At 43.8% G+C, this 71,629-nt stretch overlaps 2 protein-coding genes across 3 annotated transcripts in view; one reads left to right on the forward strand and one right to left on the reverse strand.

The window, feature by feature from the left end:
• Window positions 1–5,513: 5,513 nt before the first annotated feature.
• Window positions 5,514–34,417, reverse strand: RAB7A (RAB7A, member RAS oncogene family). Of its 2 annotated transcripts, XM_030569569.1 has the most exons (7): window positions 34,279–34,417; window positions 33,376–33,437; window positions 12,743–12,803; window positions 10,311–10,437; window positions 8,299–8,517; window positions 7,192–7,320; window positions 5,514–6,835 (listed from the first exon to the last, which is right to left on the reverse strand). In XM_030569569.1, the coding sequence occupies exons 3-7, from the start codon at window positions 12,793–12,795 to the stop codon at window positions 6,740–6,742; spliced, it is 624 nt and encodes a 207-aa protein (XP_030425429.1). In that variant the 5' UTR covers window positions 12,796–12,803; window positions 33,376–33,437; window positions 34,279–34,417; the 3' UTR covers window positions 5,514–6,739. The 2 variants fall into 2 exon arrangements, with proteins under 2 accessions (XP_030425429.1, XP_030425427.1); XM_030569567.1 differs by lacking the exon at window positions 33,376–33,437 and having other exon boundaries at window positions 34,279–34,416.
• A 24,253-nt stretch (window positions 34,418–58,670) lies between these two features.
• RPN1 (ribophorin I) overlaps window positions 58,671–71,629 on the forward strand; it is a 14,412-nt gene continuing 1,453 nt past the window's right edge. Inside the window, exons 1-9 of the mRNA XM_030569733.1 lie at window positions 58,671–58,992; window positions 61,425–61,489; window positions 63,565–63,871; window positions 66,115–66,324; window positions 68,448–68,640; window positions 68,984–69,083; window positions 69,384–69,522; window positions 69,969–70,088; window positions 70,616–70,861. Coding sequence (XP_030425593.1) covers window positions 58,765–58,992; window positions 61,425–61,489; window positions 63,565–63,871; window positions 66,115–66,324; window positions 68,448–68,640; window positions 68,984–69,083; window positions 69,384–69,522; window positions 69,969–70,088; window positions 70,616–70,861 — 1,608 coding nt within the window. The 5' untranslated portion in view covers window positions 58,671–58,764. The remainder of the gene's footprint in view (window positions 58,993–61,424; window positions 61,490–63,564; window positions 63,872–66,114; window positions 66,325–68,447; window positions 68,641–68,983; window positions 69,084–69,383; window positions 69,523–69,968; window positions 70,089–70,615; window positions 70,862–71,629) is intronic.

The following is a 71,629-nucleotide window of genomic DNA, read 5'->3' on the forward strand; positions in this document are numbered from 1 at the left end:
CCCTTTTCTCCACACTAGCTGAACTGCAGAAGAGGCTTGTTTCTTTAGACTAGAAGCAATATCAAATACTATTCAAGTGCATGAGAGGGGCTGAATGAGCTTGCTCCCATGCTGCTCAGGACAGGGATTGAGTCTTCCTATATTTGTACAGCACCTTGTACAATGAAACCCTGCTCCTAAGAGGCTGGCAGATGCTGTTACAATACAGATAATAAATCAAACAGGGAAGCATTACTGAAAGCTCTCTCTGGTGCCTTCTGGACTTAAAATCTATGACCAACCACAGTGTATAACGAAGTTCAGGGAGGTTAAAATTCCCTTGGCATTTAAATGAGACAATAGAATGTAATTTGAGACTAAGGAGAGACCCACATAAGGGGGCTCCTGAGTTATTTGAAAAATAACTTGATCAAGGTGGTTTTAACTTCAGTGTAATCTATTAGTAACTGGAAGGACATGCTGCTACTTATTCCAAGCAAGCCTTACCACTTGCATTCTAGAGTTGTTTTAAATTTGAAACAGCAAAGGAACTCCTTTCTCCAGGCCCAGCCCAGGGTTGGAGATCATGGCCCAACAGCAATTCTGCTACTGGTGTGCATGAACGGCTGCACATGACCTTCCCTTTGCTGATCAGAAATTGCATTTCGATGGACTAGGTAAGTCTCTAACATTGTATTGCAAGCAGCCAGCAGCCCCATGAGTATTCAAAAACATTTTATTTGCTGGGCTACATAACATACTGAGCACATCATTGTTACACTCCCACTCATGGAGCAAAAAGTCTTGCTTTTTTTGGGAAGAGAAATTAATTAGCCTAGACAGGAGGTGATTTATCTGGCACCCACTGTAAGTCTAGATTGTGCAAAGCAGTGTAAAGATGAGACACTAAATTAAAGCAAAGGTGTAACTGAGAGGAAAGAAATTAAGAGATGACTTGAAGTGGGATTTGGAGAGATGCAGGAAGGCTGGGCCTAGCAGTAGAATGTGCCTGAGACTAGGGAAGATTTTAGAAAGGAACATGTGGCAGACAGCAGACATAAGGAGTATTTAATAGTTACTTTGACTTATGAACAGCAGCATCTCCTGCCCAGGAAGGGCCTGTGTTTTCGAAGCCATCAGACCAGCCTAAAGCCTTTGCAATGTGTATTTGTGTTGTGAAACACTGGGTTACTGCCATCAGCCAGGCCATAAGGTGCTGAGACAAGAGACTAAAGCTTCATTCTTATGCCTTTTGACTCTGCTATGGAACAAGAAGTTGCACGCTGAGCCCAGGACACCTTGGCCTAAGTTCACCTGAAGGCTCTGCAAGCCGTCTTGCATTCCATGTTGTGCCTTTAGCACAAAAGGTGCCTGCTGTAGGGGAAAGAACAGACGGCCCTTTGATGTAGCCAGTGCAGTCTACACTACCCAGTATCGTATCAGAGGGGTAGCTGTGCCACTGTATTTCCACCTGCATCTGTAATTTTCACTCCATGCATCTTAAGTGGATTTTTTACCCATGAAAGCTTATGTCTAAATAAACCTGTTAGTCTAACGTGCCACCGGACTCCTCATTGTTCTACCAAGGGGCTCCCAGTGCTGCAGTGGCAGCACACACCACTATGGGAAAGAGCAGCAGGAGAACACACTGCACAAGCACAGCCTCTCAGGGATCTACGTACTGCTTTAGTGGATTAAAAGCAACAGTGGAGTGGCCTGTAGCACTGTAGGGCCAGACAGAGTTCTGAAGGAGTCCCTCAGTCTCCAGTTGTGTCTGCTAGGGGATGCTTTCCTCACTGGGGAGAGGAGTTGGCTATAGCGGTAAGAGGCTTCCTACACTAGAAGCAAGCTCCAGCCCAGAGCTTTGCTTTAAAATGCTGATAGCCACAGGAGACAGGCCTGCTCCGGTCTGTTTATGATTAACTAAGAATGCTTTGGCACTGGCCTCCCTCTCCACAAACAAACTGAGTTACTCAGTCCAGACTCTAAAGCAGGGGAAAAGGGATATACCCTTCCTCTTCAGAAGGGTTCTTCCACCGCACTACATTTGCTTGCTGTGTTAAGCTGCAAAGGCTGGACTATAGTTTAAGTAGCACGAGCAGCTGCTAAAGCTTAGAAGAGGGGTCGGCGACCTTTCAGAAGTGGTGTGTTAAGTCTTCATTTATTCTCTCTAATTTAAGGTTTCGTGTGCCAGTAATACCAGGGTTCTCAAAATGGGGGTCAGGAGCCCTCAGAGGGTCACAAGCTGTCAGCCTCCACCCCAAACACCACTTTATAACACCATTATAAATGCTAGAGGCAAATTAAAAACACTTTTTTATACATTTAAGTGTGGGGGGGGATTGCACTCAGGCCTGGTCTACATTACATGTTTAAACTGATTTTAGCAGTGTTAAACCGATTTAACGCTGTACCCATCCACACTACGAGGCCCTTTATATCGATATAAAGGGCTCTTTAAATCGGTTTCTGTACTCCTCCCCGACGAGAGGAGTAGTGCTAAAATCGGTATTACCATATTGGATTAGGGTTAGTGTGGCTGCAAATCAACGGTATTAGCCTTCGGGCGGTATCCCACAGTACACCACTGTGACCGCTCTGGACAGCAATCTGAACTCAGATGCAGTGGCCAGGTAAAAGCCCTGCGAAATTTTGATTTTCGTTTCCTGTTTGCCCAGTGTGGAGCTCCAATCAGCACGGGTGGCAATGCAGTCCCAAATCCAAAAAGAGCTCCAGCATGGACTGTACGGGAGATACTGGATCTGATTGCTGTATGGGGAGACAAATCTGTTCTATCAGAGCTCCATTACAGAAGACGAAATGCCAAAGAGTTTGAAAAAAAATCTGCAGGCTACACAGTGCTGCGTGACAAGCGTAACGGGAAGCCAGAGACTCAAATGCACATTCATGGAGGGAGGGGGTACCAAGGACTCCAGCCATCCCACAGTCCCCAGCAGTCTCCAAAAAGTATTTGCATTCTTGGCTGAGCTCCCAGTGCCTGTAGGTTCAAACACATTGTCCAGCATGGTTCAGGGTATAGCTCATCAATTTACTCCCTCCTCCCACCATGTGAAAGAAAAGGGAAAGAGATAGTTTGACTTTTTTCAATGTCACCCTATGTCTACTGAATGCTGGTAGTAGATGCGATACTGCAGCAGTGAAGAGTAGTATCTGCTCTTCTCCCTTCCCCGGTGGTAGATGGTACAATACGACTGCTATCCGTCGTCACCATCAGCCTGTGCTTGATAACTGCTGAATACCCCTGGCTGGCCTCAGGGGCGTCTGGGTAAAAATAGGAATGATTCTTGGTCATTCCCAGTAGATGGGACAGAACAGCTGTTAAGCATCCTCATCATAGCAATGGGGGGCTGAGCTCCATCAGCCCCCTCCCTTTCCTGTGTAAAGAAAAGATTCTGTACTGCCTGGACTATCATAGCAGCAGCATGCTGGGCTCCTCTCCTCTGCACCGCTTAATGTCCTGCCTGGACTGTCATAGCACTGGGAGGCTGCCTCTCCCTCATTTTATCCCACTAACAACTCACTGTTCGTTATTCCTGCGTTCTTTATAACTTCATGACAAATGGAGGGAGGGGGACACTACCACAGTAGCCCAGGAAGGTGGGGGGAGGAGAGAAGCAATGAATGGGGTTGTTGCAGGGGCACCCCCCATGAATGGCATGTAGCTCATCATTTCTGCAGGATCTGACATTGAGCAGCTGTGCTCTCTGATACACTGGTTCTCTAGTACACTTGCCCCATATTCTAGGCAGGACTGACTATTTTTAGAAACCATAAAGGAAGGATTGACTCAGGGAGTCATTCCCAGTTTTGCTTTTGTGCCCCCGGCCGATCTCAGCCAGGGGCACCCATGATAGCAGCAGACAGCACAGAAGGACAGATAACCATCATCTCATTGCCAAATTACATTGGCAGCAGATGGTACAGAACGACTGGTAACCCTCTCTGCTATCATGCAAAAACAAATGAATGCTGCTGAATAGTGCTGGAGTATTGCCTCTGTCCGTGGCATCCAGTACACATACGGTGACTGTTTAAAAAAAAAAAAAAAAAAAGGCTGAACAGGCGCCACAGTTGCTATGCTATGGCATCTGCCAGGGCAATCCAGGGAAAAAGGGTGTGAAATGATTGTCTGCCGTTGCTTTCCCGGAGGAAGGAATGACTGATGACATTTACCCAGAACCACCCGTGACAATGATTTTTGCCTCATCAGCCACCAGGCTCTCAACCCAGAATTCTAAGGGGCAGGGGAGACTGGGAACTATGGGATAGCTACCCACAGTGCAATGCTCCAGAAATCGATGCTAGCCTCGGACCATGGATGCACACCGCTGAATTAATGTGCTTAGTGTGGGCGCATGCTCTTGACTTTATACAATCTGTTTTATAAAACCGGTTTATGTAAAATTGGAATTATCCTGTAGTGCAGATGTACCCTCAGACTTGCTATGTGAAAGGGGTCACCAGTAAAAGAGTAGAAGAGCCCCTGCAGTAGTAGATTTTAATGTTTTTAGGTCTCTTTTGGAGAGTCTAATATATATAACTCAACTATTTTAAGTAAAGTAAATAAGGTTTTTAAAGTGTTTAAGAAGCCTAATTAAAGTGCAGGTTTAAAGTACCCTGAACTGGTAGCCAGCACCTGGGCAGTGAGTGGCACTGAAGAAAAAAAGTCAGCTCACATGCCGCCTTCAGTACACATGCCATAGGTTGCCTACCTGGGCTGAGAACATTCACTTTGACAAGAACCCACACTAGGGCTAGTGTAAAAAGCTAGTGTTGGAATTTAAGGCCTTGTAGATATTGAGGTACAGAAGAGTCAGTTGGAGCTGGGTTGCCCTTGTTTCCCCCATCCTCCCTTCAAGATCTTGACTTGGTGCATCTGTCTTAACCACAGTACTAGCCTATTGCTAAACAGTCCATGCAAAGATGGCAGGAGAGAGAGAGAGAGAGAGAGAGAGAGAGAGAAAGAGAGAAAAGTGTCAAGGAGACTCCACAGCACTGAAGTGTAGTGCAACACTTCTTCCTGCAGAAGGAAGAGTGCCTGGGTGTAGCAGTTAGACACCACCAGCAGGCAGGGAATGCACATCAGCCAATCACATTATGTTAATGTGAACATGATTTTACAGGAACTGCCTAGGACTCCAAGAGGCTGAGATATCAGGGTACAATGAAGCCAACTGTCCACTTGTTGTACAGCAGATGACTCAATTAGAGCTTTAACAGCCCCATAACCTGTTGCATCATCTGCCGGAGTTTCCAGAAAACAGCTTCACTCAAGCCTTTTTTATGAGTTTTATCAAGCCGTTAACTAATGGAAATGAGCAAGCCTTTTAAGAGTTTAAAGCTACAGAGATCAGATTTTTCTCTAGAAAATAGCAATTAATAGAAAGGGTGGTAGACAAGGCCCTTCATTTAGGAAGGGCTCACTATAATTTAGTTCCAAGAGTTCCCATTACAGAGGGTCAGGGACAGTTTAGTAATAGGGAAGATAATGAGAAACAGGAGGGCAAACCAAGTTCATTCTCATTAAGTTTATTGGCATCATGTTCGTCTTTACAGAACTGCTCAGCCTACGTACTAGAATGTAGACTTCTGGAAAACAGGTAGAAGTGTCCCATTGAAGCAAGCTACAAATGCAAGAACAAGGACTAGGGAAGAGGAGGAAAGGGAGGGGACAACCAAGTTTTTCCCATACCAAAAATTCCAGATTAGTGGTCAGCAAGAAGGGAGAGAAGATTTATAATCCAAGTCATTTGTCAAAGGATGACCACCTCAACCCAGAAAAAGGGAAAGATGAGCTCCATCCACGAAAGGTGGGAAGTCACTGGAACACCTCAGACTCTTTGCATTCTTTGCAGAACATTTAAAGGTAAGTGGGCAGGGAAGGCGAACAAACAAGATGAGCATTTGACAGTTGTATTTAGTTTTTGGAATCCAATAATCCAGTATGCATATCCTCCTCTGAAAATTTAACTACAAGGAAGCCAGACAAATTTTCCAGGAGATGAAGCTTTTTTCAGCTCTCAAAGTCAATAAAAAAAAGACTTACATAATTCTTGCTTCTACTGTACAGAATACTGCCTCTATCTGGACTTCATTGCTAGCACGCTGCATTTCAGCGTCCTCCTCACTTTCTAGCCAATCTGTGTTTCAGTACTTAAACATGTAATTCAAGAATTTTACACTAATTTATACATTTTAATTGGTTGCATATATTAACATGTACTATAAGATTTTTCCTAAAGAAGCATTACATAATACATGGATACTGTAAAAAGATCTGATTAGTTAAAAGTAACAAGCATTAACAGAGATACATACAAAACTCAACCTAATTGGACTGAGTGCTGAGCTTGCAATGAACTATGGGTAATCAGCCTTTCCAGTTGCAGCCTTCACAGGGGAACACAAGACAGTTAAAAATGTATGTCACTTGTTACACAGATTACCTGTAAACAGTTTCTTTCCATTGGACACCTGAAATTAGCTTACGTTCCAAACATACATAAGAATTTCCATTTTAAACTAAGAGAAAGGCCTGTTACCATGAAGTGATGTGGAAGGATGTAGGGGCATGGATGAGTTGTGTGTAGAAGAATGGGCTTACAGTTGCTCATGGTAGATGGGAGGATTTTGGCAGCTGGAGATGGAAGTTTATTTTGTTTTTACATAGAAGAGGGGCTGTGTGTTTGAAGGCCTAAGTGTGATCTGTTTGTGAAGGACTGTGCTCAACCCCTCCATCTCAGCAGCTGCAGGACTCTGCAGTGGCCTTTGCTCGGTCATTCTTGTCTAGTTTGATGGGTTCAGGGAATTCGTTGTAGAGCTCCACCTCTGTTTCCTAAGGAGAGAAGAGTCACCAGTTATAGATTTTACTCCTTATTCTCAGCTACTGAAGTGAAAGAGGTAATGTGGAGCGTTACAGATGGCTGTTGGGGAAGAAGGCTTTCTGCTGGGAAGAGGATTGCCTGAAGAGGGAGTAGGGAATGCTCTCTTTGGTGTCTTTCAGACTGAATGTGCCAAGTCACCACTGACACCATCTTTGGGAAGGGGTAGATACTGATGCAGGGAAGTCAAATTCAGCATGTCTCTTGCTAGTGGCATTAGCTTAAATGCAACATGAATTGCTTAGATTCTGCATGCAGAGTTGTCATTGGACAGCCACTAGAGGGCACTAGATATTTCTTCCTATCATACCTGTTTAAGTGCATTCCGTGCAATTGTCTGGAAAGCTTGTTCCACATTAATGGCCTCCTTGGCACTAGTTTCGAAGTACGGGATGTTATTTTTGCTGTAGCACCAAGCCTGTGCTCGTTTTGTGGTAACCTGTATGAGGAACAGGGAAGAATCACCACCTTCATCTATGCAAAGGGCACTCAGTGCCAGTATTGGGGGCCAAGTGGAGATTTTTGTAATTGAGAAAATACCTACCACACCTACGGACAGAAAGCTAGCATTCAGTTCATCACCAAAGCTGCTGCCTTAGGTAGAAGGCCAATATAGTATTGTTTAAATCCTAAATTTCAGTAAGGTTTTTGCTACAGCTGTAGCAAATGTTAGATACTTTGTCTAGAATGCAGCTAGTTTAAACACCACTACCAAGCATTTTGGTATCAGTTCTCCAAGAACTATGGAGTCATCTGCATGGTTAAACTCTCCCCAGCCTTTGGGGGGCAGGGGGGAAATACAGAAGGGTCAGGTGTACACTGGATGTTACAAAGTACTGCCTAACTTTCACAACATGGGCAACATGCAGGAGAGTCTTTAGCCAGACCCAGTCAGTTTGAGAACAGCTGGGATTTTAGGACAGAGATTGAACCTTTGCTTGAGGGTATCCTGAAGGATGTTCACCCACCCCCTCCTGCCCCTGATTCCTGAGAGAAAGCCTCCCCTTTATGTATGTTGCAAACCCTGCTGTCACAATGGATACCCCCTCTCCTCCATACAGCATGCAAGACAGACCAGCAACATTTTCTCCAAGCCAGAGGTGACCAGGAACTGCATGGAGTAAGACAGTCTTTTAGATGGCTTGGAGCTGCTAAATAAGACTCAACTAGCATCTGTGTTGCACATCCTGAACCACTGCCTCATGTTTCCTCTAATGTTATGCCCCTTCTCTGCACGGGAATGTAGGCCTCTGTGGAGGCCAGATGGAGTAGCTCTCTTCCCAAGGACCCAGGTTGAACAGTGTTAGCTGTGACTCTTTATGAACCACCCTGATGCTCTGGGCAAGACTGGGCTGCCTTAGGATTGTCCTGACAAGGTCTCCAATTCAATAGCTTTAGAGAAAGGCCACTGACTTACTTGTCTGTTTTCTAGGTCAATCTTGTTTCCCAACACAACAAAAGGGAAGTTCTCAGGATCTCTTGGACTGGCCTGAATGAGAAACTCGTCCCTCCAGCTGTCTAGGGTTTTAAATGTATTTGGAGCCGTCACATCGAATACCAGCACACAGCAGTCTGCTCCTCTGTAGAAGGCCACACCCAGAGACTGAAACCGTTCCTGTCCTGCTGTATCCCATATCTATAGAAAAAGCAGAGGAACAGAGTTAGTAGAGAAGTTATTTACTAGCCAGGCGTGGGTCTTGGGGCAGCTCTAGCACTGGGGTTCTTGAACTGTGGGTAGGGACCCCTCACAGGGGGTCACCATGTTATTACATGGGGGGTTGCAAGCTGTCAGTGTCCACCCCAAACCCTGCTTTGCCTCCAGCATTTATAATGGTGTTAAATATATTTGTGTTTTTAATGTATGAGGTGTGGGGGGGTGTCACACTCAGAGGCTTGCTGTGTGAAAGGGGTCACTGGTACAAAAGTCTGAGAACTCCTGCTCTAGTGCCATTGTTCAAATTGAGGGATCTAGCAGGTTTGCTCATTCAATGCTCCTTGAAGACTGCAGAATTCCAACCAGCCTCATGGCAGTGTTGAGAGAAGTTTAGGGACTTACATCTCCTGCACATACATACAAAAAAATGCATTTATATATATATATATATATATATATATATATAATATAATCCATCCAAGAAGTCACTATAAGCTGAGCAAAAATGGCTCCCTGTAAGAGGCAAGACTACCACAGTTTCAGAGTTGTATCAAATTTCAGAATCCTGTCTCAATTTAGAGCAGTTCATCAAGAGGTTTTTAAAATAAGTGACTTTGCTTTTGTAAACTAACTGTGTATAGTCTTGACGATCAAATCCCAAAGTATGTTGCATTGTTACAAAAGATACAGAGTAGGCAGCCACAGGGAGCCTAGACTAGAACTGAGCAACATCGAGTCACATTTGGAAGTTAAGTTTCCCCTTGAGCTTTTCAGACAGATCTGAGAATTCAGTAGTGCTTTCATATGTTCGTGTATTTCTTTTACAAGTTTCACTATGTACCTCAACCCACCAATAGCCAAGTAGCCAGCAGAAGCAAGCTAAGGCAACTCTACAAGCAAGTTGTTTCCCTACAAGCCAATGTGATTTGGTCAGGAATTCTATGCACTAATATTCTACCATGCAATTCCTTCCCCCTGCTCCCAGACTCAAGCCATTTCTTGCTTCCACAAGACAGCTAGAATTCCTGCCTGCAGCTGGTTTGAGTTTAATTGCAAGCTGGAAGTTCAACAGTTCTCTGCGGTCTGCTAGAGAAAGGAGCAATTCCTGTAAAAGGCCTTTCATGGGTGTCTGGCTCCAACTACTCTGCTTTCTCCTCCCACCCATGTGGGGAAGATTTATTCAGTTGATAAGGCAAAGATACTTCCCACTTATCCAGTTAAGAAAGTTGGGACTGTATTGAACTAAAGTTCTTGGATCTCAGCCCAGGATACAGTCTTCCTTATGCCACCTTTGTACTCTGATTGGTTGCTATAAGGCCTTCTGTTTTGACTGGTTACAGCCAGCCTTCAGAATGCCCCACCATGTGATGGTTTCACTTTGAGGCCTTCCCCTGATCTCTACCTCCTGCTCCTTGAGAAAGGCTTCTCCTGCCTTCCCTTAAATGGAACTGAGGAGCTGCATTTAGTATCTAAGATGATTAGAAATTGATGGCCAAATGGAGAAGAGTAGCTAAGGAATGCAAAAGATCCAAGCAGCCAGCAGAGATATTCGTAGAATTATGGCTATGAGTCACCTGCAGTTAATCCAATCCTGAGCCAACATGCAGGGAATATTACTATGAATGAGCACAGAAATGCTGACCTCACTCTGCTGCCTACCTTTGGCATGAATGTGTACTTCTGCCCAATCCTGAGCACTCTACATCAGAGCTGTGAAAACCTCTTAAAAATAGGCAAGTAAACAGATGAGCTAGCAGCTCAGTCACTACCATTACCTGCATTGTGACTAATCTATCATCCACCATCACCTCCTTTGTCAGGAAGTCTGCTCCTATTGTTGCTTTGTATTGGTTACTAAATTTCTTGTTCACATACTGGTTCATGAGTGATGTCTTCCCCACCCTGTAGGAAGAAACAAAACAAGGCAAGACTAATCAAGTAGTTTCTGCAGACAGCATTTTGCTACCCACAGCAGATTCAGTCCAAGTGTTTTTGCTTTATTTAACAGCATGATTGAGGTACCAGGACCTTCACTCTGAAGAAGTGTGTTGACCAAATGCCTGAGCCCAGTGAGCTGGACATTTAGAAGACACTCGCATCATCCTGGACAGGAGAAGTGACTATGAATCTCCTTGAGCAAGAGATGTTCAGATTGCATAATACAGTTAGTTTTGGGGGCCGTGTAAGCTCAACCAGCCCATTTGGTTCTGACCAGGAAAGGGAGTAATGGCAAAACACTTTTGGAAGTGTTGCTTTAGTACAGACATTCCCAAACTTTCCCAGGGATAGAAAGACACTGGAGGACTGGGTAGCTCATGCCTGGAGCAGCAGCAGGCCTTAGCTGGAGCCCATCCCCAAAGACCTACTTAGTGCAGACCAGGGCTCTTTGCGCTCCCTCCCCAGGATAGGGCCAGTCACTCCTGCAAGCTCTGGAGGGAAATATTCAGAGCTGTGGCCAGTCAGGTGTCTGGGCTAGGGCAGCAGCAGGGTGTGTAGAGAGTCTAGCAGACTGCAGTTGGAGCAGGGCAGCTCTCCCCATCCCTGACCACTGGGGACTCCTGTGCACTCTGCTGCCCTGGCCCAGACAGCCCTATGCCACCCCTCCCCCACCATAGGCTTGTGGCACCTCTCCCCTGGCCTGGAAGGGTGTGCCAGTTTGAAGACACTGCTTTAGAAGATTCTAGTCCTCAAAGGATGAGGAAATAGTACCCAGTGCAAAGGGACCCCCCCCCCAAAAAAAACAACAACTTGTTTTTAGGCCTTCAGATAAGGGCTTGTCTACATCAGAAAGTTGCAGCGCTGGTGAGGGAGTTACAGCGCTGCAACTTTGAAGGTGTACACATCTGCAGGGCACCACCAGCGCTGCAACTCCCTGTTTGCAGCGCTGGCCGTACTCCCATTTTGTCTCTGGTGTAGAGGATCCAGCGCTGGTGATCCAATGTAGACACTTACCAGCGCTTTTCTTGACCTCCGTGGAAGGAGGAAGCCTCTGGTAATCAAGCTGGTCTCCTTTCCCGGTTTGCTCTCTCGTTCCCAGAACCCCGAGCAAGCAGGTCTCCTTCCCTGCGGTTTGCTGGGTGGCTCCGGGAACGCGAGAGCAAACCGCGGCGAAGCTGGTCTCCTTTCCCGGTTTGCTCTCGCGTTCCCGGAACCCCCCTTGAAGCCGCCCAACAGCGCTGCAGTGTGGCCACATCTAACACCACTTGCAGCGCTGGTTGCTGTAAGTGTGGCCACTCTGCAGCGCTGGCCCTATACAGCTGTACTAATACAGCTGTAACAACCAGCGCTGCAAAATTTTAGATGTAGACATGGCCTAAGTGACACGAACTGGCTTCCAACGGAAAATTAGCTATTGCTCTCACACCTCAAGTTCCTTCAGGTTAAAGTGATCCTTGCCCCAGGTAGTGAAAACAGCTAATGGAATCTAACACTATGAATAAGACAGTTTTAATGGTATTGCTACAGTGGCCAAACAGCTCCTTTATGTCCTGTGGAGACAGACCTTAACATACTTGCTTAGTGAAGTAGCTTAGGGAGTGGAGATTCTCCCAGAGATACCAGCTTAGAGGTTATATCCACTCCCTCAAGCAGCCAAGTGTTCTCTGTTTAACAGCTTGTTGGATGTGGTGGTGGGACAGATTTGTTTATCTGATGAGATTCAGGGTCAAATTACTGTTTGTGCAGTAAATCCAGGAACAAAAAGCAAGTGCCTGCTTCACTGATGAACAGGAACCTGAAGTTTTACATCTTTGCTCAAAGAATCACTGAAGCGTATTATTCAGTACTCCTAAATCACAACATTTAAGCCAAGCGAGTGGCTAGTACAATGTGTTGTTTTAAGACCCCATTCCTCATTGCCCAATGTGAAGGTAAAAGCTTTAGGAGATCTGAAGTCTTATTCCTTGGAGGTTTCTAATGCAGATTTAGAAGATTTACCACCAAGCTGAGTTACCACAGAAGCTTTGGCAATACTGTAGACTTCAGTATTTAGAAGTACTGGCATTGGGGACAAACACTGGGAAGAAGGGATAGTCAAGTGTTCTTAAAGCCATAAAGGCAGCATAGTAGCTGCTTTCCACAGCCCAAATATCCAATACTTCACTGGTCCTAACTAGGGCAGAACACAAGCATTTGCAAGCCACATTACAGGACACTTGAGCTGGACACAAGTCATTTACATTACATTAATAAAGGCTCCGCCACTTACCCAGAGTCTCCAAGGATGATGACTTTCAGTAACACTTTCTTCCTAGAAGTCATCTTTCAAACTAAAAAGGAAAGAGATGAGTTCCCATCACTCATGAGGAAGTGACTGCACACTGTTTTCACAAAAAGTGAGGCAGTTAACATGGAATTGAAACAGCTCATAGAAATCCTGTGGCTCTTCTAGCTAAAGTGTTAGAGGGAACCCATCCTGTATGCCTGAAAGTTTAAAATGCAACCAGAGACTTCTGGAGCTTTACAATACAATTAGTACTTGGCTCACCAAGTTACTAATTAGTGGTTGCTTATTGTTTTATGCTTTGATTGCCTCACACCATTTATGCCAAGTTTATGGCATAGAGGTGGGCAGTCTGCTACTGTAGCCTGAGCTACAGCCCTCCACTACATTTTATAAGGCTGTCCAGTTTGGCTTCTTCTGGACATGCTGGCCCAAACTGACTCACCTGGTAGTGCTGAGCTTAACTAGTGTAGCCTAATGGCACCAGTTAGAGGTGGACTTCTCATCCCTATCAAGTCTCCTTGTGAGAGCACAGACAGTATAGACCAGAGTTCTATTTCTAGGCAAGTCATGCTAAGAGGGAAGTATTAGGTGTTCCAGAGTAAGGTTAGAGGATACATGCAATGGCAAGAGAACCAGGATGGGGAGCTTTACTAGTACCATTTCTATAAGAGTTTGTCACGTGTTTTCAACTGGAGACTAGATCACTATGGTATGTGCAGGGGCACTGGGCAATGGCACCCAAGAACAGCCTATGTTAACACTAGAAAAAGGGGTACCGACTGCTCTGCAAAAAATCCTCATCCCAAATGAGGCTCTACTGCAATTAAAACCAAAATCCCTGCATGCAAGAATTAAACATTTAAAATGAGACAAAGTCTTAGCAAAAATGGTGCTAAAGGTCTGTCAATTTTCTGAAAGGAACTTCCCAAGGTAAGCTTCTTAGAAGAGTCAGCTGTGGCATCAGTAGGTTTTGAAGACACTATTGTGTACTTTGAGTAACTGACTGGAGCTGAACAGTACATAGAATTTCTGCTTCTGAGGTCCTCATCACTAGGCTAGAAGTTTGAGGACCCATGTTTAGATACTCCTCTAGCGCCACCAGTTTCTAAAGCACGTGGTTGGCCAGCATAGATGGGATTATACTACGTTTAGCTTAGGGCCCTTAAGGGCATTTTTAATGTTTCTCTCATCACAGCACAGATGGGAGCACACTCTGTTGCCATTTCGAGCTTATCTACATACCATAGTTTCCTTGTGCTTCCTATCTGTCTATATCCATCTTAGATTATAGACTTAGTAGGGCCTAGTACAAAGGAGCACCAGCCCTCATCTAGGACCCACAGGCACTAGCACAATAAGTCTGTGTTAAACTAGTGTAAAATCCTTTAGGAACACAAACCAGTTAAAGCAGTACTGAATCACAGTGTTTACACAAAGTCAACTGCTGCAGAACAATCTCACATTTATTGGTCCCACAAAGCCAGAATGCACCTCAATTCACCAGTTTAGCATTCTGCTGAGGCCTACACATTTCTCAATCTGTTTTCGAGAGAGAAAAAGGAGTATTTTAAGATAAATTTGAAAAAAAAGTTAATCATCATGTTTCATCCAGTTTTACAGAGCTCCTTTCCCCCATCCAACTACCCCTTTTTCAGAGCAAAGATGCTCTGCTGGGGTTAACTGCTTGCATTGAATCATTCTAGTAGGTGTCTCAGCAGATTCTGATCTAATCTTAACTAATCAGACAGTTCTCAATGTAGGAAACAAACAATAATGGCATAATTTCTTTGAGGCAGACAGAAGCGGGATTGACTTGAGATTTGGACTCACTCCTGACAACTGATGGAGTGTGGGGAGAGAGTGATTTTTAGAGTTTATTTGGAAGAAGAGTTTGAAGAGCATTCACTGATACCATTTGCCATCGACCAGCACAGTCAACTGCTTTATACTCTTAGCAAGAGAAGGGTACACGGAAGTTTACTCTAATTGACACCACGCAGTAGTGCTATAAGCAGACTTATGCCTTATAATCAAGCCCATGAGTAACAATTCCATTTTCTTGCAGTCAATGAATGTTAGCCCCAATATTGTCATTTCCCCCCAGCAAAGAGACTGAAGCAGGCATCCCTGCTTCCACCTCCCCACTGAGGCCCCAGCTACTCATGGGCAGGAGTGGGAGAACAGAAGGAGTGGGCCAGTCATGTAGTTGGCTGGTCCAATCCTGGGGGAAAAAGGATAGCAGGCCAGGAGTTGCTGCCCCCATCCCTGGTCACATCCAGGAAGACACCACCACAGCAGCTGGCAAGGAGCTAAGATCAGGATCCATCCCCCCACTTTGATCCCATCACAAGGGCAAGGACCCCCATACTCATGTTACGAGTGGTAGTGACACTTGCTTTTGTGCTGACTAGTAACAATGGAGCTGTCTCAGCTCCTGTGGTGTCTCGTTTGAGTCTGATGGGTGCTGCTGTATGGCACCATTCCCATCCCACTCCTCTGCTGGCTTGACAAAACAGCAGCAGCCTGGGCTGGAGCTAGCTGAGCATGGAGCAAGCCAGGCCTCGATTCCTTCCCCAAGCCAGGGGAGACAAGTCAGAGCTGTGAGATGAAACAGCACTCCTCCACTTCAAGGATAGGACCAGTTCACTAGCTGCTGTGTCCCCTCAAGCATCCACAGCTGAAGCTGGCTTCCACCTCCCTGTGTTGCAAAAACTGCAGCAGTTGTCAGTCATGCGAAATCTGAGCTTTCACTCATGCTACTGCTATGATTTTTTTTTTTTAATTGATTTTCTAAGCCTTACAGTCCACACTACCTTCACCTCAGAAGGGTGTCAGTACCCTGAAGTAGCAACTTGCAGCCAACTAACTGCATGGCACAGTTTAGACAAACTAACTTTGGTTTATAAAACTACTTTAATCTCTAAAGATCCATGATGTACCAAGTAGTCTCACTGGTGTGCCCTCAATTACTGAGGAGTCATTTCTCTAGCAAGAGAGTTTTCAAAAGAACTGAAAGTAAATTCTATATGTAAACCAGTTACTACAGTTTCAGTTTTACTCCTACCAGAAATATTTTAGTACTACTGCCAATACACTTTTTCCTGGCATTTAGAGGCAGCTTATGCTACTTCAGATGTATTGGCGTCAAGTAAATGGAAATGGTGTTTGTGGAGTTCCCAGTAACTTAGAAAGTTACGTATACTCTAGCTGTAGAGTGACTTGACTTACTGCTCCATTGGGAGCCCTGTAGTTCTGATACTGAACCTCTTAATTTTATGAATCACTTTAGACAACATGGGAATCGCTAGGCTGACACTTCACCCTTAGAAATTAAGTACCAGTCATTGGCATTACAGCCTTTCAGGAGGCTGGCTGCACTGCTCAAAGTAGTGATGTGAAGTTCTGATGCATCAGAGAGTGTTTTAACATCAACAGCCAAACTGAAATTATGGCATTTTAAGGGACTGACCCATCTAGAATTCTATAGACTAAATAGGGTATCAAGTTTAGTTGCATATTCTTTCCCCATTCAGACTCCATCTACACCAGGCTGAAGTAACTGCTGAGTATTACAGCTCTGGTGCCCAGGAAGGTAGCAAGCTCTATGGAACAGAGAACTGGAGCAGTGAGTTCTACAGCTGACAGATCCTTCTTGCTAGAAAGAAATTAAGATGTGTGTCATCTTTCTAAGAACTTGTCTTATTTATTGAGCATGCTGTGCATGGACAGTCCTACTACATTCTGACCAGGACATTAAGCCAGTGTCCATTCTTTGGAGACTGTAGCCATTAGTGCTTGTGCATGAACAGCTGGGTCCCTTATTCGTAAACATGAACTTACAGCTTTAAAAGCTATAGCTAAGTCATACAGAACCCATCCGAGTTCAGATGTAGTCAGTGACCTGTGCACTGGAGCCTCTCTGGCCAGGTTTGGTGTTGTTCAATACATTACTGCCATCACTACAAGCAAGTCACACTTCTGTACCCATTAGATTGGTAATCAAAATTCCTGTTCTCCATTTGTTGTTCATGGCAGGTACAGCCATCTGTTACTTATTTAGGTTACACCAGATAAGCTTTGCAGGTTTCTACAGAATGCCCTGGTGTACAATAAGAAATTTTAAACAAGGGTACAGATGAGCCTGACATCTCCAACTGTGCTTTCTTCCTTAATCTGTTTCTCCTCTTGCTTGGGCCATAGCCTGACGGGAATACAATTCCCTTGGAACAGGCAACTGTCTATGCCCAAGGCTGAAGGGGCTTAACTTCTAGAAATCTCACCCTTCTGCAACTTAGGAGGGGGTTCTCTTGTCTTTGGGGATACCTGTGTGATTTACTGAGTTTCAGTCTCATGGCAAGGCATTGCCATACAGAAGGAGTGGCATGCTTAAACAGGTTCTCATACACCAGTGCTGTAGTGTGTTATGGAAAGCCTTCCATGGGACATTCATTCATTCTTCCAATAGGTTGAGAGATTTTTCAAAGGCTATTCCAAGCCAAGTTTGATATTGTGGCTTTAGTATCAACATAAGGGATTTAGGATGTGTGTGTTGTCTTAAAGTCAGTGGTGGATGATTGAAGATGCAACTACCTCCACTTTAGTGAAACTTGCATTGAACAGATTTTCACTGTCAGTCATGAATCTAGTCTAAGCCATGGAGACAGCCTCAGAACCAAGGCTATTTTGTTAATGCACTTCAAGCAGCAAAGTACCACCCCCTCTTCTCCCCTTGGTTGGGGGTGGGGTGGGCAGGGGAGTGCGGTATCTCCTCCCTGACCCCCCCAGCTATGTCTACACTACACAGCTTTTAGCAACACAGCCGTGTGCTAAAAATTGGGCCGTGCAGCTCCTATCTGGCCTCTGCTGACAAAAAGCTTCCACACCTAACAAGTGTTTGTCATCAGCAGGAAAGCATTCCCGCCAACAATGCGCTGTTCACAGTGGCACTTATTGCCAAATTTGGCGTGGGGGGGAAGGAGAAGAGGTTTAATACCTCTGAAAGACAAAGTTGTGTTGTTCAATTGCCAATATATAGACACAAGCTGCTTGGAGATGGATAATGTTCCTGCATTTAAGACAAATCTGAGGGAATTGTCAACAGCATGTCCATTTGGAGAGTAGTTTTATGAACTTGCTCTAGTTCAGGCCTTGTCTAGGCTTAGTTTTGCTGGTGTTGGGAGAGGAAGAGATGGGGGAGAAGAGAGAGAGATACTAGTGAAGAGCCACCCCTCACTGATATAGCTGTGCCAGGAAGAGCCCTGATGGGGATGCAGTTTACTAGCATAAGCACTCTTGCTGGTATAAGCTTGTGCTGTTCAGGGAACTGGTGTAAGCTACACCACTGAAAGCCAGCCTAAGCTACATCTGCACAAGGAAGGAGTGCCAGTTCAGCTACAGTGGCAAATCCTTAGGGTTCTCTTCCTCTCCAGACTATCAGGGCCTGTGCTCTGTTTGTCAGTTGACTTACATGAATCTGATTTAGTTCAGTCAAAGCAAAGGTAAGCATGGTATGACCGGGTCCCTTTACTGAAGGGAAAGTGTTGTGCCTAATCTGAACTGGTTTAAGTTTTACCAAGCTTACATAAATCAAACAATCAGTGGTATTGAGTTCCTGGAACCTCTTACTTTAGAGAACTAGAGCATACAAGACAGTTTGCCACATGTTTACAGTAGAAATGGAAGACCAATTGCTATTCTAAAGCAGCTTCCTGAAACCTTTGTTTGCAAATTTTGTTCTCTAAAAAGACTGTGCTGGCCTGGATAAGCAAGTTAATTATCAGAATAGCTATGCAGGCTCAAAGAAGAGATTTACATTGGATAAATAGTCCAATTGCCCAGTCTAGATCACTTATCACAACTACCAGACTAGAAATGTTGAGCTGAAATACTAGTTGTTTTATACCAAGCGTGTAGACCCTCCTAGTGAGGAATTTGACTTTGTTCTACTGAAGAGTCATTCAGATCTGATGGTGCTATCTTGTAGGAGAGCATATTCACATTTTTTGCACTACTGGCTCCAACTAGCATTCTTGGAGACCATCTGAAAACTCCTGTCAGTCACTAAGCCAGTCAGCAGCATTCCTTTCTGCTGGCTTCATCATCGCTTGGGGAACTAGGTAGTCTCTAAACAAGAAAGAGTACTTTGCTGTATTCTTGACAGAAAAATTCTTCCTCCCAAGAGCACAGGTCGATCCAGCAGCCTTGGAAGCTAAATCTAAAAGCCATACTGAAGTGTGCATAACCCAGACATCTACATTCTCAAAAATATAACCTCATAGCTCAAATCTGCTAGCCAGGCAAGGAGCAGAGCTCTGTCTTTACTCATTCTGATTTTGGATAGCCAGATGAGCATCATAGCTAAAACCGTTGGATAGTTCCCAAGAAGAGTCAGCAGTTACCTAGGAAGTTGTGTTCCCCCAACTCCACTTGGTATACTCCAGAATGGTGTAATGGTCATTAGAGAAAGTAAGTGCTTATGTAAAGTGCAACTTATCAGAAATTCTTCTGAAATTGTCAAGAGGCAGCATGAGATGGTACCACTGTGATCGTGCCCTTTTGTTTCCTGTTCCCAGGGAGAGGAACAGCTGTTTAAACATGCATCTCTACATCAAGAGAAAAGGATGCCCTAGAGATGCTCACAGAAGAGTGTTAGAGTGAAATTCTGAGGCTAAGTTATTTGATAATCAACTGGATGGATGCACAAGCTGAGACAGGCCAGTGTCCCAAAACATCCATATCCGTTACCTTTACAGTAGTCTGCTGTCTAATGGGTGTAGTGCACATTGATGTGTGATGAGTCTGCCTTGTACTACTGTGAGGAGTCTGTTTCCCAGAACAGTGGTTCTCATCCAGAGGTATACGTACCCTTGGGTAAGCAAAGGTCTTCCAGATGGTACATCAACTCATCCAGGTATTTGCCTAGTTTTACTACAGGCTACTTAAAGCACTAGAGAAGTCAGTGCAAACTAAAATTTCCTGAGACATTGACTTTTTATACTGCTCATATACACACACACTACACTAAATGCAAATACAATATAGAATCAACTTGAATATAAATGATAAATGAGAAAGCAATTTCAGTAATAGTGTGCTGTAACACTTTTGTAAGCAACTAGTTTAAGTGAAGCAAAGCTTGGGGTACGCAAGACAGACTCCTGAAAGGGGTCCAGTAGCCTGGAAAGGTTGAGAGCCTCAGACCTAGAACATGAAGGGGGCTTGAAAAGTTTGTTTTCAGGGTGAGGAATAAGCACTCTGAGAAAGTCATCAGCTCCTGCCAAGTTTAAGCTTTCAATTGAGACCTGTGTAAGTAATGCATTGCTGTTGTCTTAAGGTCTGAAGAGAGTCCCAGTGATTTTGTTGCTTGTAGCATTGCCAAGCTGCAAAGTTACCAGTTTGTCAGTTTTCCACTCCAAGCAGTGGAAGCATGGAGAAACTGACAAATACTGCCAAGAACAGACCAAAAATGGAAGGCAGAGTAGCAGGGACATTCATGACAATAGCTAGGAAGCTCTGAGGTTGAAAGTGGAACAGTGCTTTTCCCTTCCGCAGAATGGGAAAAGAGAGCCTTGGGCATTACTGGTAGGGACACTCATACAAGGGTTAGAACCAGAGCAATTTGAACCCTTACCTCCTCCCCTTGTCAGCCAACAGAGGGAAGGCAGTTGCTTCCCACCTGTATCTTCAGTGGTGGCAGAGGGCGTTTAAGCCATCTGACTATGAATCTGATAAATTTTAAGTTCTAGGTGAGTGACTAAGATGGACAAAATAGTGGGTGAGCAAGTGTTAAACAGCAGAGGAAAAAGGACCATCACTGAATGCATGGGGCAGCTAGAATAATACAGTATAACTGTTCTATTTGGTGCCTCCATACGAGTAAAAGGATGGATGGCGTTAAGGAAGAGGAAATGAACTAGGCAGTATTTATTTTACACTAACTAGTACTCTGTTATGTCTTTAACATGTAGGAAGCACAGTGGTATTGTTATTCTTCCTGGCTGGGGTAGCCAGGACAGCATGGCAAACTTCTGCTCTCGTAGAGCAATACCATGGGATCTTTGACCAAGCAGGCATCTCAGTAGCAGAGTAACTGAAAATCATTCCAGGTTATTTGAAGTTAGTATTTCAGTAAGTGATACAACAAAACCTCACATGCAACTGCTTGCAGTCAAGGCTTATACTGTGACTCCTCTACTCCAGGGCTAGTGTAGGGAAAACTAAGACATTTCCCCTATCATACTAAGTTACTGATAAGTTGAGCTAAACATCCAGGAGGATGGTGATATTTCTATTATCCACTAGTCAAGACATTTTGCATGAGGGAAAGTTGTTTAAGAGACATTGAAGTGGAAAGAATGTGTGGACTTTAACAATACAGAATAAAAGATATACTAAGTTAAGTGGACACCCATGGTCCTGAATCATTCTTCCAGCTTGCAATGTGACTGAATTTCCCACTTCCAGGATGGAGTAGTGAGAAGATTCAAGGGAGGTGACCAGGCCTCTGGGTACCTCCCATGAGGGAGGTCTATTTACAATATACTTCGCAAGAGAACAGCCTAACTTTGCTGTTAACTAGGCAGCCAAGAAGAATCTCAGGAATTTAATACAGTACTTCAACTTGATGGGTTAACTGAAATGCCTTTTTCTATTCTGACTTGTGCTGTCAGAAGTAAAGTCCACCATGGGTTCAACACATATCAATGCAAATTGTGACCTTTTGGCGAATAAAATTACATCTGAAGTTTAGATGCTCATTTGACACTGGATATCAGAAGTAGACTTGATGGTAGCTGTTCAGTTGAAGTACAATCTTGATCACCACACATTGTTGTAGCAGGATTCAGCCACATTAGGTGGTTAGTGTGACCTAAACCAGGGACGGTGCAGAGATGATGCAAATGTAGCAGTTGAATTAGTTAACTGGCTTCTTGTTAAAACAGCTTTGTTAACAGCTAGTCTGACCCATGTGTTTAGAGGTTTTGGGCAGGATGTGATATCCATTGACCAATCCAGTTTTCATGCCATTAAGTAGAGAGACCAATACAACAAAACTAACTGAATGAGCAGATCCATGTGATGTGATTTGATTCATTAAGTGATGCAGTTGAGTGGCAACCCAGAATGACATGTCACAGTTAGGCATTAGGTACAGCCTTGCTTATTCTGTTATGACTCAGACAGATCTCTGGCCAGGCAAACATTCCTTGACCCTATTGAGTCACTGTGCATACAGAGTACTTTTAAATGGATAATAAGCTACCTTGAGAACATTGTCCAGAGGTCCACAGAGCAAAATACTTCTTGCTGGCATGTTAAGGAAGTACCCTTCAGGCACCATTTACAACAGTTAGACTTAACTTGTTCCATAAGGGAAATTATGGAATTAGAATTACACAGCTACTGTAACTAAAGCCAGAAGATGAAGATTTCTTTAGGAGGCTCTTGAGTTATTTACATTGAAGTCAGTTAACAGCTACTGTTTGTATTTGAGTTTAAGGAGCAGTTCATCCAATTTGCCTGTAATTATTATTAGTGTGCGTGCGCTGTGTTATGGTTACACAAAAACCACCTCACTTTAAGCTTTTCTCCAAACACTTAAGTATCTAGTGCCATCCTTGAGGAACTCACTATGCTTGTACCGCACCTCAGATGGTGCCTGTACATTCAAATGCATCTGTATAGTAGCAGCAACAGATGGCAGCTTCCTGTCAGAGGTATGAGAAAGTAATTAAATCTCCCAAATTACAGGAAGTGTTATGGTATTTTAAGTGGACTGTGTTTCTATAGAATTTGGTATTCTCTTGTCAATTAGGACTTCAAAGAGACCTCTTGATGAGCAGTAGCACAAAAATATAAAATCAAGCATGTTCTGAGAAAGTTGATAATTTGAGAAACTTCACCAACTTGGGTTTAAGGTTTGATATGGGCCACATTTTAGTTCAGTGTTTCATAGGCTACCGCCCCTCTCAAATCATACTACTACCCACCTGTTTTGTTCCCTTTACTGTGCTGTTCCCGCCCTACCCCCACCCCCACCTGTAGCTGGCAACTCCAGTCCCAAAAGAGGAAATAGCTACACTAAGGAACAGATGGCTGGCTGCTCCTTGTTTCCATTCTCTTTGCAGATTAGACACCCATAGATTCAGCTGAAAAATGAGAAGCTACCACCATGTGATGAGTTAGCAACAAGTGATCAGTGGACTTGTTTTGGGAGAAATGTTCAAACTAATTACTGCAATCTTCAGTTAGTCTAGAGCCTCAGTTTCCAATCAGCTTTTGAAATACTGGTGGCAAGACATGCTGCTGGAGTGCTTTGTTTTACAGAGGGTACTACATCCTGCAGGGTTCCACCAACCAGGTTTCAGAAGCCAATATTCAGAAGAGATGCAGTCATCGTAACATGATTCAGTCACACTGTTTTAAATGATGCCTGAAGTCAATCCAGTGGCCAGTTTCTTGGACATTTAAAGGTACATCATCTTAGACAAGGTGGGTGAACTGATACTTCTGTGGGTGGAAGGGAAAGTTTTCAAATACGGCTGCAACGTTACTTTAAGATGTTATTTCTCAGTATGTTATATGCTGAAGAGGACATGGAGTCCAGTAGCTAGAGGACAGGATGGGAGGCAGGACTAGGATTTTCACTTTGGACAACTACTTGTGTCTCAGTTTGTCTGTACATCATGGATAAGGCATGCTAAAGAGTAGCTTTTTCAAGGGTCCCAAAAGAATTACTTGCAAGTATCTAGTAAGTTCCTTGAGGCAAGGAGTCTTATCTAGTACTCAACACATTTAACTTTAATTTCCTGCTTTACTAGGAAGAGAGACTTGATTCTCTACTCTGTTTTGAAAGTTATTTGGTATATGGCAAACAGCAAGTACTGATGTTGGCATATAAGTTAACATACGTAGCAGTTCCACCTAATACCAATATACAATTATCATTCATAAAGTTACATATTTAGACTTTCCCATACAAACATTAATCTTAATAGGGAAAGGGGCATAGGGTGACCAGATGTCCCAATTTTTAGGTCTCTTATATTGTCTATTACCCTCCACCTGTCCAGATTTTTCACACTTGCTGTCTGGTCACCCTAAGGGGGTGGGATAGAGGACTGATAGGAAAAAAAAGCAAGCATGACAACACAATAGTGATAGAAAAGCAACTTACACTGGTGGAAACTACAGGACAATGGCTTACTTCCAGGCTCCAGTCAGAAATTGCAAGGCTGCTTTGCCAGGCTGGGAGACTAGAGATCAATAGGACAAAGCAGTTGAAAAATCCATCTCAGGAGTAGACAGATGCCATAGGTTGTTGTGAGAGAGAGACTTGACTTTGTCTGATAGGACAACCGTCTAATCAAGGAGATGGTAAGCAGTAAGTAGATGAAGTAGCCCTGCATACAGGCTGACTTAAGAGCCACTTTCTCAAAAATGCGTTGCTTCTAAATACTATGCTTTAAGAAGTAGGTTGTTACTAAACACCACTGTCACAGGGGGAAGAGAATCCTAAGTCCTGGACACACGTCAGACCTGCCAAGATAAAAATAATTGATGCACAGGAGGGGACTGCAGCCACAGCCTGGTGTGGAAATCAGGTGACTGCATATCAAAAGAGACTTCAGTGTAAGGCCCAAGGGGGATGTACTTGAAGAAACCAGAAGGGAAATCAGAGGTGCAGTTAACCCTGTAACTGACATCCAGGATTTCAAGTTTACAGAATTCTTGAGGACACAGCACCTGAGTAGTCTGTCTCAAAGCTGTGAAAGATTTAGAATCAAAATTATACCATGGCTCAATTATACCTTCTGCTGCCCTCCAAATACAGCATGGGTGGGAGTCAACATTAGCTGCACACAAAAAAGTATGTCTAAATTATTTTATTCTAAAATAAAATATATATAACTGTACTATAGAGCAACAAGTTTGTTAAAATTGTTAAGGATATTATGTCAGAGGTCATGGAGGACTCTGAAAGACAATTCATGACATTTTCCATGTCCAGCCACAGTGGGTGGTAGGTGCTGGAACACCCTCCTCCCCCACAAGGCTCATTCTCACTCCCTACTCCTCCTGCTTGGGCTTTAGTCATTCCCCCCTAAATCAGCCATGCTTCTCTCCCCATTATTTTTAGTTAAAAAAAAAAAAAAAAAAAAAAAAAGACAGCAGACAGATCATGGGCTTCTGTAAACTTTTGGTTATTGCCTGTGACCTGCCTGACTTACTAAAAATAAGTGACAAAATTAGAACCTTATGGATTATGGACAAGTTTAAAAGTGAAAGCTTGAATTAAGTATTTGGCAGTTTTGAGGGACAAAGCGAAAATTGAGCCTAAAGGTTTGAGTGTTTGCAATCTAGAAAAGACCCTAGAGATACTGTAAATCTCAACATTGAACCTGGAAGTGAAATTGACTAGACAGATTTGTCCAACCTAAAAACTAAGTAGTGAGACATTATATTTTAAAAAGCCACTGTGTTAAACAGGCACATTTGCTGGTTTACAGTATATGTAGGTTGATGTCCCTTTGTCAGGAGATTTGTTTCTGTACAGGCTGAGTTAGATCGCCAACTACATTTTTATTTCCTCCTGGCCTTGTGTTTTCCCCTACTCCCTCCCTTTGGTGTCCATAGGAACAGTACTTGGCTCACTCTGCTGCACAGCCTGAGATTACAGCATCATGTGTAGGCTCAGCATGTTTAATCACCTGAAACTCCCTCACTGTGAAAGCAAGTGCAGTAAGTCAGCCTTGCCTGACAGCCAAAAGAAAATGTACAACTGCTGTCCTTAGGTTTGTTTTTAATACCAATAAAATTACTCCATTTTAAACACATCATGTAAGACATCTCTTGAAGAAAATCAAATCAGCACAACTTTTACAGGGGGTTTTCAAGCAAGATTTCAAAAAAGGTCTCAGTCAGTGAGATAGAATATGGCAGAGGCAAAAAGATAGTACTTTTACACTGCAGTAAGAGACCCACTGCCCAGGTCAGCTGACTCAAAACTTCCAGGGCTAAACATTGCAGTGTAGAGGTTTGGACTTGGTCTGAGATCCAGACCCCACAAGGGGAAGGGCCTCAAGCCTGGCTCCAGCCTGAGCCCAAGTGTTCGCACTGCAATTTTTAGCCCTGCAGCCTTAGCCCAAGCCAGTTCATCTGGACTCCAAGCCTCAGTGCTGTGGGTTTTTTAGTTGCAGCATGGACATACTCTTGTAAGATTCTTCTCACATCAGGGAGAGGGGAAGTCCTTGCACTCACACTGCCTGGGTCCTGGCCACTGGTCCAGGGGGCTTTGCATTTTAATTAAATTTTAAATTAAGCTTCTTAAACATTTTAAAAACCTTAACTAAACTATTGTAAGTAAATATATTATAGACTTATAGAAAGACTTCCTAAAAACATTAAAATGCATTATGGCATGTGAAACCTTAGAGTGAATAAATGAAGACTTGGCACACTACTTCTGAAAGGTTGCTGACCCCTGGTTTAAATTCACACCTTAGCTTATTCTAGCATCACTTGCCTAGATGGACAAGCCTTAAGGAAGGCTGAATCAGGACCAAAACACAAGTGACTTCTGAGACTGAACCTTTATCCATCCTTAAGGCTGGATTACAGTTGTCCTCAGAGCATCATTAGGGTCTTGCCTATACCAGTAGGTATTACTATCATGGAAAACAGGGTATCCCCTATCCCTTTCTAGATTAGACAAGGCTGCAGGAGTGCACCAGGTTTTAACCCTCATGTCCATTTAGTTAGGGTTAGCCAACAGAGTGCTCAACATCACCTGCCATTTTTAGCTATGTCAACACTAGTTTACCCACTAGGAGAGAGATTAACTGGTAGCAACTGTGGGAAAGTTTTATGGAGTTGAAGACTGCCTTTACAGAGACAGAATTAAAGTTGCTTAGATGTTTAACATGTGTTTATCTATTGTAAAGGAATTGGATTTCTTCCAAGTTTAGACTCTAGATTTCTTGGGGTTCTAACACTGCATAGTACCTTAAGAGTGGAAGTATGACATAAGAAATTTCTATTTAACCTCTAGGACCTCCTTTGTAGCATAGAGGGTCTTAAAACTGTGCTGGCTTATCTACCAAACAACATGCATGGGGTTGTCTACTCCTATCTTATGGCTAAGATCCAACTATGGATGACTGGAGAACTAAAGTAGTGAAACTTGACTGCGGGCTTGGGGGGTGGGGTTCAAGTGAAGAGAAAGAAGAAGTGATTCTTTCAGTTTATAACTCTGCTAACAATAGCTTGCTTAACTCAAAAGGCATAATCCAATGAGTCTTTGGAGGGCTGAAAGAGCTACAAATACATATCTAAGTTTTCCCACATCAAGAACATTGTTTCCAAAGCAAATAAGGTGCTCAGATCCAGTGATGAGCATGGTACACCTAGACAGAAGTGAGGACACCGATTCCTCCTCATCACCTTTAAGTTACAGGAGGAAGAACCGTGAGTAATTGAGAGGAGAGAAGTTTGCCTGGGAAAAGTAGTAGTGGTTCTTTTCCCTTTACTTGGGTGTCTTACTCCAGACTGCTAGAATAAGAGGTAGATACCACATTCTGATATTAAATTGTCTACCCTTGCTGCATTGTGTATGTTCTAGGGAAGTCCTGCTCTGGGTCACTTTAACCAGGGGAGTTACTGCAGTATGAAGCCATAGAGGAACACTAGGACGCTACATTTATTCCAGAAGAGTAACCTTGCATCCTTCAAGGAAGGGATCTGGAGGCCAGTTATACAAAACTGAACCAGAAGAGTTCACAGAGCAGAACATTGTTTCAGGACTAGTTACTATGTTGACCGTTAAGGTTATTTTTCCTAAAAGCTTTTAGGTTTGAAGCAAGCCAAGGCAACTTCACGCGAAATGGTCACGTGGCATAAGATTAACAGCTCAAAACAAAGGACAATTGTAACTTTACTGAAGAGACATCTTTAGCTGCTTAGTCATTTACTTGGTCCATAAGTTTAATTCTATGTAGCTTTACTAGTCTCACCCTACTAGATCAGGTGCTATAATAGTGTGCTCCAACACAAGACACCTTGAGGCAAAATGCCTCAAGCAAGCACTATATTTAGCTAAATGAGACAATGATCAAGACCCAGCCATAACAGAAGGCATCTTGTTCTTGGATGAGAACTAGCAGCTACCCATTTCCTCTTCATATTTGATTGTTTCCCCTTACAAGTCAAACTCTTATACAAAGATATCCTACCCTAGTTAACTGCATCTAAGAACTTGTACAATACTGATGACAAGACGACACTTTGTGTTATCTTGCCCCCTCCAAAGCCAAATAAACCAAACTGCCTAAAGCCAAGTACACAAGTGCAATTTTAAATCAGTACATTTTATAAGGTAGTAGTCTGTGTTATATAGCAGAAAGTGTTTAATGAAGCTTCTGTTACAGAATACCAGGAAGTTTAAGGTTTAATTAGACAAATTAAACCTTCGTGGGGGTCAGTTGAGTTTCTTACTGCTTATATTTACAGGCTCAGATCAGCCCCCTCTTAAGTTTATTTACTCAAACCTGGTACTAGTAGGAAAACATGGCCATCATTTGTCAGTAGTGGGAAAAAACAGCCCCTACAAAAAACCTAACATGAATGCCCATCTCAAATCAGAAGAGGAATGTTTCAGCTATTACTGTTAATACCCAATTAAGCATGGGACATATAATCCAAATCCCAGAGAAAGTTAGAAGTGTAGCTACATAAAATGTTGAATTAGTCACAAAGGAACTTCTGCATGGAGACTTGTGGATACTCTAAGGCCACTGAGCTGACTAAGCTCTGGTTCAAAAATGTTTGCAAGAAGGACTTGAAACTGTCAAACAGCAATACCATAATGGGCAGATGCCACTAGCAGGCTACAAGGAGGGCTGCACTCCATTAGGGAGTCCAAGAGGCTGAAGATTGCTCATGTGCATGCACATGATACCTAAGAGCAGTGCTAGTGTGCCAGTTTCATCTTCTGGCCCTGTGCCTCCATTATCTTTGGTGAGGCCTGTTACTTGAAAATTTGACTTTTTAGCTACTCACAATGCTGCAGTGTGACAGTAACAACTGCTTTGATGCTTACACCATTGTCTTTGAGGCAAACTGTTGCCATAGAGAGGTAATCAACGTAAAAACCAGCTTTTGTTTTAAGTGTACAGGCAAAAAAACCAAACAAAACAGAACACTTATTTATCATCCCCAAATAGTTTGTAGGAAGGATTTATGTTGTAGTTTTGTACAAGATTCTTTAACCATGTCTCACTGAAAGCTGAATGTACAAAGTTTATTATACTAAGAATAGCTAGTGCTCCCTAAGAAAAGTTTCCCTAGTGACAAGACCCAAGGTCATGAGATTAGCTATAAACTGATGTTTGTGGCCTTGACAAATCTTGCTTTCCTCACCATCACTGCAAGTATGCATTAGTAAAAGGCAAGCTGTTTGCTTGCTTCATGCACGGAACTTCTCATTCCTGGCTGTAGAAACAACGGAGCAGTCTCACAGGAACACTGGACTAAAACAGCAACAATGACATCACTGAGACAGATCTGTACTGAGCAGAAAACGTAGCAGCAAACTGAACCTTAAGAGCTGCTTGCTCAAGAAAGGAGCACAAGATCAGCACGGATGTATGAATTAGGGAACATCAAGGAAGAAAATCCAACATGTGACAAAAAACATCCTGTCTGTATTTTCTAAGCAGCATATTGAGTTACTGTGTTTGTAACTTGGCTAAAAAAACCTAGTCAAGACAAAGTTTAGAAATTTACTTGTTCCTCTGTGCTTCTAAGAAGTCATGCTTCCAACTGTTTAAAAATGCCCTATCAGGGCTGCCCGGAGGGAGGGGGGCGCAAGTTGTCAGCAGCACTTCAGCGGCAGGCCCTTCAGTGCAGGGGAAGGCTTGGAGTGAGTGAAGGACCTGCAGCTGAAGTGCTGCCGAAGCCTCTGTGTGTGCTGCCAAGTACAAGCGCTGTTGCAAGCAGCAGGAAAAAAAGCCACGATCAGCAGCAGCTCTACTGCTGCCACTTGATTCTTTGGTGGCAATTAAATGGCAGGTCCTTCCCTCTGAGAGGGATCTGTTGCTGATGACCCGAACCCTGCCTCAGGCCCCCCTGAATCCTCTGAGCAGCCCTGTGCTCTATTCCAGCATTTAGCTGCAGGACAGTAGTATTTTATCAACTGTGTCAGTGTTAACTACACAGTTAACAGGATCAGACAGGGACATAGTCTTTAAGTTGACCTGGTCAACTAAAATTGTTTGTGAGCCCTATTCTCTAGAGAGGGAAAAATTAAGTTTAGCCTTGACAGAGGCAGGCTGCCAAGAGATCATTTTAGAAGACCACACAGATGAAAAGCAAGCTGATATTAATAGCTGACAGTGATTACCAATACAATGTTGTGTTAGAATAGAAGTAGCATATTCCTCATATGTGAAGTGCCTGTTCCTCACAAAGCTTTGCCTTCAGACAGCTATATTAGGGCACAGTTTTTAACTGTAAAGTCAACATTTGAGGACTAATATCACTGAAATCCATGCTATGTTGTCATGCCAATTCAGAGTCTCGTACCTAAAGTGCAACTGCTCTAGTCTTTGTCTGCACCATGTTTTCTTCATAACAGAATACTGAACTTAAGCTCCACTTGATGCTTCCTACTTAAGCTGCATAATGAAAGCAAGCTTTTTAGGGAGAGATGGGAAGAGGGTTACTTTCTGCAAGTCACAGCCCTGATATTTTTTTTGACACTAGGAAAGACAATTCTACCACTGGTAATGTGACCCAGTGATAAAACACCAAGTTTTTGCAGAAAAGCCTGAAGTAGACAGTCTTAGCTAGAACAGAGTCTATAGTGTACATTTATACTATAAGGTATGTCTGCACTACAGAGTCTATGCCAGCATAGCTACGCTGCCATAATATAGACAGTTTATCTATGCTGATTGAAGGGTTCTCTGGTCAGTATAAAACCACCATCCTTAAGCAAAAAGTCATTAGATCAGTGGAGGCACTCTTATCTGTGTCTACCCTGGAGGTTAGATCAGTACAGCTCTATCAGCTAGGGGTATATTCCCCCCACCCAGTCATGACCAGCATAGTTATGTGGACTTCAAAATTAAGTGTAGACTAATCCTGTTCTCTAGGTGCAGTTTTTCTAGACAAACCATTAACAAAATGAATTCCAAAATGGCATAATTAAAACTGGGGCACATTTTGTATAGATTAGTCTATAGTCAGAAAGCCCAAATTCTTTGGCATCCTGCTCCATAGCAATCCACAACCATTCTAGAGCATCAGTAGTTTCTTCATGGCATCCTTTGCCCTATTAATCTTTAGTTTTAGGCCAGGCTTTGTAGGCCACCCACATCAAAATAATTTGGGTCTGTCAGAACAACTGCCTCCAACGGCAGTGAAGTAGGCAGTCTTGTGTACACCCTACTTAACGGCATTTTATACTAGTCCAAAGACAAGACACTAAAGTTTCACAGCATGACATTATGAACACTCACAAATATTCTGCAGCAACTGTTAATTTTCTAGGAAGAGCCATTCTCCTTTTCCTCAGAAGAGATGCAGAGTTTAACACAAGTTAGAAATTGAAAGCTATCTATAATTTCATAGAACAATGGGCTCTCCCCAAAGAGAAGTTTTGACCATAAATTTGTTCCCCTGACAGGTAAATCACATAAGCTGCCCACATAGAAGATGTAATCTTACAGCATGAAACTTAATAAGACCTGCTACTGAAGTTCAGAGTCCAAAGACAATCTTGTCCTTGGGCAAGAGAGTATGGTCCAAAAGCAAATAGACATTAAGCTAGAAGCCACTCTGACTTTAAAAAAAAAGCAGCTATGGAGAAACTAGTTAGGTTTGTATTTCAGAGCTGTTCAGTGTGACCAGTAACATTAAAGTTTGAGTGTTTTAAGCCATGCTTCACAATATCTAATGTTCTGCCTTAAGCATCTTTGTAGATTAGTACTCTAGAAAAAACAATTTGTTATATTGTACTTTAAGAGTCTGAGAAGTGTTTGACCTTATTAATTGATTACAACTTCTGAAGATCTTCATATATTAGGTTCTGCAGTTGCAGTAGATTACTTGTTGACAAAGTCAAAGGCTGTTGTTGGGTGAAGCCATACAATCTTGTACCTTTCTGCACTAGAAGTCTGGAATCGCATTAGGATATAACAGCGCATGTAGAAGAGAAGTTTGGGATTACATTTTACATGCCTAAGCATTATACTTTCTTACACTAGGAAAACAAGATACATCGCATTCTGAACTTGATCCACCAAATCTAGACAAAGTATTAGTTTGTGGATAACAAGTCATGTGTTTTGTCAGCTGCTGAAGTCACAAGGGAGAGACAGAATGTGTTCTTCCTGACTATGAGGGCAAGGCATAGAACTACTCATTTAGACAGGGAATACATATTAGTTTACCTACCTTAACCAAACTTCACTCCAACAGACTATTATAAACAAGAGAGTTAGTGCACTCCAGGCAGCCATGCTTAAACATAGAGGCCAAGCTGAGATGTAAAGCATTTGTTTACAGCCAAGACAGCTACTATTTGATAAGAGATCTAAGTTATTTAAAGCCATAACCTGACAAATGAATTCAGATACTCCAGAAGAGTGGGCTGGGTTATGTATGTCTTTATTATCTCATCTATGTTTCTTTATCAGGTGCAAGGTGTTGACTTTCAATTTGCATGGCACAGAAGAGGTGGGTAGCATTTGGTAACAGTTCACTACTAGACATGTTATGGCAATAGCATTGTTAGTGACATGAAAAAACTATTTTAGTCTTAAGTCTTTAACCCTTATAATTCTTGTAGAAAAGTAAGCTTCCCTCTTGTTTGAGAGGAGTTTGTGCCACCTTGTTTTCAGTTTACATGCAGTTCCTTAAGTTATAGCAGCTTTGTTCCGCCAGGAAAAACGTTTGAAAAATTATGTAAGGGAAAAAAGTTACACACGTTGACTTTTGTTTTATGTTTTAACAAGGCACTTTAAGACTTAAAGAGTTTTAGAATTAGTGTTTTTACACACAGCTCCAACTAGCCAGCCTTGAGCTAAGAAGCTTGTAACAGGTCAGTACGATCAGAACTTGTTTTAAGATACAGCTAAACCAATACACTACCTATGCCAGTAGTTAAATATGAATATCAAGTACTTAAGTCCCTCATTAACTTAGCTTCTATATATTTTAAAAAGTTAAACATTGCTATCATGCTTAGTTTACCCCATAAGATACTATCACAGCCTACAGCACTCTATCATCTAGTTTAATTGACTCAGTCCTTCCACATGCAAAGCAGTTACTTGCACAATAACTGCCAGTCTTTTCAGCTGCCTGTGTTGTCCTGTTAATTGACTACGGGCAGTGTGCTAGTAAGATAATTATGTCCACTGATTACACCAAGTAATATTTCAAGCAAATATTATAAGTATCTATTTCTGAAGAACACTTAAGGATATTCCTAGCCTCTAGTTGCCTTCCCCCCACCCCCAATCATCTCTATCGAGAGTCTTTGCAGGAATCTGAGCACAAAATATGGCAGCTATGTGTGACCAAAAAAGGGGGGGGGGGAGACTCTTTCCTACCATAAATTTCTTCCTCAGTCCTTCATCAGCTCTTACTGGTTTTCACGTAGACCACAATGCACCTGAACAATACAGACAGCTAGAAATGCTGAAGGGATAGCCTCTTCCCCCCCAAAAGAACTACATTTAGCTACAACATCCACATTGTTTTGAATATAAACCTTCTGTGATCAGTTTTCTTATTAATGATTCCAAGGCATTAAGAAAGCTTCACTGTTACACAGGAGGGCTGTGAGAAAAAGAAATCCTTAAGCTTGTCTCAGGCCTTATACATGCCACCTCTGTCAGCCCCACAATGCCTAGCTCAGCGAGTTCTCAATCATGCAAATCCCACTATTAGGAAAGAGCGTCTCTCTCTGGCACAGCATGAGACACAAAGGAACAAGCTTCCGGGTCTATCAACCCCCCTCAGTGCCTGCAGCTGGGAAGAGAAGCCCCCTCCCCCTCACAGGCCCGCTCCCCCCTCCTACTCCAAACAAGGGAGGAGCCCCGCTGCCACCTCCTCCCGGAGCCCCTCCTCTCGCTTTAGTCCTAGATATCGGGATCTACTGCCTCCCCCTCCTGAGAGAGGGTAGGGTGGAGCCGGCTGCCTTCCCCCCAGCCTCAGAAGACTTAGGGAGGAAAGGGAGCAGCTGCTGCCCCCGCTCCGAGTCGGGAGAGCGAGCTCCGCTACCTCCTACGTTCCCGGCCCACGCGAAACACGGCCCCCACACAAACCCGGGCGGGAGCCCGCTGCCTGTGCCCAGCCACAGCCCCCCCCGGACCGCTCCCAAGAGGAGAACCTCCCCACCACCACCAAGGGGAGGGAGGGGGAGCACAGAGTAGGCCACGGCCCTCGGCCCACCTCCCTGCCCAGAAAGAAGAGAGCGCCACGGCGCCGACCCCGCCAGCTCAGCCACTCACCGCGCTCGGTATCCCCACGGCACCTGCTCCAAGCCTCGCTACCTCCTCCGCTCCCGTCGGCTCCGCTTTAATGGGGCCAAACAGCCTCCCCGCTTTCACTTCCGCCTCTCCCTCGCCAGCTTCCGGTCACGGGACCATCCAGCGCTGCGACGTCAGCACGCACGGGATAGGCCCTGGGGCAGTCTCCAGCTGGACCCGCGTCACATGTACAAGCACGCTCGCCCTGGCGTCACCGGGGTGGCCATCTTGGATTCCAGACCCTGGTGTGGAGCGTTCGAATCCGCCCTGCTCTCGCCCCATTGTTGTGTCCCGTGCACATCCTGGGGTCTGGGCGTGAGGCACGTGGCGTGGCCCGCTGTGGCAGCCCCGCAGGGCACAGGGCTCCTCGGCCCTCCTGGAAGAGCAGACAGAGCAGCTTTTGCAAGTGCCTCGGGGAAATTGAGGGCACAGCTACAGGAGTGCAGTTACACCACCATAGCTGTAGTGATATTCCTGCCCATGTGCTGTACCCCAAAATGTGTCCAACCGGGCGGGGGGGGGGAATTACACTGCATAACTTGGGCAGTACCAGCATGCTGATTAATTTCCCCATATTGCCACACTTTTAGTCATTATGGTTAAGGGCACACTAGAAACACCATGTCAGGGTGACCAGATATCCTGATTTTATAGGGATAGTCATGGTTTTTGGGTCTTTTTCTTATACAGATTCCTGTTACCCCCCCCCCCCCACCCCGTCCTGATTTTTTCACACTGGCTGTCCGGTCACCCTACCATGGATAGATGAGTGACTAGGCAGATAAGGGGGATAGAAAAGATGGATAAGGACAGATACAATGGATAAAACAGATAAATCCACACTAGTGGTAATTACTTTAATCACTTGCTTTTCATTACATCCCATCTCTCATAATTTGTATGTAGTTCTCTATATAGGTTCAGATCTAGGTTTATGTGTGAATGGGATCTTACAGACTGACCTAGCCCACTGCAGTTTATACAAGACTTCATGTTGACTGCAATAGCAGCTGGATCAGCTTTTTAGAGCAGAGGATGGGGAGACAGGACACTAGTTTTGATCCCTGACATGTGCAATTGCACAAGATCTTCTACCTCCTCTGTGCCTCAATTACTCCATCTATTGAATGGTGTTAATTATACCGACCCTTCTCACAGAGATACTGTGTTTTTTAATTTATTAATGGTTATAACGTGCTTTCAGATTATTGGATGGAAAGTGCTGGACAAAGTGTTAATTATTATGATGATACTTCATTGAACAAAAGAAGAAAGACTTAGGGAAAAGCTCAAGAACAGAACTCATGACGGTTCATCACTGCTTTGGCCATGTTGCTAATACCATCCTCTCTGTGCAGCTTAATTACCACAGGGTCCAAACATGCAGTGGCTACAGCATCAAACTGGGGCACAGCTTCAACTTCTCCACCTGTATGTTTCCTGAAAAAAGACCATTAAATGCTGGGTGGGCAAAGAATAGACATTACTGACAGGCTATAAGGTGCTGCTCTTCCCATTTCTAAAAGTTCCTTTTTCTGTACAGTACTTAGAGGAGCCAGTTTCAGAGTTTGAAAATTCTGCCTTCTGTGGAGCACTGGGGTTCTGGCAAAAGTGCAACATGTTTATTTTAAATGGGATATTTTTCTTATGCATTGTTAGAGAAAACCTAACACAAGGTTGGGATGTTACTTTATTTCTTCCTTTGCACAACCAGCAGCTGTGCCATGCAATATTTTCTCACCGTGGCTTGATAATCCCTGCAGGTAATGCTTTCTCTCATCAGACTAACATGGCCCAATCCTGTTCCCATTGAAGTGAATGGGAATTTTGTCATTGAGCAAGATATGGAGCTGTATATGTAAGGGCCACAGCTTGTTTCAAATATTATAGTTAAATTGAAAGATAGAATAATCATGAGGCTTCAATCCATATCTGCATCTCTTTATAGTTACATCTTTCTTCTTTGATTTTTCTATCTGCATCATATTGACACACTTATCAATGAAATGAAAACAAGCGTAGGCTAAAATAAAAAGTGTAATGCAGTGGAAACCCTGATAAGGTGATTGGCCAGCATAAATAGTTTTCATTGCCTATTAGGAAGTCAGTGTTTCTTGACAGACCAGTTTGGTTGAGAATAAACAAAATCAAAACCTTAAAAATTGGATCATTTTGAAAGCAAATGTCAGTTGTTTCCACGTAAAAATGTTACTGGGGAAATCAGTAGTCTCACAGGTGTTAGGGGATTTGTGTCCCTTTTCATAATTGCCTGACTTCTGGCTGTCAGTTTCACCAAAGTAATAAACATCAACACACTCCATACACTAATCCCTCCACATTAGGAAATAAGAATCCCCCCATCCTTGTCCTGTTCCTCGTGTGACAAACAATCCAACCTGCCTACTCCAACTAAATACAGTAGTATGTGAGATACCTTGTAATGCCTCCTTCTATTGCTTTTGTTTCAACATGGCCCCTCCTTTTTCCTGTTATACAAGATAGTTCACTCTCTCCATTGTATCAATGCAAATAAAAGTAAATGTATCAATACAATCCTATTTATATAAACCAGACAATGTAGACAATATGCTATTTTTTTCTTGGATGAACGCAAGCGTGACGGAATGCACCCCTGTATTCATACCTTGCACACTAATCTTTGTACAAAATGTGCCTTGAAAAGTATCATTTCAAAACCAATAACTTGCTGGTCAATAATATGGCAAAATGTATGTAACAACATTATATGTAAAATTATGAACATAAGATGAAATCACAACTGACGTGTGTTTACCAGACAAGTCTGGGAAGTAGGTAAACCTGTTTTTCGAAGACAAAGGACAAGTTTGTCTAGTCAGGTGTCATCAAAGCTTATGGGCGGTCACCTACCAAGTGGCCATTTTTTGGCATTGAAGGGAGGTAAGGCAAGAGACAAACAGATCTGCAGCTTAACAAACAGAAGTGAACAGCAACAACTTAACATCTCTTATCCCCCCAGACTCCTTATCTCCTTGTTCTCAGCTGAAAATAATTTTATCCAGGGGTCACTCTCAGGAAAATGCATTTCAAAGGATGACTGAACTATAAAAGTGAGGGGCAAAAACACCCTGAGTTATCTCTCCCTGTCCATTTCTCTTTTTGCAACTAAGATGACAAAAGAAACAGCCATTGGACCTTTGGAGTAGATCCAGACCTTAAATTTGGTCATGAATGCTACTGAAAAACTTGTGGTAAGAATTTCACCCTGACCCAAGTCTAGTTGGTTAAGTTTAGTAACAGGAAGTATTTTATCTTTAATTTTTCTTGTAACCATTTCTGATCACAAAGCCTCATTACTGGTACTCACTTAAAAATCTTATCTTCTTTTGTTAAATACACTTGTTTTATTCTTTAATCAAAACAATCCCAGTGTTGTGAACGGTGTGGGTAAGTTCATTTAAAAGGAGCAAGTTGTATCTTCATCCCTGTAGGGAGGCAAGAGACAGAATATATATGGTCTGTCCACCACAGGTCTGGACAGTACAGAACATAATGTTTTTTGGGGAAAATCCAGGACTAGGTGTTTGTTGGGATTATCCTGCAGGTGGTAACCAAGACTGGTGGAAGCCAGAGTGTGACTGACACGTATTGACAGGCTGCAGCTATAGACAGACACTCAGGGTGTTACCTGCCTGCTGGCAGGCTATTTATGAGCTACCCAGGTGGGATCTACAGCAGTAAAGCATTGTGAGGCACCACAGGTTGCAGGGGAGATGGTGACAGCCCCTCAATGGTCTGGATTGCACCCTGGAATGTCATAGCATATTAGAACATATTCAACATTTTAATAGATGAATCAGCAGAAAAGTCCATCTAAATCTAATCTTATTTCAATATAATGGATCTAGTCCCTGTTGTATCTTTAATTCCAACTCATGACATTGTTTTGGACCATCAGTTGGGGCTTTTGGCTGTAAATCTCTCAAATTCTCAATGGTGCCTGCATTTATAATGCACTTTTCATCTTAATATTCACTTTACAAATACTAAATAACTATTGTTTGTGTAAATTGTTTATTAACTTTAAAATAAATCTCTACAAAAAACTACAGCTAGATATTCAGGCAATGCTAGATAGCATGAAGCTACAGTTTAGGGGCATTCCACAGTTAACCTGCACTCCCTGTTTAGGGCCAGATCTTAAGGATCCAATTCTGGACCCTAGTTCTATAACACAGTCTGAATGTTCAAAGTTCAGAGGATTACAAAGATGCTGTCCTACAGTTAGCCCATGTCTGGGCACATGCTACATATTTTATCAAAAGACTGGACTAATTCTGTTCATTTTCATTTTTTTTTCTCCAGAGCACATTAATCCACCCCCTACAAATGGCTGCAATCCTTTGCTCCAGTATATCACTGAATAGCTCCTCAAGAACTTCCCTGGGTGTTTAGCTTGACCTACCGAGAAGGAAGAGACAGACTTGTGGATTGTGAATGTTGGGAATATTCAGCATCAGCTATAAAAAGATTTAACCGTTCTCAATGAAACCTCATTCCCCTCCTCCAAATCCCTCCTTAAGACTCACTTATCTTGACTAGCTTTCCAATGCTAATCTCAATTCCATCACCTCTACCCTCTGACTGACTTCCTCAAACTAACATTATATTTTAACTTACTGAAAAAAAAAAAAAGAGGAAGCAACAAGATGTGAACACAAGATTTTTGTAACTCTGGAGTAGTCTAGTTTTCTCCCGACACAACCCTTTATTTGTCATTCTTTGATTCATTTTGGCTAATCGAAGCTGTGACCTCACTAGCATATTTCTTTAAAATCTTCCATTGTTGCATTACCACTTATGCAATTCCACCAGTGGAAGCTACTGTAGGTTGATCACCTGCCTTTTCACCACCGTATTGTCTAACCCCTGCTCGCAGTATGAATGCTGAGCTAATGATCAGCACTAGTGCTTTCACTGTAGCTACCATCAATGGATCTACACTGGTACTATAACAATGGCAGATTTAAGTGAAATGCCTACGTACACAAGGCTTTAGGGTCTGGGCTAACGTGGTTTTGAGTACTTATTGCAAGGTGTACAATGTCCTCAATTCCAATTGACTTCTATAGCAGTGAGAGTTCTGAGTATCTCACAGGGGCTGCTTACAACCTGTACACCTCAGTTTCTGTCTTCTCAATTTGTCTGAAAAATTCATGACCATCTATCCTGCTGTACAGATACTAATAACAACAGCATATCCTCCCTTCTGCTCTCAGTTTGATGCTTGTTACATTTCTCATTGCAGTCTTTATTGCTTGTGTCATATGTTCTGTATTCATGGAAGCTCTCTGGATTTGTTCACAGGTATCTGACCACTTGTCATAAGTATATACTCTTTTTAAATTCCTCACTCACTTAATATTTTTTTCATCCTAACTCTTAACGTTTCCCTATCAGAAATGAATTACTGCTGGGTGATGGCTACTTTGGAGAGTATCTTCTTCAAAGGATTGAAAATTTGGCGTATCAGACGTTCTCAGTTTAGTTTCTTCATCTAGGAAATGTCCTAACAGTAAGAACTTAAGAAGTGAGTTTTGGGGATATTAAATTGTTTTCCAAAGGCATTACAATGACAAAGTCTGAAATCCTAAGATCTTTCCACTGTCTAAAAAAAAATTCCCTGGAAAATTTGAGAAAATTGTATTATATTCTTAATAATGATTAGTGCTTGAGCACTTGACACCAAATACTGACAGCAGTTCTTATTCATGTTTCTGTTAATGTAGAGGGAGTGTGATAGAGTGAGGAAGGGATTATTAGCTGATAGAAAGGGGAAAGAGTATACTTTCCTAAGGGGAGCTGCTGGCTGCTCAGTGTATCAAAATCGGGCCACTTATTCAGGAGCCTAAATATGGACTTAGAAACCTAAATTTGGCTCCTCCTCTTGAAGCTCTTGCCTGTCAACTCTAAATTTCTCTAAGCAAACCAAATACCCAAACATTTATACTTACCTGACATCCATCTCAGTGGCATTTACACAGAAGAGTCACCACTGACTGGAATAACTGATTTTAAGGAGTCTGTGTAGTCTCTAAAAGAGAGCATTTAACATATAGGAGTCTGTAATCAGCATATAGTGAAATTATGAAGTTTAAATTTCCCAGTGCAACACATTCTGTGATGATTTCCTGTCTTACACTCTCTTGTGTGCCATAGGTTTTAGTAATACAGCAAATTAGAGTGAAAGAATTACACCCTTCCTTTACACCTCATGCTGAATATTAGATAATTAATCTTTACAAGTGCCTAGGAGCTGCTTTACAAATGAGGAAACAGGGACACAGAGAGGTGAAGTAACTTGTCTGAGGTCACACATTGAGTCAGTGGCAAAGTCAGAATTAGAATCTTGGAATTGCTAGACCACATCTATCTAAACATAGACACTATGAAAAACTGTATGTAAATACCAGAAGTAATCCAGATAAGTACACAGGGATGTATTTGATATGGTGTATTGGTAGAGGTTATTACAAAATGTGTATGCAATAAACATGTAAGTAGGTGATGCTTTTATAAACATAGTAAGGGGCATTCTTTTTCAGTAAAGTGTTTGCTTTTGCAGCAGGTAACCTATGTAGTAGATTCTGCCTGTTATTGTTATATAACACTGTAAGCAGATGTGATCTTTACATGGTACATATTTGTTCAAATTCTACATGATGGGTACCAGATAAGTAGATAGATAACACAGAGATAATGTGCCAAATCCTTGCCGCAAAGAACTTACAGTCCAACAGCTCAATTGGGTACAAGGCAGTCCAAGGTAATATGGTCAGATAGTAAATACTGGAAAACAGAAAAGCATGTGGCCACTATAACTGAAATGCTTTGTGAGATGGGTGGATTGTGTCATGTTGCTATTGCACCCAACACGTTTTGTGTGGCAGGTGGAATAGTCGCATCACCATCTTAACTGGAATGTTTCCTGAACCAGGTGGATTGTGTCATGGTGCTCTTGCTTCATGTGACAGCTGCATTGTGCTATGTGACCACTGTAAATTGAATCTTTCATGGGACAAGTGTACTGTGTCATGTTGCTATTCCTTAATAACAGTATTGATTTTGTCATGTGAGATCACAGTCTCAGTGCTGAAAGGCATCCTTTCAGAGACTACTAGCTGAAAAAAAGTAACTTGGAGATTCCCAGAGGTGGACTATATGGGCATATGATATCAACTGTCAACAAGGACTAATAGTCACACTTTTCAAGATCTGTTGGTCCCAGTTTTTAAATTTGTACACTTAGGAACAAACTCTGTCCTTAGATCAGGGGTCGGCAACCTTTCAGAAGTGGTGTGCCGAGTCTTGGTTTATTCATTCTAATTTAAGGTTTCGCATGCCAGTAATACATTTTAACGTTTTTGGAAGGTCTCTTTCTATAATATATAACTAAACTATTGTTGTATGTAAAGTAAATATGGCTTTTAAAATGTTTAAGAAGCTTAATTTAAAATTAAATTAAAATGCAGAGCCCCCTGGACTGGTGGCCAGGGCCTGGGCAGTGTGAGTGCCACTGAAAATCAGCTCACGTGCCACCCTTCGACACCCATGCCATAAGTTGCCTACCTCTGCCTTAGATACACACATGTAATCCCTGTTGAAGTCAGTGGGAATTGCTAGCATATCTGAAGGCACAATTTAACCTCCCATACTCAAAATACCTTTCCAGTAGGTTCAGCAAGGAGAGAGAGGCTGCAATTACATGCCATTTGGCCATGCATAGGTGCCCAATACCTATCTGCCACTGCTATACTCCAATGTTTCTCAACCTTTTCGGGTTGCTGACCACTTATACAAAGTCAAAAATGTTCACAACCCCCTTACATTTGCTATAAAAGTAAGAGCAAATAAGGTGTCAGTAATGATAGTGATAAGCTTGTGTCATTTATTTGTGTGTGTGTTTCGAAATGTTGAAAGAGATTACTTGGTCTTAAAGGGAACTCAATATTGAACGTAACTGAAGAGTGTGTGGGGACTGCGGGGGTAGGGGTGAGATTTTCTTTGCTTTAGTTTGTAATATATTTTCAGTGCCTTATTCCTCCCTGATTGTTTTTATATCCTCCCTTGAGGTCATGACCCACTGCTTCAGAAACACTGATCTACCAAGTTGAAGTGATGCTCTTTGAAAAGCTGCTGACTTATTTAAAAGGTCTGTTAAAGATGATCTGTAAAGCTTCAGTTACTACATGTCAAAACTGTAGTTTATGGTTCCAAATTGCTGACAAAATCAATGTGTACATTGAAAATTATACTTCTTTGTTCTCCTTGTTTGTTTGGGTGGAGAGATATCCCCTAGGACAGTGGTTCCCAAATTTGTTCCGCTGCTTGTGCAGGGAAAGGCCCTGGTGGGCTGGACTGGTTTGTGTACCTGCCGTGTCCGCAGGTTCAGCCAATCCCGGCTCCCAGTGGCCGCGGTTCGCTGCTCAGGGTCAATGGGAGCTGCTGGAAGCGACGTGGGCCGAGAGACGTACTGGTTGCCATTTGCAGCAGCTCCCATTGGCCAGGAGCAGCGACCAGCGGCCACTGGGAGCCGTGACTGGCCGAATCTGTGGACGTGGCAGATACAAACAGGCCCGGCCTGCCAGGGGCTTTCCCTACACAAGTGGCGGAACAAGTTTGGGAACCACTGCCCTAGGATTTTCTCCTTGTTTTCCTTGCCTTTCCTGCAATCAATCCAAGAGCAATTAGGCTCTGATAAGTGCCACATCCAGCCCACATCAGCCCAAAGGACAGACGGAGGGGCTCAGAATGCAGAATATGGGGAACATGCCACATGGGACTCCCATCTGCTCTGGAGTCCTGCCTTCTGTCACATTATTGCAAACAATGGGGTTATCCTAACAGCCCTTATGCTGTCTTGGATCAGTCCATTGACCAATACCAAATGCTTCAGAAAAGGACAACACAAACTTCACAAAATACATCCATCATCAATTTGGCAGTGGTATAGGTGAGTTGTTCATGATGATTTCCACACCTGCAAAGAAAAAAAAAAGACCTTTTTCTGGCACTCCGTTTTGATTTTCACAGCCGATCAACAGTTTCTGTAATCAGGAAATGGTATACGACACCCTGCCAGTGCCAGACAACACTGAAGGGTGGCTTGTGTACACAGAGAGTTAATGCTCTCCTGTTTGATAGTCTCTATGGAATCCTTATCAGACATTTGACATGACACAGGCAAATCTCCCCCAGGAGATAGGTTATTGCAGATCACGAAGGACAAACATATTGATAGGACCATGAAGAGGTCTTCCTGGCAAATAGCCAGGCTCAGTCCAGAGGTTTTAACTGTATACCTTCATAGGAACTAGGTCTCCCTTTCCTAGCAAAAAATAAATAATTTGAATGGTACCATCTAATCAAATCCATTGCTTGTTGCTTCCAAATAACAAACAACACACTACTTAATAATCTGGCATGAATTTCACATTATCTCAGTCAGACTGAAAACAGTACAGCCACAATTTTCCTTAATGAGATGCAAAGCAAGTCAATAACTGTAAGCCAGTTAACTACACCCTGTAAAGAAACCCGCAACTTTCCATGCAGTCCAGAATAGGTTTTGCAAGCTTGAGCATCCCTTACAACATTCTGGTTAGGCACAGTCCTTGCCAACAACTATAGCCTACTGTAATGCATTAACAGCACAGGATCGCCACATTCTTTATATCAGAGGTTCTCAAACTGGGAGTCGGGACCCCTCAGGGGGTCGCAATATTATTACATCTGGGGTCACCGTGTTGTCAGCCTCCATTCCAAACGCCGCTTTGCCTCCAGTATTTATAATGGTGTTAAATATATAAAAAAGTGTTTTTAATTTATAAGGGGTAGTCATACTCAGAGGCTTGCTGTGTGAAAGAGATCATCAGTACAAAACTTGGAGAACCACTGCTTTATATGCATATGCATATGCATATCCAAGGTAAATACAACAGCAACCTCTTGTCCTTCCAAAAATATACAACTATGACAGATGAGAGTTGTTCTCTCAATGAAAAAGATTCCATTAGAAAATGGAAACTCACATATTCCACAGAAAAACAGAATAGTGTAGCAATTGTTCCACAGGCTTTACTAACAAGGAAGGGCTGCACCAGCTCTGAATTGTGATCTGGCATCCTAATTTGCAGGGTGTTAAAGGATCAGAAAATAACCAATTTGAGCCATCAAGCAAAATAAACACAGCAATGTTTTGTCGCACCATATTCTTACATTAAGTTTTCATGTTCTTATACAGGAGTTTGTCTTGTCAAGCAGGGAAAAGTGGCAACCCTTGTTACTTCTTCCCTTGATAGAGCTGTTTTCACTCTGCCCTTTCTCTAAAAAACAAGGGCCCAAATCCTTAAAAGATATTTGACCATCTAATTTGATTGATTTCAGTGGAAGTTAGGAGCCTAATATCTCTGAGGATCTGAGCCAAAATGTTTCCCTTGCAATGTTGTAACACAATGACATTGACTGTAATCTAAGTCACATTGGGCGCTCCAAATATCCTGAAAGTCTGGCTGTTCTGAAAACCCGTGAAATCAGTACTGCCCTGGAAACTTCAGAATGGTGTACCTGGGACCCAAAATTTGAAGCATTGAATAAGCAAAGGGTGTGCATTTAGGAAGTAAATAGTTCCCCTGCCCAGCCCAATTTCCTGCTCCTGTTTTGCATGTGTAGTGGGAAGTTGTGTATGTTTAGAACCAGATTGTCTATGTGTATATACATATTATAATTTACAAGTGAATTCACTGAAAACTGATAATTCACATGCCACTTGTTTAGAACAAAATAAATGCAGTTCTCCTCAACTTTTCAAAAGCACAATAATAATTAGTGTTTAGTTGGAAACAGGATATGAGAAAGACAAAGCAGGTGAGGTAATACTTTTTTTGGACCAACTTCTGTTGGTGGAAAGGACAAGCTTTCAAGAGCTCTTCTTCAGGTCTGGGGAAGGTAGGTAACTACAAACCAGAGTGTCTAAGCTAACTACAAGCATAAAGGGTTCAAACATGCTGTAGGAAACCACTTAAAAATGAGGTATCAGAGGGGTAGCCGTGTTAGTCTGGAACTGTAAAAGCAGCAAAGAGTCCTGTGGCACCTTATAGACTAACAGACGTATTGGAGCATGAGCTTTTGTGGGTGAATACCCACTTCATCGGATGCATGGCAACTGAGGGTTAGATTGTATTGACATTTGTAAACCATAAGGATTGGCAGGAGCGAAAGGCGGGGAATCAACTTTATCAGACTAAGGGCTGGTCTACACTGGAAACTTACATCCCCCTGGTGTAGACAGCGCTAGGTCAACAGAAAAATTATTCTGTCAGCCTAGCTACCTACTCTCGAGGAGGTGGATTACCTATGCCAATGGGAGAACCCCTCCCGTCGGCACAGGTAGTGTCTACATTGAAGCACTACAGTGCTGCAGCAATGCAACTATGCGACTGTAGTGGTTTAAGTGTGACTTCTGTTGGCTTAAAAAGACTTTAGTTTCATTTCTAATGACAGAAGGCTTAGAACAGCTTACCCTTAAGCACCAGACCTGAAGAAGAGCTTTGTGTAGCTCGAAAGCGTCTCTTTCACCAACAGAAATTGGTCCAATAAAAGGACATGGTGGTGATGGGGGACCTCAAGTACCCAGACATCCAGGGCTGTGGCGCTGTGCTCTGGCTCCCTCCAGCTCCAGGCAAAAACCTGCAGCTCCACTGCTCTGGAGCTACTCCGCACTCCAGCTCCGGGCTCCGCTCTGAAGCCCTGCAGACATCTGTTGGGAAAATGATACGGCAGGACACAGATTGTCCAACAAGCCTATGTGCCAACTTTTAGTTTTCCCAGGGGGTGCTCCCCTCCCCTCCACTCTGAGGCCCCGCCCCCCTCCACCCCTCCGCCAATTCCCTGCACTTGCTCCACCTCTTCCTGCCCATGCTCCACTCTTGAGGTCCCACCCTCACTCTACCTCTTCCTGCCCCTGCTCCACTCCCTCCCCAAGATCCTCACCTGCTCACTGCCCCAAAGCCCTTCCCAAGCCACTGATCAGCTGTTTGGCAGTGTCGCTGAAGAGCTGTTTGGCAGTGCCCCCGATTAGCTGATTGGGCGTGGCACCAAACAGCTGTGGCTGGTAGGTTCTGAACATCCACTGCTTTTTTCCATTGGTGCTCCAGCCTTGGAGCACCCCATAGAATCGACACCTCTGCCAACACGTTCTTGAAATGTGTTGGAGACATTTTTTTAATGTCAGAAAGTGGAAAGCGACTAGGGGAGAGGCTTTTCTAGATTTGATTGTGACAAATAGGGAATAACTGGTTGAGAATTTGAAAGTGCAAGGCAGCTTTGGTGAAAGTGATCTTGAAATGGTAGAGTTCATAATTCTAAGGAATAGTGGAAGGGAAAACAGCACAATAAAGTTAACAGATTTCAAGAAGGCAGACTTTAGCAAACGTTGGGAGTTGGTAGGTTAGATCCCATGGGAAGCAAGTCTAAAGGGAAAAACAGTTCAAGAGAGTTGGCAGTTTTTCAAAGATACATTATTAAGGGCACAAGACCAAACTATCCCACCGCGTAGAAAGATAGAAAGTATGGCAAGAGACCACCCTGGCTTACCCAGGAGATTTTCAATGATCTGAAACTCAAAAAAGAGTCATACAAAAAGTGGAAACTAGGTCAAATTATAAAGGATAAATATAAACAAATAACACAAGCATGTAGGGACAAAATTAGAAAGGCCAAGACACAAAACTAGATTAAACTAGCTAGAGACATAAAAGGTAACAACATTCTACAACTACATTAGAAGCAAGAGGAAAACCAAGGACAGGGTAGGTCCGTGACTCAATGAGGGGGGAAAACAAATGTGGAAATGGCAGAAGTGATAAATGATCTTTTTATTTAGTTTTTCACCAAAAAGTTTAGTAGCAATTGGACGTCTAACATAGTGACTGCCAGTGGAAATGAGGTAGGATCAGTGGCTAAAATAGGGAACGAACAAGTTAAAAATTACCTAGATAAGTTAGATGTCTTTGTCACCAGGGCCTAGTGAAATACATCCTAAAATACTCAGCTGACTGAGGAGATAGCTGAGCCATTAGCAATTCTCTTCAAAAAGTCATGGAAGACAGGTGAGATTAAGAGGACTGGAAAGGGAGAAATATAGTACCAATCTATCAAAAGGGAAATAAGGACAACCCAGGGAATTACAGACCAATCATCTTAACTTCAGCACCTGAAAAGATAATGAAGCAAATAATTAACCAATCAATTTGCAAACATCTAGAAGATAACAAGGTGATAAGTAACAGTCACCATGGATTTGTCAAGAACAAATTACATTGAACCAACTTAATAGCTTTCTTTGAGAGAATAACAAGCCTTGTGGATAGAGGGAAGCAGTAGATCTTGACTTTAGTAAGGCTTTTGATACTGTCTCACATGACCTTCTCATAAATAAACTAGGGAAATGCAACCTAGTTGGAGCTACTATGGGTGCATGACTAGTTGGAAAACCATTCCCAGAGAATAGTTATCAGTGGTTCACAGTCATGCTGGAAGGACATAACGAATGGGGTCCCGCAGGGATCAGTTCTGGATCCAGTTCTGTTCAATATCTGCATCAATGATTTAGATAATGGCATAAAGAGTACACTTACAAAGTTTACAGATGATACCAAGATGGAATGGGGTTGCAAGTGCTCTGGAGATAGGATTAAAATTCAAAATGATCTGTACAAACTGGGGAAATGATCTGAAGTAAATAGGATAAAATTCAGTAAGGACAAATGCAAAGTACTCTACTTAGGAAGGAACAAACAGTTGCACACATACAACATGGGATATGACTGCTTAGGAGGGAGTACTGTGGAAAGGGATCTGGGGGTCACAGTGGATCACAAGCTAAATATGAGTCAACAGTGTAACACTGTTGCAAAAAAAACAATAATCATTCTGGGATGTATAAGCAGGAATGTAGTAAGCAAGACATGAGAAGTAATTCTTCCGCTCTACTCCATGCTGATTAGACTTCAACTGGAATATTGTATCCAGTTCTGGGCATCACATTTCAGGAAAGATGTGGACAAACTGGAGAAAGTCCAGAGAAGAGCAACAAAAATGATTAAAGATCTAGAAAACATGACCTGTGAGGGAAGATTGAAAACATTGGGTTTGTTTAGTCTGGAGAAGAGAAGACTGAGAGGGGACATGATAACAGTTTTCAAGTACATAAAAGGTTGTTACAAGGAGGAAGGAGAAAAATTGTTCTTCTTAACCTTTGAGGATAGGACAAGAAGCAATGGGCTTAAATTGCACAAGGGTGGTTTAGGTTAGACATTAGGAAAATCTTCCTATCTGTCAAAATAGTTAATCGCTGGAATAAATTTCCTAGGGAGGTTTTGGAATCTCCATCACTGGAGATTTTTAAGCGCAGATTAGACAAACACCTGTTAGGGATGGTCTAATACTTAGTCCTGCCACGTGTGCAGGGGACTGGACTAGATGACATCTCAAGTCCCTTCCAGTCCTAAGATTCTAAGAAGATATTAACTCACCCGCCTTGTCCATCTTCAGCACCTGATATTTATAGATCTGACAAAAAGAGGATGAGATTGAAGCCAGATATTAGAAGTGAACCATGATGAATCATTTCTCTTTTTTGCATGAATTTATAAAAGCGAAGGACTAAATAGCAGTGGACTGGCCTGGTACAGAGCAAGCTTTTCCTACCCTCAGCACAATCCTGATGTGTATCACCTCTGATTATTCCTCTGCTAGACCCCAGCTCAGCCAGTGCACCTGAGGCCAGACCTGCAGCACTCCTGCTATGCCAGTCTTGTAACCCACATTCAGTTCTGTGGCTGCCCCTTTACCCTGACCTGCAGCCCCCCAGCTAGCCCAGTCCAGGGCTACCCATGAAGTGTTTAGCAATGCATCCCTGACAAATTTTCACGTACAGGTTGAGTGAGGATTTGAGCTTCAGAGGAGCCCAAACTGAAACTCAGTTCTGAACTCAAATCACAGGAACTGGCTCTAAAGCCAGCCCCAGCCTGGAGTGCAGAGGGCTTGTCACAGAGATGAGTTTGCTGGGCCAACTTGGATCAAGAGTTTTGGTTTGGTCCCCTGGCAAATTGGACCCTGACCTCCAGCTGAGGTGGGGCTGGTGCCCTGGCCCCCAGGGCTTGTTATTCCACAGGAGCAGGGGTGAGTTCCTGCTTAGCATAATTGGGAATGGGGGGTACAGCACCAGAGTGTCCTTGCCTAGGGCAGGGGAACCAGCCTGGGGCCACCGAATTCCTGGCAGGGAGGTGGTCCAAGAGGCTGGTATACGCCGGGGTCCACTATCTGGCATCACATCTTCTCTCTGTCCTCCTGGGCTAGGGGCTGAGCTGGGCTGCAGCTGCCGGCCTGGCTGCGAGGGGGCATTGCTGCCCCTGGTGGTGGCGCTTGGCAGCTAGCAGTCCAGAGGGCAGAGGTGCATGGCACAGAGATCTGTGGGCGACACACGTGAGCCCCGTGGGTAGGGTACATGGGTCTGTGCTCGGCGGGCTGAGCACTTGGGAGCCAGGCATGCTCCTGCTCCAGCCCTAATCCTGTGTGTTTGGGCAAGGCTCTGCAGCAGGGCCAGAGAGGGGTGGAAATGTAGGTGGGCCCCAACTTATGGTGAAAGGGCAATGATCTGTCTGTGGATGTCTTAGAGACCGAACAACTCCTGCACGAGGTGGTGCATCTTGGTCGGGAGGGAAATGGGATGGGCACAGGGAAGGGACATATTCTGGGCGGCATTGCTGTTTCTGGAGAAGGCTTGGAAGTGTCTATTCCAGGGTAAATCTCTGCTCTGTTCCTGGATGGCAGCTTGGGCAGCCTCCTCCTCAGTACAAACCCGCTCAGACCCCCTGGTACATACTCAGGTGGCTAGCCCGAACTGCTGCCCACGCTACCCTTGGGCAGGCTAGCTCAGAGCTGTGTCTGTCTCCCTAAGCTTGGGAAGCACTCCCAGGTGCAGTGTAGACATGCCCTTGGGTATGTTCCACTTGAGCTGCAAGGGTGTGATCCCCTGCTTGTGTAGACATACCCATGCTAGTTCTGCTCAAGCTGGTGCCTAAAATCAGAAGTGTTGCCACAGCAGCATGAGCAGCAGGAGGGACTAGCTGCTCTGAGTACGTACCTAGTGTCCTTGCTGGGCATGCACTCAGGGTGGCTAGCCCCTCCCATCATGGGCACTGCCAGGATCACATTTTATTTTTAGCAAGCTAGCATCTTTCTGACATACCCTCTGGCTAGTCTATAGGTGGCTATGCCCCTGCTCTGCATCTCTCGCTGCTTCAGTTTCTCCTTCTATAAAGTGGAATGTGTGATTTGACAGTGATTGTTTGCAGAGTATTTTCAGGTGTGAAAGTGCCAGTAATAATCACAGCATCCTTCCTTCACCTACGCTATTCACACTACATGAGAGTGGGGTGGCCAAAGATTTGACCCCCCCCATACCTGACACTCCTCTTCCCCTCTCAGGCACTCCCCAACACACACATATTAGCAGTCTGACACACACACATACAGCCCATGAGCCCCTACACCTATCCTCTCCAAATCTGAGCGGTGTTGCAACCTGGTGCACAGCATTGCCACACAACTCTCGTTTGGCCCAGCCAAAAAGTGGTCCCACCACGCTCCCTTGCTCACTCCTCAGCTCTGCAGCTTATTGTGATCCCCTGACACAATCAGAACTCTATTTGGTCCCCTCTACCTAGCAAAAATGAACTTTGGCCTGATTCTACAGTTGGATCCCTCCTAGCTTTAACTGAAGTGGGGCTCTTTGCACGCACAATACTATGCAGATAAAATTGCAGGATTGAGGCCAGTTTTTTAACTGTATTATATATATAATGCCGTTTCCAACAGCAACATCCCAGGCAATGTCTGTCTAGAGCTCTTCCCACTGCATAAATGGCAGTTCCCGGAGCTCTAGTCTATACAGTGAGTTAAAAGGATATTGTCTACATAAACCCCACACTTCTTGCTGTAAGTTTTTACCTACCATTGTTCTAGTCCCTGTAAAATATTGTTTGTGGCTAGTACTGTGACTAAAAAGATTACAGAAAAATCATTTCTTTGTTTGTTTTTTTTTCCAGTTTGGATCTTTCACAAAGCAACAGGGGAAGGAAAAACATCTTTAAACACTCCAGAAAAATGTGCTTTTAAAACTACAAAAATTTGTCAGGGACACTCAGGGATAGGTATCTGAATCAACTTTACCTTTTTGTTTTGTTTTGAAACTGACTAGATCTCAAGTTGATGATGTCCCTTTAACAATATCCTTGTGTGATTTCAGCCGGAATTTTCAGGATACAGAAAAAAGTACTGTGTATGAAATCCTGAACAATCACACTCCTCGCCTGCCACTCCTATGGATTTCTCATGAAAATCAGTGACTGAACCATACCAAAAAAACCACATGATGTTTTGATTGGCAAAGACTCGACAACTGGATTTGCTGGCTCGCTGAAAACTGGGCTGTGAAAATGCTGAAACTCAGAGACTGGAGTTTTCAGCAGCTTTTCAAGAATCTTGTCTTCCTGTTGATTTTCAGTGAGTTACCAAACAAACTGCCATTGGTTGACCAAGTTGTACCTACATTCTCATTGGTGCATATTTCAAAACCTCAGAAGGCTTTAATATAGGCTAAAAGCAAGGAGGTGTTTATTGCCAACTGGTACTGACAGATCTCAAAGGCTGCTTAGATTATTGCAATATAACATTGTACATACAGTAAACTATTAAAGTCTTAAGTGGACTAGATTAGCAGCTCAGAGAGCAACACACTTACTAGTATAGCCAATATCACACAATGAAAAAATATTTCAAAGTGCCATTCACAAGTAGCAAACCAATAGCAACACTTCCAATGATGACTTAGGTGTAGGACTGGGCCCAGTTTTAAAATCTTTATCACCACTGATCCAGTATATTGTGCTACTGTTTAGTGTGTCCTCCTTACCGAGACTGTTCAAAGAACAAAACATTATGCAATGAGCCATGGGTATTTCTGGTGTAACTTCACTGCAGTCAGTGAGCTTACAGCAGGGACAAATTTGATCCCGGTATGTTTAATATTTGTGAACTTTAACACAGTCTTCTAGTTTTTGAGCCATCTCTCCTAAAAGGGTAAAGGGCACAGATACCCTGGAGTACAGTAAGATTTTGGTTCTTTAATATTTTGGATGGGGTAGTACTTAGTCCAATTTCATCACCAACAGGATTATTTGTTGCCAACAGGAAAAAAAATGAGGCCCAGGATGATGCTAAATCCATCAGTTCATTTTTTTCCTCACCATATCACAGCACCTGTGCCCCAGCACCCAGGATTATTAATCACATGCCACAATTAAGAGATGTTATCACTTAGATGGGAGATTTCCAAGGATAGACTAGGGGTATTGTGAAGTAATATGGGTAACACAGTAGGCGGTGCTTTTCCATCTCTGTAAGAAACTAATGCCCTAGCCTGGTGTGAGGGACCGCTGTGTTGCTAGATTGGTCATCCCCTATTCAAATACGATATGAAAGAGAAGCCAGGCCACTTATTCTCTACATCCTCTCTCTCTCTCTCACAGGGGTGTTGGGAGAATCAATGAGCTAATGCTTGTACTGACTTTTGAAGCTTAAAAATGTCAAGCTCTCATGTCACTTTGCACCAAAATATGGGTGTTAACTATAGAGAAGCTACATGAATACAGGAACTGCCATGCTCAATCACACCCATGGCCCATCTAATCCAGGAATCTGTCTCTGACAATAGGCAGCATCAGAGTCTTCAGAGGAAGTTGCAAGAAACTCCATCATAGGCAGATGAGGGGTTTCTGACCCCAGCAAGGTCTCAACCTAATCCCTAATAGTCTGACTGAAGTCCTGAAAGAAGAGGTTTTATCTGCCTGCTACTACTTTATTAGCATTAACTGTTATAACTCTGAGTATCCAAGGGTCTAATCCTGGCTGCCACTCACCTCCTGTGTTACGTTGGGCAAGTTGCTGCATCTCTTCAAAACTGATTCTGTAAAATAAGGGATCCGACCTACCGCAGAAACGCATTGTGAGAATTTGTTTATGCAGCTGTAAAATGTTACTTATCTCAAAATGCTAAGGAGCAGTTGTATTATTATGCATCCTAATCATACTCCATCTCAGGTAATTACTATGGGCTGATCAAAATTCCCCCTGCAGTTTCATCTGGATACAGGATTCTTATTCACTTCCTGTCCAATACCTTTGTAGCACTCTTGTATGACTGTTAAACAAGTGCCTTATTCTACCCTAGGATTGCCTTTATTTCAACAGCATGTGTACCTACTGGCTCTTCTGTGGTGTTGTCAAGTATAGTTACTGCAAACAGTTTGAAAGCCTTGGCTAAAAGGTGTCAGAAAAAGGCAGAGTATTAGCATCTTCGCTACGTTGTCATCAGTGTTGGGGTTTTTGGACAAGATATTTCTTACGCATTGAATTGTTTTTACAAAATCCAACTCCTATTTTGAATGAAACAGGAGTTTAAAAACAATGAACTGACATCATTCCAGGACAGGTGGGAAATCCAGAGTGATCCAGGCTATGCACACACCTGGAGATGAGAGGGACAGAGCACTCAATATTCAGCATTTAAGGGATAGTGATGCCTTGCCACTGGGCATTTGTCTGGCCAAAGAAAGGCCAGTCAGGGGATCAAGGAGGATTAGGATGTGACACCCACAACAATGTGATAGCTTCTTGTCCCCAATTCTGATGTGTGGACTCTGAAGTCGTTTGCTAAACTTTGGCACTCTTCTGGCTGCATGCAGGATTTATAATTCTGGCAACGGGCCACTTGTAGCACACAGGCTTCTGAAAGACTCCCTCGTGACAGCAGGGTACATCTGCTGTCTCTAGTCCATGAATAAAATTGGAATTTTTGCTATGGTAACATGAAAGAGATTTATTCTCAGGGATTAATCCTGCTTCCATTCAAGTCCCTTGGGGGGAGACTTGGGTCCTAGGATCACTCAGAAGTACAGTCAAAACCCCCTTATTAAGCAAATATCACTCAGAGAGGGCAGCACTGATGATGCAGGCCTGCACCTGGCCTTTCTGTAATGCTTTGTCACCAGACATCTGATTTTCAAAGCTCTTTTAACAAGCAACTAACCACCCACTCAGTGCATTATTATCAGCACATCTGCTGGGACTCTTTTCTTTGCTCCTTGGCTTTATTTCATAAATATTAATCCAAACCAGATGATTTGAAGGTGACTCCCATGGTGATGATGTATGTCCATCATTGTTGATGAAGACCTCGACATCTCATTCATTCGATGACTGGCCTGTGTGTGTCCGAAGATGATTGATCAGTCCGATTCGGGCGTGGAACGTCTTGTCATACGTCGGGCAGACATGTGATGGCACTGTCAATGATGTGCAGGCAGCTCTGGACTTGCGCAGCTCACTCCCATGGTACAAGAAAGAAAGAGGGAGAAGCATGGCAGGGTCTGGTCAGGGATAGTAGGGCTGAGAAATGTGCAACTATGCAAACATGCTCTAGCAATTATCTGATGCACTATTCGACAAGTGACCTATAATATTTTTTATTTTTAAAAACCAGCCTCTCTCTTCCTGTGCAAGTGCAGTATGTAAACTACTCACAGACACAGTGAGTAAATGCGGGTGGGGGGAGGCATTTTCTGATGCCCTGCACCTTGTGTATTAATTTACATCTGTGCAAGAGATTGCAATGCCAGAAGGGTTTCAGGTGTACAGGTGTAAATGACTACACAAAGTGCAGGACAACGGTGAATTGGGCCTACAGGGCCAAACTGATCCTGGATGCAAGATCCCTGAAAACAACACAGTCACACTAAGAATGAATTAGGCCCATATTGGCAAGATTTAAATATTTTAAATTTGCATCGGAGGCAGCATTAATACTAATATTAAAGTGTGACTTGGTGATTTAAATTAGAGATGGGCCAAAGGCCTGGATCTGAACAATAGAGTCAGATCTGAGTTGCACCTTGAAGCTATGGTATGTAACATCCGATTCTGAACACATCAGACTTCGGGGGAGTTCAAATTTGGATTCAGAATTTGAATCTCCAAGTTCAATAGATGAGGAGCCTGGTGGCACCTTAAAGACTAACAGATTTATTTGGGCAAGAAGTGGGTTTTTTACCTACGAAAGCTTATGCCCAAATAAATCTGTTAGTTTTTAAAGTGCCACCAGACTCCTCATTGTTTCTGTGGTACAGACTAACACCACTACCCTTCTGATACAAATTCAGTAGATAGGTTTTAGAGTGGTAGCCATGTTAGTCTGTTTCAGCAAAAAGAACGAGGAGCACTAGTGGCACTTTAGAGACTAGCAAATTGATTTGAGCATAAGCTTTTGTGGGCTGTTTTAGCCCATGAAAACTTATGCTCAAATAAATTTGTTAGTCTCTAAATTGCCACAAGTACTCCTCGTTCAAATTCAGTAGAGTAGATCTGGGGTTTGGATTTTGCCCATTCAAGACAGAGAACTTTGGCTCTGGAACCAAAGATTAAAGATGGGGTTTTATTTGGGCCCATCCACCTCTAATATACACAGAAATGTTCATTTGCTTTTGTGGCAGTGAAGGTCCTATGCTGGAAGGATTAATTATTTCTGGGAAGCCAGATGGGATAGTGACTGGAGCTGGGTGTGTGAAGAGTCACTGAAGCCACAGTTAAGAGCGGATTTATTTCTGTTGAAATGGAGGCAAAAAACAAAGATTCGAGCTGAGGGCCAGAAAGGTGAAACGAGAATCTTGAGCAGATTAACTTTCCGAGGAAAATAAACTGCACACATACAATACCACCATAAATCAGCCACAACTCCTGAGAACATCAGCCAGGCTGACAGGTCTTAAATTAGACCCAGCAGCAACTTTGTTTTGGATCCCATACATCACATTTCCACACCCCATGATTTGCCTGCTCTGTTCTCGCTCTCTCAAAACAGGAAAAATGTTCCCATTTACAAAATTACTGCTCTCGGATGGCTCTGGAGAACAGGGGCATGGTAAGCACAACTCATCTGAACTGTTTAGGGAACCTTGTGTATTTCCTTATCTTGCCTGCTCCAAGAGCACAGGAGGGGAGCCTTAGACTGCACACGAGACCAACCCAAATTATGTCACATTTTTGTTGCTGGTATTGTCCAGAAACGTCACCACAGACACAGTGAGGGAGGTGCAGTCTGTCCAGGCTGCCTGTCTGAGGCACATTGGCAGGACTGGGTGAGGGAAGCTGGCCCATCCTATACTTGTTCTGGTGTTCAATGTATTCAGTATCCAAAGCTGTTAATCTTACAAGTTTCAACAGCACTAATATCAAAATAAAGTAAAAATACTGAGGTAGCATGTTTGGCAAGAAGGGAGGAGGCAGAGAATTAAAAAAGGCTCTCCCTCCTATTCTGTACTAGAAAAGGCCTCATCTGGAATCCTGGATCTGATCTAATCTCCCCCAAACTTTGGGAGAGTTTGCCTTTAGATCCAAACGTTGCAGTTTAGGACTATCTTTTAGCTAACACCCTTCTCATATTTTGCAGTCTCAGCTCAGACAAATTAGGATTTATTATTTGTATTATGGTAGCACGTATGGGCCCCGTTGTGTTTGTGCTGTACAAATAGTATAAAAAGATGATTGTTGCTCCAAAGAAATTGCAGTCTAAGGCCTCAATCCTGCAATCACAGTAAAAAATGCCAAATTCTAGCCATTTCCTATTTTAGGTGCTTATTATATAAGGTGCCAGTCACCCCAGTGCACTATCATCTGTTAAAGCAGTAAAACTTTTACTGTTAGAACTTCTCTTTGCCTGGGTTAGGTCAGTTGTGGTTACTATGTCTTTGGCTGTCTTGGATGCTTCAAACTTCAGCTTTATTTCACCATTAATTAAGTTATTGGCTTCTTTTTTAAGCACTAGGTGATTTTACTCCCTTTAAAGAACATCGTATTTTGATTCAGTTTAAACTTTCCTTTGTTACTCTCCTTCTCTCGGATAAACAAAACGTCAGATGCCAAACAACAAGGCAACCCTCAACATATACAGCTCATGAATTCAGAATGGAAGAGACAATGAAATGAGCACTAGAACTCCATGTAAAGAGCATCATAATCATATCCACACCCAACAACTAAAATCCCTACTCAGGGCCCTCAAAACACACCTTCAACACCCCTCTCCATTCCCTGCCCTCCCTGACAGCCATAGGACACAACACCTGATTTCCTGCACCAGCTCCAAAACACATCTTCCCTGACTCCTGGAAAACACAGCAGCCCATTTCCCCCTTCAGTCCCAAAACACAATGCTTATGGCTTCTTGGCTGGTTTAGGGTCAAATCTCTGTGGACCGTTTCCAGCCAAAATCTGGCAAAGGCCCTTGAGTTGTCTTGGCTCTCCAGCTGGGCTCATCAGTCTGTGATAAGGTACTCTATTTTAGCTTTTGTCACCTTATTACAAGGCCTGCATTATTTGGTGCTTTTCATAAAGCCCCAGCTCCTGGAATCCTACATGAGAATCTCAGTTGTCTTTTTGTTCTTGTTCTTCCAAGTTTCTAGCTTCCATGATCATAGAGAAAAAAACTTGAAAATATGACCCAGTGGCATCCAAAATAGCTCAGAAAGAAAAAAATATATTTTAAAAATCTCATTATTTTAAAGCCAATCTTATTATTTTGGGGCCCAACTAATTAACAAGAAGCTAAGGGTTACTGATATTGACAGCAGCATTATCATTTCTTATGAGTTGATCATGCTTCTTATGATATTTGGTGGCTTTCTTAAAGCCCCAGCTCTTGGAGTCATGATGACAGACTCGTCTTTCAATTTAAAAAAAATCTTCTAGCCCTCATGGTTGAAAAGCTTGACCCCAATGCACCCTAAAGGGGGCTCAGAAACTAGATGGTAAAGGGGGCAATACCCACATCTATTGTTTGAATGAACTCTCATGATACTGGAGCCTGTTCTGTGGTTTCTGAGGGTTGGCCTCACTATAAACTTCATAGCCAGGCTCTGCCTAGATCTACCCAGGTTCCAGGAGGAAGCTATGAAGAACAGACTCAGTATCCATCCCTGGCACAATATATGGACAATCTCTACTCTCTGCAATGAGGTCTGAGCTCTCACTAACTTAGGATTTTTCTGGTCCTACAGGAGTATTGACATGCTCAGCGCCCTCCTTAGCCATAGGATTTTCAGTTAGGCATCCGCGTAGCCCCCTTGGTCGTAGAGACTGACGGGGTCCTTGCGGTTATGCGCGCCGCCATCTTGTGCCCCGGTCCTTGGTGGGCGCCGCCATCTTGTCCCTCCCTCGGCCTGGGCGCTGCCATCTTGCGCCCTCCCCGATGGATGAGGGCCCCCGCCGCTAACTGTGTGAGTCCATCCGGTTTCATCCGCTGCCTGGCCGGCCATGGAGGGCCTCGCCTGCCGCCTGCTTCTCTGCCTGGGCTGCGCCCTGGCGGCGCCGGAGCTGCTCAATGAGGAGGTGAAGCGGACGGTGGATCTCAGCACCCACCTGGCCAAGGTGACGGCCGAGCTGAGCCTGGCCAACCCGGCGGGGGGCTCCGGGGGCGCGAGCTCCTTCCTGCTGGCGCTGGACCCCGGCCTGGAGAGCCGCCTGGCCTACCTGGGGGTGCAGGTGAGTGCGCTCCCCGGCCCGCGTGGCAGCTGCGCCCGCTCCTCCGCAGGGGCCCGTCCCCGTCCCCCCAGTGACCTCGGCCTGGCCCGTTCTGCGGCGCGGCCTCCGCGTGGCGGGACCCCTGCTGCCCCTGTGGCGGGGGGCGGCCCCAACCCCTGCACGGGCCTCCCTCGTGTGTGAGCGGTGCGGTGCTGGGGAACCCGGAGGTCGCTCATTGCAGGCACGGACACCTCCACCTCCACCTCCGGGGCGTGCAAGCGGCCTTGCGGGCCGCCCTGCCAAGCTGGGGCAGCGCCTGGGCAGAGCTGGCTGCCCGGGCAGCCCCAGCCACGTGCTGCTTTCTTTCCCCTCTGGTGGCCGTGGGTTTTTCTCCTGCCTTTGATTCTGGGCTGATGGTGCAGTGACAGCCACTTCCCTGCCTGGCAGAGGCTGACACGTAAGCATAAGTGCCTCCGCCGTTGCAGTGCAACCACTAACCACACCGTGGGGGGAGATGGAGAAATCCAAGAGGTATCTTAGTAAAAACCTCCCCATTGTGTTCCCTAAGGCATAATGCTCGCTGCTGCAGGCCATTTGCTGAGATCTAGCCAGCTTCTTAAACATTATTATTTCTTGGTACTTTCTAGATGCCTTTAGTAGTAGGGACCCCACCTGCTCTTATAGTGTAAATTTAAGTTTTTATTTTTGGTGTGGGCAAAGGGTGGTTTTGTTATGCCATGGGTAGGTGGGTTAGTGATTTGACAGTTAACATTCATATCCTTGCAGTTATTTAGATTCAGCTTGGTGTGGCTTGAAGTTTAGAAGGAGATCCATAGAAATGGGAGAGTGAAAGATGTAAATACAAGCTGGGCCCTGAGTCTGAATGGGCAACTCTCAGATGGCTGCCTGACTCTTTCATCCACTAATAACTTTCTTCAAGCACTTGAACGACTTACAGTATTTAGTGGTGAGTGATTCTAAAAAGCATCTGTTAGTTCAAGGAGCTGGGAGATAGGATTTTTGGGCTTTGATTCCAGCTTTGCAACTGACTTACTGTATCACCCTGGGCAAAGTCACTTCACCACTCTGCCTCATTTTCCCCTACCACAAAGGATAAATAATGCTGCCCTACCGCAGAGCTTGAGATGTAAGTCTTAAGCCTTTGAAATTTCCTGGTGTATCCTATAAAAGGGCAACATATTAGAATAATAGCCTAATGCTTGAAAAATACAGTTGGGATTTAAAGTAGTAGTAGAGATTATAAATAGAACTCCACTGAAACACAAAGGATCAAGTTCTGCTTTGATCTAAATTTTGCTTTCAGGTTCTTGAGCTGTACACACGTAAACAGCGACTGCTTCTGCGCATAGAGCTTAACACGCTTTAGGCACCACTGCAGTACGAAGAATAAATCATTATCCTATGCCAGCATAAATCTGGATCAACTTCAGAAGGGTTACTCCAGGCTTATGCTGGTGTAGCAGAGCAGACGTTGGTCCACATTGTGTTAATGTGGTCGCGAAACAAAGGCTTTTGCATGCGTATTCTGTGTGCTGCTTTTGATAGCACTCAAGTGGCTTGGTGGTAGGGTACAGAGACTTTCACTTCTAGGTCCCCTGTTCAAAGCCAGCTCAGTTTGGTAGTGACTGAGAGTTGTTGCCATCAGATGTCTGTAAAGTTCCTAGCATGCTGCTGGTGCTCTAAAAATAATTAGGCTACTAAAAGGCCATTATTATGACTGTGAAACAAGGAGGCTGGGTAACCTGGCTTACAGTGTCTCAAAAGGGAATGAGACATGGAGAATGATGCAAATCTGTGTTTCATTTACCACCTCTAAATGTGGTCTTTCCAGAGCAGTATGTTGGGACAGGATCCAGAGATGCATGGGGAAAGCTTTCGTCTTTCAGGCTGCATTTGTCCTATGGATGCTTAGCAGACCTGAGTCTCCAATTCTAGGGCTATCAATCCAGCACTCTTTTCCTCAAGAAGTTTGAGAGAGTAGCTGTGCAGGTGCTGCTTTCTGATAACAGTGAGACGGTTGTGCCAGTCTTTGCGTTTTTCATTTGGTGGCCACTCTCCTAGGAGCTCCAGTGAGAGAAGCTCGGTAAAAGGACCTGCTGGAGGAGTAGGGTCAGCTATTGACAGACTCAGTTCCATGCCTTTGCTAGCTTGGGAATCAGCCTAGGACACTGGCAAAAACTTCAACAGGAGCCTCCAGTTTCTAGGATACAGACCACAGTTTGTTGAGTTTGCCAGTACTAATGATTGTGATGCTAATAGATATTGGGTCTTTAATAAACAATTTGTTTTGTCAACTAGTATGCGTTGCGTGTCCTCCAATAAGAAATGAATAGGAATTGTGTAGTATTTGATCTGATAAATTCAGCTGCTTCACCTGGAAAGCCTCAAGGGTGACATGGTGATCAGGATGTAATGTTCTGTTTTTGGAACAGGTGAAAGGTGAGGAAGAGGAGGAGAACACCCTGGAGGTGCGGGAGACTAAGGTGAAAGGTAAAAGGTGAGTCTTACCTTGTAATGCCAAATAAAAAGGAGCAGTTCTGTTAGGGACTAGTATTTGTAACTTACTCATTCAAATGGGAGCTCCCCAGTCGAGTAACAGCAGAATCACGAGAGATGTTAGTCTAAGGAGCAAGTCCAGGACTTAAATATTTCATCTCACAGTCCCTACAACAATCTTGATGGTGGTTGGGTGTCCTTTATTCTTTCCGAGGCCCATCTTATGTTTCACACCACAGCCTGACCCATCTTACCTTTCACACTACAGCCTGTAGCACAATTTGGGAATACAGGTAACACATAATGGCAGAACCTCAGTTCCAGTGCCCACCGCAAGCTCCAGAAGCCCCTCTGCTTAAACTAAACAAAAAATCCCCTCTTCCTCTGGGAGGTCCTGCATGTAATTTTAGATCTCTGTGCTAGCTATTCAAACGAACCAGATAGCCTACAGTGTAGAACCTGATTCCCAGGTCAGCAAAAGTAGATGCCCTCAGTTTCCTGGGGAAATGAAGACGTGTGTCTGGCAGCTTCTTCCCCTAGAGACTGCTCCCTCTTTATAATTTCCTCTATTAGGGATGCAGTACAGGTGTCTTCCTCAGCTCCCCTGTGCTATGTAGGGAACTCCCCCTGGATCCTAACATCTTATGAAACTCTCCTGTCAGAACATCTGTTGCCACTTCCCTGTATTAGGGAAACTGGGATGGAGATGCATTAGGACCACATGGGCCCCTTAAGGGTCTGTACTGCCCATCACATAGAGTTACAAATCTGGTTTGGCTCTGTTTACGCTGCAATACTGAACTGTATTTTTGCTGCAGGGTGTTAGATTCTGCAGCTTAAAATGGGCCTGTAGCCCATAACCCAGAGATAGCGCACTCTTTCTAGCCAGAGGCTCCACATCTGCCACACTTGGGGAAGTATCACATATTTGCAGCATGCTTGGGAGAGCAGAAATTTGTAGTGCAAGGCTCTTTCAGAGGCTGTGCGTGTTAGCTATTAAATAAGGTGAGCTTTTTAAACTGGTTCAGCACTAGCTGCTGGTGATCTCAAGAGGTTGGTAGCTATGGAGTGAAACACTGAATTATCAAGGCAACACAGTGCCCACTTCATAGCTATGACTGGCTGATGGTGCCCCAACTAATCCAGGTGGAGGGCTGCATCACAAGTGAGTTAGAGACTGCTCCCTTCCTGCAACTGCCAAGGTCCATTCAGTGGGGCTGTTAGCTACTCTCCCTCCATTGTCTGGGCAGCAGCTCTTGTTAGGTGCTGTGAAGGTCTATTTCTTTGAAGGCTGCAAGAAAATTCTGCTGTGGATTAGGTGAAAAGTTGTTTTCTGTAGTCCCACACCTCCAAAATTCACTGTCTGCAGGATACCCCTGCTGGGTCCCTGGCCATCGACATCCTTATTAGTGTGACCAGATGTCCCGATTTTTGGGTCTTTTTCTTATATAGGCTCCTGTTACCCCTCACCCCCTAGTCCTGATTTTTCACATTTGCTGTCTGGTCACCCTAATCCTTATTCAGCTTCAGTCCAGTGGGAGAACAAGTAGTGCTGACTTGAGAGGTTACAGACTCCTAGGAACAGGAATTTAGGATGTTTATTTTCCTGTCAGATTATTGCCCAGGGTCCATTTTAGATTATTCTCTCCACCTGGAGAATAATGGAAAATCCACAGTGAAGTGCAGCTGTAGAGAAATGGTGAAAGGAACACACCAGTATCTCTATCCAAAAACATCACACAGATGGTATGTTGGCTTGATTCCTTTTGAGTATCCATTCAGGCCTGTGCCAAATGATATCCAATTATAGACTGCTCCGTCACCATTTATATGTAAATGTACCCACACAGTATAACAGAAATTTCCTCATGAGGAACAAGCACCAGGCTATTGGCAGAAATCTACTTCAGGCCTGATCCTGCAATGCCCTTTGTACAGCACTCCCAGTTTTGCAGGAGGGAGCTCTTTAAGAGCAAATAGAAAACTTCCAGGTTCCCCTTTGCACCAGTGTGTGTTGCAGGGGCTTAAGAGTGGAGATCTTGGTGTTTATAGCTTTCCTGCTGTTCTTCATTTCAGTGGCAAATTCTTCACTGTGAAGTTGCCATCGCCTCTGGCGCCAGGTGCCAAGATCCGTTTATCTATCGAAACAGTTTTCACCCATGTCCTGCAGCCGTACCCCACGCACATCACACAGGCAGAGAAACAGTTTGTGGTCTTTGAAGGGAATCATTATTTCTACTCACCCTACCCAACGAAGACCCAAACTACGCGTGTGAAACTGGCCTCCAGGAACATAGAGAACTACACCAAGCTGGGCAATCCAACCCGGTCAGAGGACATGATTGAATATGGGCCCTTCAAGGACATCCCACCATATAGCCAGGTAAACTCTTGTGGCTAGTGAAACCTTGTCTGAAAGGCTCTTGAAAATAAATTGTAGGCCGTTGTCCTGCAAAGTGCACCACATAAATATGTCAATTATGGCTCAAGAAGTTGAATGAGATATAGAGGCATTTGCCCCAAGTCACAGATTAGGATAGTGGCAAGTGTCTGAAAACTGGTGGCTTATGAGAATTAAGTTGGTATTTCTCAGTCCTGTTCCTAATGGGTAAGTGTCAGTATCACAGAGCCACCACAGTTGGCATTAATTGCCTCTGGACTTAGCCTCTCCGCTGAGACGGCCAGTGAGAAACCCTTGGAGAGAGGGGTCTCTCTCCAGGGCATGGATGTCATGGGGTGCTAGGGGGAAGAGTTTGAACTGCAGCTGCTTTTGCTATACCTGCTCTGAGTACACAGAGAGGACTTCATTCAGCAACACTAAATTCACTTCAAAAAAATTAAAAGGAAATAGTTGTAGTGACATGCTGAGGGGCAAACACCTGCTACTCTGAGTGTATAATATTTAAGGAAGCTCATGGGATAGTATGGAGAAGAGACTCTGTTGATATACAACCTAGTTACTTTGTACATATTGTCCTTAATATGCAGTATCCGCATTCTCACTGCAAGATTCAGAGTTTGATTTAGCACCACTTAAGTGTTAAGCCAATCACCTGAACATCTGGCTGTTTTTCCTGTCAAGTTTCACCCACCCATCACCAGTTGTTCCAGTGGGATTTATGTGAGGAACTCAGTTACTCTCATGATGGTGTGGGCTCAAAGGAATGGCACCTTGGAACAGATGGGTCAGATGGTCTTGTTTATCTTGGGGTGCTGATAGGAGATATCCCCCTGTCCAAGCTGTCTAATTGTTACTGGTCTGTATGAGATAACTCCTTTGCTCTGGGATCCTGCTTCTCTCTAGTCCAAAGCAGCCATCAGTTAGCTCAGAGAATCCTGCTACCTGCAGTCAGTTGTATTAATGGCAGGGAACATCTCAGTATCTAGGGGCTTCCTATCTGCCCATGTTAACTTCCCTTGTTGTGAGCAGTCACTTGTGAAACGTAGCAGATCCATTCAGCTGCTTTCACTCGAGCAGGTAAAACAGCCGGAACAGATGCTGACATTTTGCTAAAGTGCTTTAACTGATATCTCCAAAGTATTAGAGCTGAACTTCAGCTTAGGTGTGTTAGTTTTGAGCTGTGTGCATTTTACACCCTGTATTGTATGACCAGCTGTTATAAATCAAAAAAAGGAGTCCAGGGATGGCTGTCACTATGGGCTTGGCTACACTTGCAGGTGTGCAGCGCTGGGAGTTACAGCTGTGTAGGGAAAGCGCTGGAGTGTGGCCACACTGACAGCTACCAGTGCTGCAGTGTGGCCACATTTGCAGCATTTGCAGCGCTGTTGGGAGTGGTGCATTATGGGCAGCTATCCCAGAGTTCAAGTGGCTACAACGTGCTTTTCAAAAGAGGGGGGTGGGGTGGAGTGTGACAGGGAGCGTGGGAGAGAGAGAGAGAGTGGATTTTTGGAGCAGACACTGTGACAGCTCCCTGCCTTGCAAATTCCAGCCATTTCCCCCAGCCCTCTCTCAATCACTCTTAAATGCAAAAAGGCTTCAGACCAGAGAAGGAGCTTCTCTGAGGGACTCCCTCCCCCTTCCCCCCTTGTGCTATTTCTCTCCTCAGGCAAACACTAGCAGCTGTAGACATTCCCTGCCTGCCTCTGCTTGAGCAGACAAGTGCTGTGTTTGTTTTTTAGATAAGCACTCCACACCTGGCTGAGCTAACAAGAAGGGGATTTTTAAAATTCCCGGGGCATTTAAAGGGTGGGTCACCTGAGGCCAGGGAAGTAGAGTTCAAACTGATGAGCAGAGTGGCTGAGCAGGCATTCTGGGATACCTCCAAATAACTCTGGAGGCCAACAGCAGCGCTTTTGGTGGCCACACTTGACGAGCAGCGCTGCATGACCAGCGCTGCAATCGTTATACCCCAAGCAGACCAGGTGTACAGCCAGTGCTGCAGCCAGGGAGTTGCAGCATTGGATGTGCCTTGCAGGTGTGGACAGTTACTAAGCTGCAGCGCTGTAAACCCACCACCAGTGCTGCAACTCTCCAGTGTAGCCAAGCCCTATAATGGAATGATTCACTCTGGGATTTGATGGAGTAGGAATCCTTCCCTCCCTGACTCTCTCTGGGTTTGTTACTTCCTTGTCTGGGGTTTATCTTTTCTTTTCTTTCCTTCTCAGGACATCCTTAAGGTACACTATGAAAATAACAACCCATTCCTGACCATCACCAGTATGATACGGGTCATTGAAGTGTCTCACTGGGGAAATATTGCTGTAGAAGAGACTGTTGACTTAAAGCACACAGGAGCTGTGCTCAAAGGGCCTTTCTCCAGATATGACTACCAAAGGCAGCCAGACAGTGGAATATCTTCTGTCAAATCTTTTAAGGTTTGCATTTTGTGCCTTCTTTCTTACCACCTTCCTGTAGAAAATCCTATTGCCCTTTCTTTTGTCTCTTATTTGGCAACAGTGCACAAGGGATAAGGGAGAAACATAAAAAGCTTTCAAATATTTACAAGATGTCATTACCAAAGAGAAATTACTCAAGGTAGTACAGGAGGGTATAACTGGGGAGCGAGGGAGATGTCACACACTTTGTTGCTTCTGTAGTCTTATTGCATAAACCAAGTGTTCTGTGCATCCTACATTCTCCTCACAAGCTGCCTGTGTACTACCTGTCAGAGATCCAGTTGAACGTCCCTTCTTGGGCACACACCAAACTGCTGTGAAGGGATCCAAATTCTGAATTGCTATGTGCTTTACGCCTCCAGAGTCTGAACAGTCATTCACTGCCTCTAGCTTGGGGTCTCTAGGCACACTTTTGGGGTGCCAATCCTCTGTCTAGTACCCCTCCTGAGAGCTGTAAGCCTGTGGTCCAACTACCCTTCCCCCAGACTCTCCTGTAGCTTGAACATACCCTCCCCTAGAACTCCTGCCACATTCTGGGTTAATGCTTCAGGGACACACGATAGGTGTGTCACATAACATACACAGACTGCACAGAATTGTAAAATACCATTGCTCTTTACTTGATAGCACAAAAAATACACAAATGTATACACAAATAATAAACATTACATGCACTTCCTTGCCTCAGTTTCCTTGCCACTCTGGAGCATTCTTTGGGCTGAGGTCAAGGTCTTGTGCGGTGTCCAGGATCCTCTGCTGCAGCTTATGGCATAATTTCTGAACCCTGGAGCCCCTCTCTGGGATAGGCCAGCTTGCTTTCTCTGACCTTGGTTGATCAGACTGCTAAACTCGCCCATCCCTTCTTCACTTTGAGTCCTTCTAAACTCCTGGTTTGCCTTGTCTGCTCTCTCTGTGTTGTATAGGAATTTTCCACTCTCCAAACACCTTGTTGAGGTGTTGGAGAAAACTAGTTCTCCTAACCTTAGCCAACCCATTGTCCTTCAGATATTTCCATCTGAATAGGCAGCAACTGAAGGTCTAGTGACCAACCATTTTCTGGAGATGTGTTTTCAGCCCTGTCAGCAATGGCAGATTCCACATTTACATAGAGGCATTCAGTGATACAGCAGTTTTTATAGGAACAACTTCATATCCTCATCAACCAGAACTCAAATTGTACAGACAGATTCTCCAAATCATCACACCACCCTCCCACCTCCTATTTCAGGGACTCCCGGTAACCTCCCTCATGAAAGGGGTTCTCTGTGCCACCCTGCCACACCCCATTTTACCCCCCATGGCGGGGCTCCACCATCCTCCTCCTCCCATACTATTATTCCCATTGTTATGCTGGAACGTGTTAATGGTTGCCATCAACAGTTCTTTGATTTGTTGACAATTACAGAGCTGGTTGAAGCAGCTTGTTTTGCTGATTAGATGCTAGAAGCTGTGTCCCCCATTTCCCCTTCTGGTTTTCTGATTTTTTTTCACCAGAATCTGGGGGGTTCTGCCCATTGATGCCTAGAATATTCCCTGACATTTTGGAATTGATTGCATGCAGTGTTAAATTGTCACATGACATCAAGATTCAGAAATGTTACTCAGTTGAGTGTGTGAATTCACAAGCTCAGCCCACTAGGAGCAATGGGATGGAATGAAATGAGAATTTAGGCTGATCAGATAGGATGTGAAATAGAATCTTGAAGGAAGTGGTAGAGCATCACATCCAGGACATTGTGATAGGCATGTCCCTCATTGCTTGGGAAACTGGACTGGATAAAGTACCACTGACACTGTTCTGTAGGGAACAGTGTTACATTGACTTCAAGACCATAGACCGGAAGCTCCAATAGGGCTTTGTCATTTATAACTTCTTTGAATATGGGCAATAGCTTTTGCTGAGCACATTGTGGCTAATCACTTACATTGACACCATTTTGCCACATGCTGCCGCCAAGAAGTCATTTTGTTGCTTCTTGTGGAAAGTGGTGCTATTCCTGACTGAAGCTGAACCAAATATCATCAGTGGCTGCTTTGCCTATTCTAGCTGAAATTCTCTTTCTCTAGCAAATGAACTGAGTGCTGCTCTTTCTCCCATGCAGACTATTCTTCCTGCTGCGGCTCAGGATGTATATTACCGAGATGAAATTGGAAACATCTCTACCAGCCACCTTCTCATCTTGGATGACTCTGTGGAGATGGAGATCCGCCCCCGCTTCCCGCTCTTTGGGGGTTGGAAGACCCATTACATCATTGGCTACAACCTGCCTAGCTATGAATATCTCTATAACCTTGGTGGGTGTCACAGAATTGGAGTAGCAAAAGACCAGACTAACTATGTTAGAAATCGGACATTGGTACAGTATGGGGCCCTTGTAACCTTTTAGCGTTTATTGCTAGCTGTTACTTCTGTAACTAACAAGCCAGTCACCAGCTTGTGTGTGCCTCTTCCTGTATCCTTACACCTCTTGTTAAAAACTGCCATTTTCAGGGGAGCCAAATGATCCACTGCTGAGGAGTGCATACAGCCCCCGTCCTTCAGCATCCTGAGATTCACAGACATTGGGAAAACCTTCCCATGGAAGCCTGTTTTGTTTAACTACTTGGAATTTTTTCTGTCCTTTCTGCTTTCTCTCAGGTGACCAGTATGCCCTGAAGATGAGGTTCATTGACCATGTGTTTGATGAGCAAGTTGCAGACTCTCTGACCGTAAAGATAATCCTGCCAGAAGGTGCCAAGTAAGTGACGCTGCTCTTGTGCTGTTACTGCTGAAAATGCTTTACATGTGCATTGATGGCCAAGTCTCCTGTCTGCTCTTGGGGACAGAGCACCATGAAAACACAACGGTTGACATGAGCACAGAAGACACCTTGGAGCACAGTCTGTCACATATTATAATTGCTTCTTAAACTACAGTGAACTTGTTTTCAATGTGCAATTGAGTAGTGTGCATTGGGCCACAACTGGCCAATCAAATCTTAAACCATCCCATCTCAGACATGTTAGAATCATGTGGGAGTGTCTGTTTATTCCTGCAGGAATATTCACGTGGACAGCCCATATGAAATCAACCGAGCCACTGATGAGCTCCACTACACCTACCTGGACACATTTGGACGCCCGGTTATTGTAGCGCACAAGAACAACCTGGTAGAGCAGCACATCCAGGACATTGTGGTAGGCTTGGTCCCTTTGTTTGAATAACTTAAATGAGCAGCCATGCCTCTTCCACGCTCACCTTTGTAGTCAACAATATCTGGTCTGGGGCTGAGGCGTTCCTGGAAAATGACATGCAAATTGTGTGGCTTTGCTTTTCTGTTACTATGTGAAGTTCTCTGTGCTGGAAGATGTGTCTGTGTTACAGATTCTCACTGGGTTGCAGCCCTTAAGGAAAGCCAGTATAGCCAACGCACAGCCCAATTGGGGAAGCTTGTTGCTCAAGGGATAAAGAAAACCAGCAATGTGTCTGGGTTCTTGACTACACAGTTTGCACTATCTGAGCTGGATCCATTCTGTGTGCCATAACTATTCTTCCTTGATTTTTAGGAACATTCAGGTGCTTGAAGTTTCTCCCTTGACTGATGGTAAGTCATTGATCACATTCTCTGAATCCTGTTTTGCAGGTGCACTACACCTTCAACAAGATCCTAATGCTGCAGGAGCCGCTGTTGGTGGTTGGAGCCTTTTACATCTTGTTCTTCACAGTGATCTTCTATGTCAGGCTTGATTTCTCCATCACCAAGGTACTATATGGCAAGTTGCAGCCTTGTGACTGAGGAGGAAGTTTTATTCTCCTGGTGGTTGGAAATTGCCTGTAGAAATAGTTCCCCTCACTAAATGTTTTTTCCATTGGAATATTCCTATTTAGGAACTTACATGGTCCCTTATCACTATAGTGTCTGAGCACCTCGAGACCTGTTGGTTTTGTCTTGTGATGGATACTCCATCTTTAGCTTCCATGTAAAATATTCCAGCCCTGGGACAGCAAGCCCATCTGAATCTAACTGGTTTGTGATTCTCCTGTGGGAGTGTCTTCCTCCATGTTTTCCCTTGGTTTTTATTAACCCAGAGCTAGGCTGGTTGATTAGAGGCAGCTAGAGGCTTCTATGATCTGACCAAGCTAATTTTGGCATTCTTTTGACAGCTGTTGGTTTTAAATTGTAAAGCATAAGATCTGTGATGCTTTTGCATAGCATGTGTGGCAAAAAGGCATTGCCTCAATTTAATTTTTTGGTATGTGCTTGTCTGTGTACCTTATCACCCCTTATAGGATCCAGCTGCTGAAGCTAGGATGAAGGTGGCCTGCATAACAGAGCAAGTTCTCACCTTGGTGAACAAGAGACTGGGCCTGTACCGCCACTTCGATGAAGCGGTGAATAAGTACAAGCAGTCACGGGACATCTCCACTCTAAACAGTGGCAAGAAGACCTTGGAGACAGAGCATAAGGCCCTGACCAATGAAGTAGCCTCTCTGCAGTCCAAACTGAAGACAGAAGGCTCTGACATGTGTGATAAGGTAAGAGCTGTCTCTTGTCTTAGCTGTGCTCTGTTGCGAGCCTTATAAGCTACTCTGCCTCCATTCTAGATGTCTTCTGAAGCTTAGCTTAACTGCTGCCTCCTGTTCTCTCTTTCATCCACTCAAATTACTTGCTTCTTGTCAGAAAGATGTAGGGGATGGAGTTCATTGTTTTTTTTTTTGTTTTGCTTTTTTTGCTCTGCTGTAGTTTTACTCTTGCTTTTATTGCTCTACAAAATGTGTGGAGATAAAAAGTAGCTTGCCACTAGCACTCACTGTCTCCAAAAGATCCCCTACCAGCTGCATAGGCACATTATTAATGCAGTTGTAACATACAATCCTGCTTCTGTCTTATCATTACACTCCTAGTAATGGCAAATGGAATGAGAATGTGGATCTTCTAAGTTGAAAAATACTAACAGATTGTGTATTATCAAACTATCCAGGCCAATAACACAAGTTATTTTGGGGTCCTGGGCTATTTCTGGGTTTGTTGCCAGAATCCACATGGGAAGCTGTTGCTTCATATTATATGGCTTCTTTGGAATAACGAGAACAGCACTTACAGGTGTTCAGCTACTCCAGTTGCTGTCTTGACTGACTATGTCTGGGACTCTGACTTTTTGCATAGAAAGTACCTCATCTCATTGCTTCACTGGTTTCATTGTAAAATGAAACCAAGAGTGTTGAAAACATTTACTTGTTAATCTTTTATTTTTGTGCACATGTGAGTTTCACACTGGTGGAAGATGCTGCCTTCACAGCCCA

The sequence above is a fragment of the Gopherus evgoodei genome, chromosome 7, assembly GCF_007399415.2.
Source record: "Gopherus evgoodei ecotype Sinaloan lineage chromosome 7, rGopEvg1_v1.p, whole genome shotgun sequence".
In the NCBI taxonomy this organism is placed as follows: Eukaryota; Metazoa; Chordata; order Testudines; family Testudinidae; genus Gopherus; species Gopherus evgoodei.

What these genes read in the sequence shown, in the direction of transcription:
- RAB7A (XM_030569569.1), bottom strand. Translation starts at nt 12,795, where the DNA reads ATGACTTCTAGGAAGAAAGTGTTACTGAAAGTCATCATCCTTGGAGAC. An exon ending in TTGACCTAGAAAACAGACAA is followed by an intron (nt 7,321 to 8,298) that starts GTAAGTCAGTGG and finishes TTCCTCATACAG; the next exon opens with GTTACCACAAAACGAGCACA. An exon ending in CACGGAATGCACTTAAACAG is followed by an intron (nt 6,836 to 7,191) that starts GTATGATAGGAA and finishes TTCTCTCCTTAG; the next exon opens with GAAACAGAGGTGGAGCTCTA.